Source organism: Triticum dicoccoides, chromosome 1A (genome assembly GCF_002162155.2).
Source record: "Triticum dicoccoides isolate Atlit2015 ecotype Zavitan chromosome 1A, WEW_v2.0, whole genome shotgun sequence".
Classification (NCBI taxonomy): domain Eukaryota; kingdom Viridiplantae; phylum Streptophyta; class Magnoliopsida; order Poales; family Poaceae; genus Triticum; species Triticum dicoccoides.
This window is the reverse complement of record NC_041380.1, coordinates 324,099,898-324,171,986: the sequence shown is the minus strand read 5'-3', so window position 1 is coordinate 324,171,986 and position 72,089 is coordinate 324,099,898. Positions and strand designations below refer to the sequence as shown.

Here is a 72,089-nt window from a genome sequence, read left to right as displayed (position 1 = left end):
CCTGCAACTAACAATGCTATAAGGGGGGCTGAGCAAAGCGGTAACATAGCCAAACAACGGTTTGCTAGGATAAAGTGGGTTAGAGGCTTGGTTCAACAACATGGGAGGCATGATAAGCATGTGGTAGGTATCACGGCATAGGCATAGCAAAAGAGCGAGCAACTAGGAAGCAAAGATAGAAGTGATTTCAAGGGTATGGTCATCTTGCCTAAGATCCTGCAAGGAAGAAGAACGAGTCCATGAAGAAGAAAAACGGACGTAGTCGAACGGATCCTCACAACTCCGGAACGAAACCGAAGCTAACGCGAGAAGCAACCCGGAAAGAAGCAAAACAACATAGTAAACAAACATCACATAAGCATGGCACGATGCACAACCAAGTATGATGCATGTCCGGTTTAAAGAGGGCATGACATGGCAAAGTGCACAAACAAAACTACAAATTAAGTGGAGCTCAATATGCATCGGGATGCATATTGACGAAACACCACGAGACTTATTTAGTTATCTCTCATTTAGGTACCCAACAATATTAAATGTTGTTAAACATGGCAAAAGGTGAGGCATAACAAAACTATACCATCTAAACAATTTAAATGTGGCCGGATATAACAAACAACAAACCCGGTAAATCCCTATATGCATTAGTAATTTAATGCAAACAACAACTTTAAACATTCTTGATGTTGTTATCATGATGCGGATGACATGTTCAAGTTATGCATGTTTTAAGAAAAAGTTAACAAGAGCATATTATGAGGCATTTGTCACCGTGGTGGAAAGAAAAAGGGTGCCACGGCAACGATAACGAAAACAGTGCCACTGCAACGTTCCGGTTCCGGTAACTCGATGGAGATACCGATGCAAAGGAGAAGTATGCGGATGCGTGCAAAAGATGGTGGGGCATCCCCGGATTCCGGGTGTCCCACGAGTTGGCGACAAGGGAACAAGTGACAAATTGGACACGGTGCAAACACGAGCATCTCAAACATCGCAAGCATTCATTCACGGACGTCGCCTCGAGGTTATACCTTCAAAGTGTGCATTATCGGAACAGATCGAGTTCGGCGGTAGGGGTTCACGTGTCGAAGGGGAAGTAGTTGTTCACGGGGTCGTCGTGGGAAGTAGCGGTTCACGCAACGGTAGTTGAACTTGACATTTGCGTTACACGGGTCTTCGGCGACAGTCCTCGTACATGGTTCGGAGTGGTACTTGCATCTTCGGACTTGTCGGTCTCGATTCTTGCGATGATAGAGGTATACGTCTCGTTTTCAGAGAGGTACTTGGCGTCATTTGAACTTGTCGGTCTCGTCCTCTCGAAGGGGTGCTTGACGTTCTTAGTGATTCCGAAGACGACGGTAGAGGTACACTTGTTGTAGGGGTACTTGTCAGATCCACGGCGACGGTAGAGGTACAAACGTTCTCGCGGTACTTGGATCGTCGTGGAACTTGACACATCCAAAGGGTATTTGACGGGTCCGAGGTCTCTGGCCGTAGTGGTACTTGCTGTCTCGTCGCGTAGTCGTTTGCTGTAGTCGGACTTCACAAAAAAAACACCGGCTGTAGTTCTGGTACTCGTCCTTGTTGATCCAAAACATTTCGAGCTAAAAAGGCCTCTGGTCAGCAGCAAGGCCGGGCGGTGCGTGAGCAGCGGCAAGAAACGGGCACGGGCTCGCGGTAGAGGAGGTCGGCGAAAAAGTTAGCAACCGGCCACGGGGCTCATTGGTCACCGGCTGGAGACGATACAGGACAAGGCACGCGAGGCCATGGAAACGGAGGCGCGGCTAGAGGAGCTTGCCGCTGAACTACAGCAGTGGCGCTGCTGCCGGTGGCTTGCAGGCAGGGAGGCCGTGGACGCGGGAAGAAGGAGGGCAAGGGCAGGGAGGCCCTGGAGGGGTGGGGACGAAGCAGCAAGGCAGCGGCCTCTCTGGAGTGGGGAAGGCGGCGACACTGTACCTCGAGGGAACCGGGCGCGGGGCTTGAAGGCGAGGAGGAGGGCGCGGGGACCGGGTCCGGCGAGGAGCTGTGGGCGCTGGTGACTACAGGCGACGGCGGTGCTCCCCGGGTCCGGTGAGGCGCTGTGGTCGCGCGAGGAGACGGCCGAACGGGCAAGGCGGCGGCGGACGACGGGCACGACATAGCTGGAGGGCGCCATGGCGCTTGCGGGAACGAGGTAGCCGAGGACGGTGGTTCGGCGCTGCGGCGGGCGACCGCGCAGGAGAGGGAGGCACGCGAGAGGATAGAGGAGCGCGAGGGAACGAGAGAGAGGGTGCGCGAGGGAGATGTGGGTCGAGGCTAGGGTTAGATAGACAGGGGTCGGCTGGGCCTTGGGCCTTTGGTGGGACAGGGCTGCTGGAGGCCCAAATGGCCAGGCTGGGCTCTCTCTCTCCCTCTTAATTCTTCTCTTTACAAAAATAGAGAAAAACAAGAGAAAGAAAAAGATAGAAGAGAAGGTTAGAGGAAGAATTTGGGCATGTGGTTAATTTTCTTGGACTCCCAAAAATATGCTCGGTCCGAGAAAATTAGAAAAGGCGAAGATTGAAAGATATAAATTCAAACTCATTTGAATTAAATTCAAATGGGTTTGAACTAGGACTTGGTAAAAGGAAGGTCCAAAAATGTTCGGATTTTTGGTGGAGCTCCGAAAAATGACGAAAGAATTTACGGACAAAATTCGAGGTCAAGAAGCGAGATAACAAAGGCATGGAGAAATTTTGCAAGTGTATTTTAGGTGATTCCATAAGAATGGATTATTTATCATAGCTCCCTAATATTGGGAGGGTATGTTATAAAGAGAAGTCACCCTTCCCTCGATTTAAATAGATCAACTATCTATGCAATTTATTAGTTGAGTTGAGATGCAAAGGTTAATGACATGATGCAATGCAAAAAATAAAAGAGCAAGCACAAAAGAAACACATGGTGAAACTCGGAATAGCTGGAAGTCTTATGGAGCGTCGGTCTCGGGGCGTTACAATAAGCGAGGTCTAAGCTTGGGGGAGTTGATATGTCCATTTTGCATCATGATTTTATATCGATATTTATTGCATTATGGGCTGTTATTACACGTTATGTCACAATACTTATGCCTATTCTCTCTTATTTTACAAGGTTTACATAAGGAGGGAGAATGCCGGCAGCTGGAATTCTGGGCTGGAAAATGAGCAAATATTAGAGACCTATTCTGCACAACTCAAAAAGTCCTGAAACTCCACGAAAGTCATTTTTGGAAATAATAAAAAATATCCAGCGGAAGAAGTTCACCAGAGGGGGGCCCACCTGTCCACGAGGGTGGGGGGCGCGCCCTACCCCCAGGGCGCGCCCCCCTACCTCGTGGGCCCCCCGTTGGCTCTCCGATGGCCATCTTCTGCTATATGAGGTCTTTCGATGAGAAAAAAAATAAGAAGCAACCTTTCGGGGCGAAACTCCGCCGCCACGAGGCGGAACCTTGGCAGAACCAATCTAGGGCTCCGGCAGAGCTGTTCTGCCGGGAATACTTCCCTCCAGGAGGGGGAAATCATTGCCACCGTCATCACCAACACTCCTCTCATCGGGAGAGGGCAATATCCATCAACATCTTCACCAGCACCATCTCCTCTCAAAACCCTAGTTCATCTCTTGTATCTAATTCTTGTCTCCAAGTCCGGGATTGGTACTAGTAGGTTGCTAGTAGTGTTGATTACTCCTTGTAGTTGATGCTAGTTGGTTTATTTGGTGGAAGATCATATGTTCACATCCTATATGCATATTAATATCCCTCTGATTATGAACATGAATATGCTTTATGAGTAGTTACGTTTGTTCCTGAGGACATGGTAGAAGTCTTGCTATTAGTAGTCATGTGAATTTGGTATTCGTTCGATATTTTGATGAGATGTATGTTGTCTAGCCTCTAGTGGTGTTATGTGAACGTCGACTACATAACACTTCACCATTATTTGGGACTAGAGGAAGGCATTGGGAAGTAATAAGTAGATGATGGGTTGCTAGAGTGACAGAAGCTTAAACCCTAGTTTATGTGTTGCTTCGTAAGGGGATGATTTGGATCCATATGTTTCATTCTATGGTTAGGTTTACCTTAATACTTTTGTTGTAGTTGCGGATGCTTGCAATAGAGGTTAATCATAAGTGGGATGCTTGTTCAAGTAAGAACAGCACCCAAGCACCGGTCCACCCACATATCAAATTATCAAAGTACCGAACGCGAATCATATGAACGTGATGAAAACTAGCTTGACGATATTCCCATGTGTCCTCGGGAGCACTTTTCCTTATATAAGAGTTTGTCCAGGCTTGTACTTTGCTACAAAAATGATTGGGCCACCTTGCTGCACTTCATTTACTTTTGTTACTTGTTGCTCGTTACAAATTATCCTATCATAAAACTATCTGTTACCACTTATTTCAGTACTTGCAGAGAATAACTTGCTGAAAACCGCTTAACATTTCCTTCTGCTCCTCGTTGGGTTCGACACTCTTACTTATCGAAAGGACTACAATAGATCCCCTATGGTCATCACACCCCCTACACCATAAATTGGTGGCTGCTCAAAGTTAGTGCACGACTTTTGTCGTTTGAGAGCAACCCACCTCCGAAGCATTTGAGAGAGAGAGATCCTTGCGAGGACAAAGCCCAAAATACGCAGAGCCCAAAGAGTGTTTGGCATCACTGAAGTCTTTCTGTCCGCGTGATCTGAAGACTTGTTACACTTGAGGACTGTGAATCCTCCAGTCGGTTAGGCGTCGCATTCTGAGCATCCAAGAGTCATTGTGGATTGCCGGTGAACGAAGTCTGTGAAGGTTTGGAAGTCTACCTTGAAGACTTACCAGAGTGATTGGGAAAGGACTAAGTGTCCTTAGCTCAAGGGGAATAAGGTGAAGACGTGGTCTTTTGAGTTGAATCTCAGCCTCCCTAACCAGACGTACAGTTGTCACAACAACTGGAACTAGTCCAACAAATCCCTGTCCTCTCCAAGCTACTGGTTCTATCTTCTCCCTCTCTTTACTTATAGTTTGTCTTTGTGAAGTCATTGCCTGCTTCCTTGATCTGATTGACTTCACTGTGTGACGACTATTGTTGCTTGGCTTCATACTATCTTCCATCCTGATTCATATTGCCTAGCTGCTAATAGTCTTCGTTCTTTCACTTCATTGAATACTTGACTATGGCTTGTCTGGTGTAGTCTACCTTCCGCTGCATGTCAATAGGTTCATTTCTATTGTTTGTCTTCGAAACTCCCATGTTTTGAAGACTTTCATAAAAATCGCATATTTACCCCCCTCTAGTCGATAACTAGCACTTTCAATTGGTATCAGAGCAAGGTGCTCCCTTATTCTGTGTGATTCGGTTTAACCACCTGGAGTTTTAGCTATGTCGACTGCAGGGATAATCAAAGTCTCCACTGCGCGCCCTGTCTTCGATGACACTGATTACCCTTACTGGAAGAATAAGATGTGCATGCATCTTGAAGCCATTGATGTCGACCTCTGCTATGTCGTCAAGAACGGCGTTCCCAAGACTGGTGAAGGTGTCACCCCTGCTGGTGTCAAGAAGTTCGTTCAACTGGATTCTACTGCCAAGAACATCGTCTATGGTCATCTAACTAAAGGACAGTATGGCCGTGTGAGTGCTCTGGAAACGTCGAAGCTAGTCTGGGACTGGCTCTCCAAGGTCAACGAAGTCGTCTTCAACCCAGAGAGACTCAAGGATCAGTGTTCTTTGCAACCGCTTCAAGAGACACGACAATGAGAATGTCCAGCTCACGTTTGACCGCCTCACTGATATCACAAATGAGCTTCACGCACTTGGCGCCACAGAGATCACCAAGCATGAAATCGTCAAGACAGTCCTGAGATCACTTGACAACTCATTTGACACCCTAGCCCTGATGATTCAAGAACACACTGACTTCAAGACACTCGATCCGTCTGACATACTTGAGAGGCTCAACACACATTAGTTCCAGCTATCTGAGAAAAGAAACATCTATGGTCCCAACTATGGTCGAACTCGCGCTTTGAAGGCAAAGATTGTTTCCTCATCTGAAGAAGAATCTGACTGCAGTTCTGGGGATCGTGAAGACATTGGAAAAGAGCTTTCTATGCTCGTGAAGAAGTTACAGAAATTCACTAAGAAGAAAGGCTTCAGAAAGTCTTCACGATCCAGCTCAAGAAATGATGAAGCTTCTACTCATGACCACAAGAAGAGAACATGCCACAAGTGCAAGAAACCTGGTCACTACATCTCTAAGTGTCCTTAGTGGGACAATGAGAACAACAAGAAGAAGAAGAAGAGCAAATAATATGACCGATGAAAACAAGAAGAAGAAATCCTCAAAGTCGTCTTCCAAGTCTTCATCGAAGTCTTCATCACACAAGAAGAGTTCATCTGGCAAGGCTCGTGCTTTTGTTGGCAAGGAGATGGATTCAGAGGAGGAGTCTACTTCTGAGGAGGCGGAGGTGGAGTCTGAGGAGGAGTCCGACTCTAGCGTTGCAAGTCTGGCTCTAGCTACAGCCTACGTTGCCAAGTCCATCTTCAATACTGAAGACAATGGCTCCATCACCAACGCTATTGCTAATGACAAGGACGACTCTGCTCCCACCTACTGCTTCATGGCACGTGGTGCCAAGGTAATCTCACGCGATGATTACTTTCAAACATCAAGTGAAGATGACTCTGATTGTGAATCCAAACCTAGCTACAAAACACTTGCTAAAATTGCAACTAAACAACAAAAAGCTATGGAACATATTCAAAAAGTGCTAGACAAAAGCGATGACCTGTTGGACGCGGAAATGACCCGATCTCAGTCCTTCATTTAAGACATACAAAATCTTCATGTTAAGTGCAAGGAACTTGAAAGTCGTCATGAAACGCTCTCAACAACTCATGAAAAGCTTTCCTATGATTATCTCTCATGAAGATCTTCAAAAAGAGAATGAGTCACTTCGCGCTCAACACATCAGTCTCGCTCAGGAAGGATTTGAACCACCATGTCTAAAATGCCTTGAGCGTGATAATGCTACCTCTGTTTCTGAATGTTCTACTACTGCTACTGTTGCAATATCTTCAACTGCTGATGTGGTAACTAACCCCTCTGCTAAGGATACCACTACTATTGCTGATGAAAATGCCAGGCTGAAGACATTGCTTGAGACAGGGATGTACAAAAGCCTCAAAGGGCATCCGACACTATGTGATGTCCTCAAAAAGTAGATTCTGAACCGAAACCCTAGAAAAGAGGGTGTTGGGTTCGAGAGGAAAATGAATGTTGATGGTTCTTACTAGAAGCCTGAGCAGTACCCCAAAACTACATGGGTTGCTGCAAAGGGACCTTCAGTGGATCCATCCACCTTATCTGGCTTCACTTGTGCTAACCCTATTGTCATTAATCAATCCTTTGATGCAAACTATAAACTATTTAAGAATCAGAAGGGTGAAGTGTTTGCCAGGTATATTGGTACTAACTACAGGAATGGGCCACCTATGAAGAAGATCTGGGTGCCCAAAAGGTGTGTTGAGAATCTTCCTGTGAATGTCATCATGACACCACAAGGGAAGAAGACAAACCCCAGACCAAAGGCTTCATATGGTCCAAAGGCTTCATACAAACAGAGGACTCATTAGAGTCACCCTAACACCAATGTTTTGCAGGGAAATCATACTCAGACTTATGAATATGAGCGTGTTTCTTCAAACCGCTATGTTCATAAAACTAAGAACTTTTCTGCTTATTCATATGAGTACTATTCACCACCTGCAAGGCTATTTGCAAGGGCTCCAAAGCCGAAGTTCTCAGATGCTGCACTTAGACTCATTGCTTTGAAGCCACCCCTGAAGATGTGGGTGGTTAAGTAAACTTAACTCTCTTTTGTAGGGAAAGGTCTGCAGCCAGAAATCAAAGGGATTCGATGCTATTGCTGGGGACCTAAAACATCTTTTGGGGTGCAAGATAAAATGCCCAAATGGTCTTACTATGTATTTTGTTCCTGAATCACTTGCCAGTCATCCTATCAGTCCTAACCTGGTTCTAAGCTTTGATAATCTGCTTGTTCATCAAATGTTTATGCTTCACAATACCCTTGGTGAAGCCTATCCCCCTAACTGCACTATAGGGTATGACACCTCATGCTTCAGAATGGATTATGGACAGTGGATGCACTAATCATATGACTGGTGATCGAAGTCTTCTCATGGACTCAACCTTACGTCCATCTGACAAGAGTCACATCACATTCGTTGAAACTGGTAAAAGCAAGCTATTGGGTCTAGGTAGAGTTGCAATCTCAAAGGATCAGCACATGGATAAAGTGATGCTTGTTGAATCCCTTGGTTTCAACTTAATGTCTATCTTGATGCTTTGTGAAATGAACATGATTGTGATATTTGGAAAATATCATTGCCTTGTTCTAATGGAATCTGACAAGTCTCTAGTCTTTGAAGGGTATCAGAAAGATGATCTGTATATGGTAGATTCCTCAGCAGGACCACAGTTGGCTGTATGTCTTCTAGCAAAAGCTTCAGAGTGCTGGCTCTGGCATCGGAGGCTAGGTCATACTGGCATGAGGAACTTGTACACTCTCGCGAAGAAGAAACACGTTGTTGGCATCGAGGGTGTCAAGTTCAAGAAGGATCATCTGTGCGGTGCCTGCGAAGCTGGAAAGATGACAAGGGCCAAGCATCCCTCAAAGACAATCATGACTAGATCTCAACCCTTCGAGCTGCTTCACATGGATCTCTTTGGCCCTACTCACTACTCTACTCTTACTACCACTGCCTGCCTCTATGGCTTTGTCATTGTTGATGATTACTCAAGATATACATGGGTGCATATAATCCTTTACAAGAATGAAGTGCAGGATGTCTTCGGAAGCTTCGCCAATCGTGCCATGACGAACTATGGCATCAAGATCAAGCACATCAGAAGTGACAATGGCACTGAGTTCAAGAACACCGACCTCGACATTTACCTGGATACATTAGGCATCACTCATGAGTTCTCTGCTCCATACACACCTCAGCAGAATGGCATCGTGGAGCGCAAGAATAGAACACTCATTGAGATGGCTTGGACGATGCTTGATGAATACAAGACTCCAAGAAAATTCTAGCCTGAAGCAATTGATACTACATGCCATGTCATCAACCGTGTTTATCTTCACAAGCTTCTGAAGAAGACATCCTATGAGCTCCTAACTGGTAAAAAGCCAAACATCGGTTACTTCAAAGTATTTGGTGCTAGGTGCTGGATCAAGGATCCACACCACACTTCAAAATTTGCACCGAAAGCACATGAAGGTTTTATGCTTGGTTACGGAAAGGATTCGCACTCCTACAGAGTCTTCAACCTCTTTCACTATAAAGTGGTTGAAACTGTGGATGTGCGGTTCGACGAGACTAATGGCTGATAAAGAGATCACCTACCAAATGTGCTAGATGAAGTTCCACCTAGTGAATCCATCAAGCTTATGGGAACTGGAGAAATCATACCTTCTGAGGCACAGGCTGAAGAGGAACTTATCATTTCTGTGCCTAATCAACCTGAAGACAATGCTCAGCCTGAAGCCAATGCTCAAAATGAAGACAATGATTAGCAAGAGCAAAATCTTCGTCCAGCCAATGGTAAAGAGTTTGATCAAAAGGTATACCGCCCCATGATTGGCTCTTTACTTTATTTATGTGCATCTAGGCCAGATATAATGCTTAGTGTTTGCATGTGTGCCCGATTCCAAGCGGCATCAAAGGAATCGCATCACTTAGCTGTGAAGCGAATTCTTTGATATTTGGCTTACACTCCAACACTAGGATTATGGTATCCAAAGGGCTCAGAGTTTGATCTAGTTGGATTCTCATATGCTAATTATGCTGGTGACAAGGTTGATCGCAAGTCCACGTCAGGCACATGTCACTTTATGGGACGATCACTTGTCTGTTGGTCTTCAAAGAAGCAAAATTGTGTATCTCTCTCTACTGCTGAATCTGAATACATTGCTACTGGATCTCGCCCCCCTCAGCTTCTCTGGATGAAGCAAACTCTCAAGGACTATGGTGTCCGCTTGAAGCATGCGCCACTCTACTGCGACAATGAAAGCGCCATCAAGATTGCCAACAACCCAGTTCAGCACTCTAAGACAAAGCACATTGAAATTCATCATCACTTTCTCAGAGATCATGTCATGAAAGAAGATATTGATATCATTCACGTCAACACTGAAGAGCAATTGGAAGATATCTTCACAAAGCCCTTGTAATAGAAAAGGTTTTGCAAGTTGCGGTGTGAGCTAAATATCTTAGAATCCTCAAATGTCATGTGATTGGACACACATCCTAACACTTATGCATATTGATGACTTAGATGTGCAACACACGAAGTAATGTATATCCTCAAAATGAAGACATACACTCTAAGTGTGAATACATTAACACGGAATTTGACTTCGGAGCGCCACGATAATTGTGCGCCGTGTCTGGGTCTAATACTTCCTATACGGTGGGTAAAGCCACCACCAAATTCTTGTTTGAAGTGTTTTATCTGGCGTGTCATTTGCAAAGACTTCGCATTTGGATTATCTTCAACATTGATTTGTCTTCACAGAACATATGTTTATCTTCAATGTTGATTTGGTCTTATTCTGATATATACATATATTTGTGTTATGTCCTCCACAACATTCACTTATAGCTACGTCTTCATGCTTGAATCTTTTGATCTAAGTTAATGTGATCGGACCCTAACCTCTTCTATGCTTCTACCTCAAATTCTATCTATCCAAATCATATGCATTCTATTGAAACTGTCGAATGTCTTCTCTGCGTCCTTGTCAGCAGAAGATACAAAGACAAACATTGAATCTGTTTTAAATGCTATATCCTTATTGCCTGAAACCCGGAGAAGCCGGAACGACCACCTAACAGTCCAGGCATGCATGGGAACATGGAACAACTTCCAATGTGTTGCATGTTTGCCACGTGTCCCTCAGATGTGAACCGCCAGGGGCACCTGAGTAACTGCGATGTGCTGTCCCTTTCCTTATAAATACATATCACATCACGGTCAAAATCCTTCTCCCACCTCTCCACCTCGCACAAACCCTAGCGCCTTCGCCAACTCGCGTCGACGTCGGAGAAGAAGTGCTTAGCTGCCGTGACCTCTTTGACGCTGTCCTGACGCCGGCCGCGGACCTCGTCTCCTCTGCTGCCGCCATAGGTGTCTTCCGTCGCCAAGTTAGGGCATGGAAGATTGAACTGCTCGGCCTCCCACTCCACTCCGTCTAGCAGTTCTTCATGCGGTAATTAAATCTTATTTTTACTGCCTTTTTGATCCATCAGATCCATCTACTTTCACCAAAAGTAGTTTCTTGACTTCCATATCTGGATCTATCCCATTCTGCATCTCATATCATGCCTAGGATATTCACTTATGCTTCACAACTAGTTAGATTCCTCACTTGTACCTATTCTTGGATTCGTACAAATCTGGAACCAACTCTCAACAAATAAGTGAATGTCTTCGCGCTATGAGGTTAATGTCTTCAAACTGATTTATCTTCAAAATCTTCTGCGAATGCATATGACCTCTTCCCCTTCCCTCGCATCTCTAATGCTGTCACAGGTGCATGTCCGTGGGAGAATCCCTTGGTTCTGATAGTCTGCATTCATTTCCAGAATTCTTACAGCATCACATCAATTCTCCTAAGGCCAGCTCCTGTCTGACCAGCAGATGGAAGCCTTTGCAAGTTCTGAAACCATTCAGTTTGAACTTCATGGCCACAGAAAAGTCAGCAAGAAAGGGCGGCAGACAGCGCCATGGGAATACATGCAAAGATTTGCCACCTGATCTGTATGAAATGTACAAGACAGATCCTGAGGAAACCTATGGTGAATGCAAGACTCAAATCCAATGGATTCGAATATATTGGGCAGAGGAATGGTTCAAGTACAGATTCGTCAGTGCTGAGTATGCTAAGAAAAATACCATCAAGCGACCTTGGGGAGATATCTTATACAAAAATCTTCAACCCAAGTCCATGTCCGAAGCCATTGCTCAAGGCTTCTATCCTTGCATGGTCCGAGGACCACAGCCTGCTAATGCCGACCCATCCTCTCTACTATGGTGTCGCGAAGACAACCTGTTCGAGCGCAACTACAAGTTTGCCAAAGATTCTGCTGTGAAGAACAGGAAGAATCCTGGATTTGATTTCAACCCAGGTCCTACTGCTCCCCGGGATGATGGCACACGTGATGCCAATCCCAATATCATCGGCCCCTTTGACAACTTTGATGGTTTCCTCTCCTACATCGTGGCTTAGAGGGCTAAAGTGGATCAATCTACGGATGATGCTAATACTGATGAAGCGCTAGCTCCACCAAAGCCACAGATGCAGAAGGAAACAAAGGCTTCAAAGCCTTCTACTGCACCTAAAGCTTCGCGTCTGAAGTCATTGGCCACTGCACCTCTTGAAGCCAGTGTGCAATCCGAAGATCTTTCTCGTGTCTCCAGGAAGACAGAGAAGTCCAAACAGAAGAAGCCCATCAAGAGTTACGGACAAGCCCTAACCCCAGCCGCCGTTCTGAGGAACGAAAATGAAGCCATTGATCTTTCAAGTGATGAAGATCTTGGTGATGATGCTCTTGAGATGCTGATAAAGAGCAAACAAGAGGCGGAGATCTTCAACGATCTGCTCCTTTTTGATGTGGATATTTTAGATAACTTCATTGATGAATGGTTTGACAACCCAAGCCTCAGTATTGATGATCTTCAGCTCCCGATTGGCATCAGTGTCTCTTTCCATAGAGCCATTGCTCATGAGCCAGCTCTGGCTCAGAAGATCGTAGAGCTGAAGAACAAAATTGACTATGAGAAGGATGAATTCAAGAAGCACATGGCCAAGCTCAGCGTGTCTGATGTTCAAAACTTCAAGCAGATGCTGCATGACCTCATGGAGGCGTTTCACAAGAAACGTGAGGAAGCAAAAGGTTCAAGAGAGCGAATGAAACACCTTGCTGCAAAATGTGTTCAAGCTCACAACGAGGCAGAAAAGCACAAGGCTCTTGGGCGTCCAACATTGACCCCAAGATGGCTGCCAAGAAGAAGAAGAAGCCTGATGTGGCCCAAGATGAAGCATCAGGGTGGGAAGCACCACGCATTGTCTTCCCTGCCAGCATGACAGGCTCGAAGCCTAAGGTTCCCACAATAGCTTCAGAACTGAAGAAAACAAGGACAGCTGAGGCTGAAGCCAGGAAGCGCAAGAACAAGAATGGCTCTAATGATGCTCCATACACCAAGAAGCAGAAGACAAAGTCTTCGAAGAAAGAGCGGGCTGATCCCTCAGATCCCCTTGTTGTCGAACCCATCTCAGTTGCTCGTCCTGCATCCGAAAACCAAGAGCGTCAGCTAGTAGTTCATGAGCATGCTTCCACAAAGGCTCCTGAAGCTGAAGAAGTTCTAGCTGTTAACCCCACCACAGCTGAAGACATTGGTCGTGAAGACAATGTAGATGATGATGAAGTCCTTCCTCAGATAGAGCACCAAACGGTATCATCGCCAGTTCTCACAAACAGCGAACTCATCAGCATTGGTCGTCCCTTGACGCCAATTGCTCAGGATGATTCATGGGTTGATCGCCCTCAAGACTCCCCCTTCAAGATGAAACACCAAGAACACCACCACCTCAAGTCACCACTCCGGTGCTTGACAATGACGACTATGTGGTCCAGCCGACTCCCTCTCCAAATGTGTCGCCCACATTCCGTAGGCTTCACAAAGTACCAAGGACACAAGTCACCCTGTCGAGCATTCCAGAGGGAGACACGCAACAAAGCTCAGTAGCACGCCAAGTGTTCCCTGAAACCACTACCACTGTGAATGTCTCAGAGTCTGACGCTAAAGCTACTGAAGACATTCCGGCTGCATCAGCCGATGATGATCAAGAACCAAGAGATGAAGAAAGAGTTGCCACACCCCCTGTTACCCAAGAGGTTGTTCTCGAGGAGAACGTGACTGTTCCTGACCCTCCTACTATTGCAGAGGAGGTTGAAAATGTTGAGGCAGCCACACACAACATCACTGAAGCCAATGACCTTGTCATGGCTGAAGATATTGTGGCGCCTGAGTTGAATCTGGTGCCTGAAGCTACTATTGCACCTGAAGCCAATGTGCATCTTGAAGCCCAGGTCAACAATGCCACTGCTCCTGTACCACCTCCAAGGCCTCACACCATTGAGCAAGCATTTGATCATGGTCATCTTGTCACTGTTTGATGGCCTATTGTGGTTCCTCCGCCTGCTCCCGGACCATAGTTTGACTATCATGTGGAGCACAGGCCTCAGGTCTAGAATCCAAAACCGAGGGTGCCAAGATTTCCAGGTACTGCAACTTCACCAGGATCGTTCAATGTGAATGGCTTCCAAGCACACAACACCTTATTTGACAGTGCCAAAAACCCATATTCAAGGTCAAGAATTTCATCTGATCTATTCTGGAGATATCAGCAGCGCAGTTATTATTCTTTTGTATTATACAACCAAGAGCGCATTTTTCCCCATATGCGTCTAGACCGCGAAGCCATTGCTGGCCTGCCCTGCTTGCAAGAAGCCCTCGACTGCTTCAGAGATGCTGGCCTTCTGCAGTTTGTGACCGACAAAGAAAATTGGAATGAAGAGCTTCTGTTACAATTCTATGCCACTCTTCACATTCGCGGCTACAACAGGGATCCAAAGACTTGGGTCCTTAAGTGGATGACAGGCAATATGCACCATGAAGCCAAAGCTCTTGGTATCATTGAGCTTACTACCCTTCCCACTCCAAGTGAACTATATGAACCTGGTTGTCAGCTTCACCGCAATGCTTTGGAGAGCATATTCTAGAAGCCTGAGCCGAATATGAGCCAAATGCTTAGCATGATGAAGCCCCTGCCACAAGATGTTGCATATCCAAAGGAATTCTTTGTTGAAGACCTAGAGTATCTGGCCGGCACCATTTATCATATCATAAGGCGAACTCTATGGCCGGTCAAAGGACACTCTCCTACAGCCAAGCTTGAAGGTGCTATGAAGACATTGGTTTTCTATATCCTCAATGGCATCAGCTTCAATGCTCAGGATTTCTTCATTAGACAACTTGCTGCATCTGGCTCTGATCTATTTGGTCTAAAGCTTTATGCTCCATGGGTAATGCGCCTCATCAAGCTTCACTCTGCTATCAACTATCATCCCGCTACGCAACCATCTCATCTTCTTGCCAGAGGTTGATATGTCTATCGAAGCCATCTACCCTGAACCTGCCAAGGAGCCTATATATCTTCACAATGTCGATCGTCAAAGCTTCACGCAACCTATTGAAGGAGTTCTTGCTGCAACTCCTGTTTATCCTTTGGCTAGAAATACACGTGCTCCTCATCGTGCCCATACTGAAACCACTGAAAGCACTATCACTCAAAGGCCTCGGAAGCGATATCGCATTCTCAATGACCGAGAGCTTCTCGTGGCATTACATGAAAAACATGATAAGCATCATGACTGGCTCAAGCGTCAGATGCAGAGTCTCTTGGTGGATGTTAATCGCATTCGCAATCTAGCCACCAAGAATGCATTTTTCACTCATGAAACCTGCCGACGGTCGTGGAAGAGTCTGACTCTGCTAAGCACTGAAGATGATCTTCAATAGGATGGCTTCACAGAGCGATTCAAATTTGATTTCACTCCTCCCAGGAACGCTGTCTTGCGTCGGACTCCCTCTCTTGAAGAATCTGAGTACCCCTCCTCGGCGGCCACAGTCAATGCCAGAGTCATCGATGATGAAGATGATGCTACTTCACCATCTACAACTTCGTCGGGTACCGACACTGCACCAGGCCCCTCTACACCACCGAACTCCAACGTCGACCCTCATGGAAACGAGTAGATGCTCTATGTCTTCAAACCTTTTGGGTCCTTACTGACAAAAGGGGGAGAAGCATATGAGTTGATAGTCTTCAAGCGGGTCCATATGGGTGGTTTCTTTATATTTTGCTAAGTGGTTACAACTCTCGTTTAGATACATTTGGTTCTTTGGGTTGTAACACTTAAACTTGATGGTCGTCTGCTACTTTTTCTACTATTCTGTGATGTGATGATAAATTCCGCATGAAGTCATTCCGCAGACGTCCATTTTTCATTGTGCATGTCATTATCTTCACTTTATCTTTATATGCATGATGAATTGTCTCCATAAGTTGAAGATGGTATCCACAAGTAAAACCTGCCATGTGCATTTGCATTCAAAAGGAAATTACTGATATGCACATCTTCAGGGGGAGCCTTTTGCTAGTTATGAAGACAATACCTTAACCCTTACACTTTCACATACTTTTATCCCCGTTGAAAACTTAAACCAGTTTGTCATCAATCACCAAAAAGGGGGAGATTGTAAGTGCATCTAGTGCCACCCCTAGTTGGTTTTGGAGTATTGACGACAAACTTGGTTGAGGGACTAATGTGTTTGTGAGAATTGCAGGATAACACAGGTAGTAGTCCCATATTGATTCGGTTTATCTACCGGAGATGACCCCTAAAAATGTGTGAAGACATTGAAGATAATGGTGTTCTGTGAAGATATTCACATTGAAGACTATGGCATGAGAAGACATCGCATGAAGACTATGAAGCATGAATACATAGTTGTTTTGTAGTTTCTTTTTCTTCTTTGTTTAGTCATAGGAACCACCGTACTGTTAAGTGGGGTCCAAGTGAACAAAGTCAGAGTGACTGAAGTGATGCTCAACCAAATCCTATGTCTTCAATAGAAGATAATGAGAGAAAATCTTATCCAGAGCTGGATGAGTCAGCTTTACTTGTAGCCCAAGTCAAGCTGCCGCGTGTGTTTGAAATCTGACCATTGGAACACGTGTCAGTTCCTTAGTGACCCAGGGTCATTTCAGACAAATCATGCTGGGTTGCCTCCTGGCTATAAATAGCCCACCCCCTACACCATAAATTGGTGGCTGCTCAGAGTTAGTGCACGGCTTTCTTCATTTGAGAGCAACCCACCTCCGAAGCATTTGAGAGAGAGATCCTTGCGAGGACAAAGCCCAAAACACCCAGAACCCAAAGAGTGTTTGGCATCACTGAAGTCTTTCTGTCCGCGTGATCTGAAGACTTGTTACACTTGAGGACTGTGAATCCTCCAACCGGTTAGGCGTCGTGTTCTGAGCATCCAAAAGTCATTCTGGATTGTCGATGAACTAAGTCCGTGAAGGTTCGGAAGTCTACCTTGAAGACTTACCAGAGTGATTGGGCGAGGACTAAGTGTCCTTAGCTCAAGGGGAATAAGGTGAAGACGCGGTCTTCTGAGTTAAATCTCAGCCTCCCTAACCAGACGTACAGTTGTCACAGCAACTGGAACTGGTCCAACAAATCCCTGTCCTCTCCAAGATACTGGTTCTATCTTCTCCCTCTCTTTACTTACAGTTTGTCTTCGTGAAGTCATTGCCTGCTTGCTTGATCTGATTGACTTCACTATCACACGACTATTGTTGCTTGGCTTCATACTATATTCCATCCTGATTCATACTGCCTAGCTGCTAATAGTCTTCGTTCTTTCACTTCATCGAATACTTGACTATGGCTTGTCTGGTGTAGTCTACCTTCCGCTGCATGTCAATAGGTTCATTTCTATTGTTTGTCTTCGAAACTCCCATGTTTTGAAGAGTTTCATAAAAATTCACCCCCTCTAGTCAATAACTAGCACTTTCAATTGGTATCAGAGCAAGGTGCTCCCTTGTTCTGTGTGATTTGGTTTAACCACCTGGAGTTTTAGCTATGTCGACTGCAGGGATAATCAAAGTCTCCGCTGTGTGCCCTGTCTTTGATGGCACTGATTACCCCTACTGGAAGAACAAGATGTGCATGCATCTTGAAGCCATTAATGTCGACCTCTGGTATGTCGTCAAGAACGGCGTTCCCAAGACTGATCAGACAAACTCCCCCCCCCCCTCACACACACACAACTCCTGCTTCCACTCCCCTTCCCGACTACCATCTCTCTCTCACACACACACAAAACTCTTGCTTTCGCACCCCGACTTCTATTTCTCTCACAAACATTGATCGACTTGCCTCTAGATAGGTTTATACACCCACACACTCGTGCTTCCACTATCGCATACATGTCTCTCTCGCGCTCCTTGTATCTATGTAGATTTTTTGTTCCTTCTTGAGACACGCCCTCTCGATCGTGCACAGACACACTATCGCCTCATTTTAAGCTAATACCTCTCGCACACACACTCTTTGTGTATTTGTCACACATGCACTCTGTCCTCCTCCTCTCTCCCTCTCTCACACACACACAACACACACAGAGACATGGGCTTTTTGCAACAACTAGCAAGATGCCCATGCATTGCACGGAACATCAAGATGCATTTGTACGAGTAGTTTATGTTGTGGGAGAAAAGGATGAATGAGGGAAGGCCTTATTTGCAAATGTGGAGAGGGGTGTGGGTATCTTTTCGCAAAATTGCCATAGTTTCCTTCCTATCCGCCAGATATAAATCGAATGGCCTATATTGCTGGATGGCAGGCACACCATCATGGCCAACTCTGTTTTTATCTCTACTCTTATGAAAAGCATAGTCGGTGATGATGGTGTGCTTGCCATCCTGCAATATAGGCCATCCGATCTATATCTAACGGATAGGAAGGAAACTATGGCAATTTACCCGCACTCCTCTCCACATTTGTAGATAAGGCCTTCCCTCATTCATCCTTTTCTCCCACAAGATCTTGATGTTCCATGCAACGCACGGGCATCTTGCTAGTAAGAGTAGAAATTAGAGATATACCACTTCTCAAATCTTGAAACCAACAACATTCCTCCGTTATCTCATCAAAACCGCCAAAGGAATATATTTTGAGTGAAACATAACATATTTTTAGTGATATACGTATTTCAAAACTAGACTCTTTTTTCTATCAAATCGGTGAATATGTATTAATCTACTTTGATCGTGTGGCAACACATTGGCACATTGCTAGTAGTTATTACTACTGTATAATTTTTTGGACACCAGACAAACGGTGGAGTACATATACGAAGAGAAGAGGCGCACGCACGCAGTCGGTCTCTCGCTGTCTAGCACACATGAGAGTTACCTAAAGGCACCGTTAACAAATAAACCCTAAAACCCTAGGTGCACGATTGCTGCATGCGTGGGTACCGGGTATGTGGAGCACACCTTTGTAGGAATAGTCAGCTCATCAGTTGCTACAGATCAAGTAGCCATGTTTAAAATATCACTTTGTTAGCGGGGAAAGAGTTCTGATTTCAATGGCGCGTTATAAGTACTAAGTAGTTTTTAGAACATTTGGTATGGAGCAAAAATGGTATTTGGCGTATGGTTGTCAGAGCATCTGCAATAGCTTGTCTATATGGATGTCTATACTCGGTTTTCACGACGTGAGCCCAAAATAGACGTCCAACAGCTTGTCTATATGGTCGTCCAAATATACACATTCTCTAAATCGACCTCGACAATGTCCACGCCTAGACAATGTGAAGGTGTCGTCTAAACTCAGCTGTAGTTATGATTTCTTTCTCTCCCCAGCGACGGCCCACCTGTCATGGTCCCTATATCTAGAGCTCTGATGCAAAACTGGATGTGTATATGAGGGAATCTTTTTAGACCATTGTCTATATGAATATATAGACATCCAAATATACACATGCTATTGGAGATGCTCTAAGGGTTTATGTTGCGAGATGTTGAACCTGGTAGTTCTAGGGAAAATACCATGGTTTAGATGTTGGTTTTCAGTAATGAAAATAGAAAGGGGGAAACCCTTCTTTGATAAAAAAACTACTACCATCGTCCTGGTTTACTAGTCCCCATCGTATTTTGGGTCAAAGTTTGTCCACGAATTTTCCTTGTAAAATGTGAATGAAAATGAGATTTTGTTATGCCCAAACAAAAAAGGACTGGAGGGAGTGATTGCTCTGACACGGACGCGACCTCTCATAGCGCATGCATTGAATCGGCGCGCCGGCCAAGAGGGCCCCACTCGCTGCAGGCCCGGCTGAACAACCTCCTTGCCACATGCAACCGGCTTCAGACTACCCCGCCTGCCTCCATTGGATCCGTGCGTGTGCCGGCAATACGTCCTTCCGCGAGCCGGCTGACATTTTAGAACACAAAAAATGACCAAAATATAATTAATTACGCATGGTCTTTACTTGTTGTGCTCGCACCGGTAGCAGGAACTAGAGGTTTTTCTTTATTTATAACTCTCCTCACATTTTTTGGCTTTGAAGTGAATCATGGTTGTGGGCATTATCTATGAATGTGCAGATACTTGTGAACATGAGTTTGATGTGGAAGTTGAACTTGGAATGTTGGGCTTGCGCGTGAACTATACCATGTCCAATGCTTCATCTGTTATTGTTTGGAAAGTAATTGTTGATATTACATGACCCAAAAAAATTTATTTTGTGCCACATCAGTAGATGCATGGACATCACAACAGGCATGCTGACTGGATAAACATTTGAACCTAGCTATTATGAAGGAAAATTTGTATTGACAACAGTTTTAGATAGCAGGAGACACCTAGCCCGCTTTGCCTCTGCTAGCTTCTTTCTGGCTTCTTCCATCTCTTCTTTGGCTAGGGTGAAGAGAGCATCCGATTGCTCTTTTCGCTTCTTCAGGAACTCAGCTACATTCTCAAGGGCTGCTGCACGCTTTCTTTCAGCCTTTACTAGAGCCACGAGGACACGAACAGTTGACGACTCCAACTGGCTTGTGTGTAATCTAGCATCATCTGGGAATTTGCACCTTGTGTCTAATCCAGCATCATCAGGGAACTGGCACCTTGTGTGTAATCCAACCTCATTTTGGAAACATGATCTCGAGGTTGACCATACTCCCCTCCTCGCAGGAAGTATAAGGTGAGAACACCCACTTCCTACATCAAGCTAAAAACGAAAGCATTATGACGATTAAGACTCTTCTTATTACACATCGAAGAACACGAGGCTAAGAGAAATATAAACTACAACATATACACATAGAAGAACATGAGGCTAAACGAAAGTACTTGAAAGGGTGTTACTTACCAAAGCTCGTTTTACAGGTTCGGTGCAGCTCCTCTTTAACTTGCCATGCTCCTTGAAGATGTCCCCAATATCCCGTGTTTGGTCTTCATTGCTCCTCTGCATGTTCACACTCATGGTTTTAAAATCTCAACATGGCAAGAAAAATTTACTACTAGCAATACTCACGCATCTTGTGGGCAACATTAAATCACTTGTCTGCCATGTTAGAGCAACTCCAACAGAAGCGCAACATGCGGCGCTTTAAAAAAGCGTTTACAGTGCCGGAATAGCCAGTTTTTGTGGGCCCGGAGTGCTGAGATCGAGAAGTAGAGATAGAGAGTAGAGACTAGAGAGTAGAGACATAGATAGTTCTCAGCATAGATATAGCATAGATAGATAAAAAAATAGATAGTTCAACTACTCCTCGTCGTCCGACACCTCCTCGGTGATGTCCTCCTCCAACATCTCAATGTGGGCGTGAAGATACCGATCGTCACCGGATTCCCGGGGAGACGCTGCTCCTAGCCTCATGTTGGATCGAGCGTCCGCTTTTCGCGTACGCTTGTCCTCAAGATAGGCGGCTCGCTCCGCCCTCCGCTTCTCCCTCTCTTCCCTCCTTTGCACGTAGAACTCGCGCTCATTGATGATGTCCTGCGGGAAGCGTTGGTGCCACAACGCCATGGCTTCCTCGTCCATCTCGGCGATGCCAAGACGGTGCTCCTGCCTCTGGTTGTTGCGATGATCCTCGTCGGTGATAAGCCGCGGCAGAGGCACGAGCTCCTGCGCCCGCTCCCGCGTCGGCACGTTGGGTAAGTTCAATGTTCTATGAGGCCACCGGAGGCGCCACGCCGCTGTGTCCTACACGTGGGCGGCCTCTTTGGCGGTGTTGAAATTGCAAGGCCGAGGCGCATCCCGCGGAACCGGATCTCGGCGGAGAAGCCGCCGGAGGGGCGCGCGCGGACGCCGCGATACCCCAAAGTTTCCCGGTGACGCGGCGGCATGGTGGCGCGGTGGCGGCGAGGCGAGAAAGAGCAGGGAGAGAGCGGTGGCGAGGTACAGAGCGGGGAGAGAGCGGTGGCGAGGCATAGAGCGGGGAGAGAGCGGTGGCAAGGCACAGAGCGGTGGGAGGGCGTTGGATTTTATAAAGCGTGCCGGACGCCGCGCGCCAAAACTAGCGACCGGTTTTTCTCGCACACGCACGATCCTTTCCGACGTCCCTGCCATCTCTACTCTCTTCTCTACTGTTATATTTATTTTATATTTAATATTTATCTCTACTTCTCTACTCTTTAAAAAAACAGAGTTTGTGATGATGGTGTGCTTGCCATCCTACAATATAGGCCGTCCGATTTATATCCGACGGATAGGAAGGAAACTATGGCAATTTTGCAGAAAGATACCCACACCCCTCTCCAGATTTGCAAATAAAGCCTTCCCTCGTTCATCCTTTTCTCCCACAAGATAAACTACTCATACAAATGCATCGTGATGTTCCATGCAACGCATGGGCATCTTGCTAGTTCTAAAAAACTTTCCATCATTTGCCACACTACTGGTTGCAGATGAAGAACCTACCCAAGCACAGCGCGATACAGGAGCGACGCACAATTACAAGCTAATATTCTGTTGGACCATGGAGGCTATAACCAATTACTTTTATGGGAACAATAGCAACCAAGAAATTTTATGGGTAGGTATGAACAAAATTGGAACTGCACATGTACTGCTAAGTGATTCAATACAGACATTACCAATCGAGGAGGAGAATGATGGTCGTGGCGGCCTCTATGCATCATGGTCGGCAACGGGAGTCAGTTCATTGTCCATGAAGGTGGTGCTTCTGTGCTTGGCGTCGGCTTCCGGGAAGCAGATCCGAGACTGTGGAAGACGGTGCCGGGGAAGAGGCTCCGTGTACGACGACGACGGTGGACCGGCTCCAGTGCGGCGTATGAGGTCGTCGGTGAGGCAGACGTGCTGCGGTGGACGAGTGCGCCGATGTAGAAGGGAAGGAGCACGAAGGCTGCGGTGCCATGGAGAAGTCTATTTTGCGGTGGGGATAGAAAATGGGGAGTATTCAGGTGTACTACTCTGGGTGCCGGGGTGGGGTGGCTGGGTAGGGTGAACCTAAAGTTACGAAAACAGCCCCCTACCAAGCGTCATCGGTAGGCCTGTTCCGAAGGCTATGATGGTAACTTCGCACTGCTCAAATCAGGGTCGGGGGAGATTTTCCCGCCGACCTCAATATTTTGTGACACTGAACTCCCCGTGTGGCATGTTGGGTGATTGGGCTAAGCAACTAGCAAGTAGTACTAGTAGTTAGTAGTACTAGTAACTACTAGTACTCCCTCCGTTTTTATTAACTCTGCATATTAGGTTTGACCGAAGTCAAACTTCCTAAAGTTTGGCCAAGTTTATAGAAAAATATAAACATTTACCATAACTAATATGTATGATGTGAAAGTACATTCAATAATGAATCTAATGGTATTTATTTGTTATTGTATATGTTAATATTTTTTGTTATAAACTTTCTGAGAGTTTACAAAACTTGACTTTGACCAATGCTAATACGCGGACTTGAATAAAAGCGGAGGGAGTACACATTTGTTTTCATAGTTTGTAGTGAATTAATCATTTGTTGTAATTGTGAAATAAATATATTAGGCTACTGACTTTGAATGTAATGGTCTATAAAATTTAATAGTTACAATCATTGTTGAATTGCAAGATGTATACGAGGTCTATAGTACTTCACAATATGCTCAAGCTCACATAATCCCAGTCAAATGAGAATCTAAATGCATTTCATAGTTATTACTTTGTAGGATGCAACAAAACCAACCATAACTCTACATAATCCATTATAAAAGCAACATTTTGAACACATCACAATATGTGAATGAAACATGCAAAGAGAGCTTGCGAAGATGGACCAGATAAGGCGGGAAAGATTGTATGTATGTGGATGAGAGAGTAGGAGACAAACTTAATGAGAGAGAGATAGAGAGAGAAAGAGAGAGGCAGAAGTTAGGTCTGTGAGAAATATGGAGACATGTAATATATGCGAGATGCATGTGCATCCGGATTCTGTACACGTGGAAGGAGAAGAGACAACAAGTTTGATGAGAGAGCTGGAAAAACATGGACGAGAGGGGAAGGATCTCGTGGGTTGAAAGATTGATAATTTTGTGCAGGGGAGAGAGGGATTGGTAATTTTGTGCGGGAGAGAGAGGGGGGGAGTCAGTCAACCGTCATCACATCATCCTGCTTCCAAATGGCCCCGCATTTTCTAGTGTAGTGTGGTCGCCATCTTCGATCTCCTCGATGCTCTCTTTGAAGATTGAGGTGTTGTGCATGCTGGGGTGCAGAGAAGCACAAGCGAGAGTGGTCGCCATATAACCTTGGATGGGGATGAATTGCGTGCTCGGGGGAGGGGGAGTGTGTGTGTGTGTGTGTGTTTGTGTGTCAGATATTGAGAGAAATCAAACGTATGGAGAGAAATGTGTGTGTATGTGATGGAAAGCTACATGCTAAATAGGGTTTTACGAAGAGATTGTGCGTGTGAGATAGAAAGCGATGTGCGGGCCTTGAGGTGGGCAGGGGCCGGGTGAGGGTGTCAAAATGTGTGCGTTGATGCATGTGTTACATGCGATCGTGCGAGGGACGGACAAATCGAGAGAGATGGTTGTTGTTTTACGGATGCTCCTCTCTCTCTCTCTCTCTCACACAAGTACAAATAGAAGACCATTCTCTCATGTATACACAACGTATCGGCATCTGTCTATGTCTCACTCATGCATGATCATTTGCACATTCACACCTCTCTATGTCTCTATCACACGCACACCATCTCCACATTGCCCTTCCGCCACAACACACATATGGACACATACACACGTTCTCTCTCAGTCACACACACAAAATCAGTATTAAAAAAACTAGGGCGCACCTAAAACGGCTAAATCCAAATAAACACGAACTGGAGCTAAATTCAATATATGGAAATATTGTAGCGTCAAAAACTTTTCCAGGAAAAAAAAGTTGAGTAATATTCGGGGATTGTTTTCACACACACAAAAAGATACGGTGGATGTCCTTCGAGCGCGACACAGTGACACACCGTTCGATCGACTGCGCAGCCGCGGTTCACTCTCTTGCACAACATTCCGTACCGTGGCTGTGGTAACTAATATAAGCGCTGCCTTAGTCTAATGTTTACGTGTACTAGTACGGTTTTCTTTTAAGTTTGACCAACCCTATATAAAACTAAACTAAGCTCCCATACGCGCACTCATCAATATGCCGCCGCCGTTGCAGATGCTGGCACCCGCTTGCTCCAGCCAACCATTTCTTGCCCATCACCGCCGTGTCGCCGCCATCCCTATGCCATGAAGCCAAAGGCTCGCCCTCTCACGTCGTCTGTAGTCACTCCTCATGATGCCGCCGTACTGCCAAGCACGCGAGCAACTGGTGGAGCCGCGTCTATGCATGCAGCATACAAAGAGGAGGACGAGCGCGTGCTCCAGCATGCCGGCAAGGAGGAACTAGCGTGTCATTGTCGTCTCCGCCCGCACGGAGGAGATGAGCATGGTGGCTGTCGCGACGGAAGCTGGTCGCGCACACGCCGAGCCCGCAAACCGGGTGTGGGCGCAGAATCTACCTTTGAGACCTTGAATGCCACGTGGATCCTGCAATCTGAAGGAGCAATTTGGGCTAGTCGACCCTTGTGAGCCATTGGATGCAACATGGATGGCAAGAAGGGCTTCTTCAACCTCAGAAATTGATGCACTGTTCATCTTCTCTCTCAGGCATCGAGCCGCCAGCCCACCACATGCCTAATCGCCTGCCGCCGTTGCCCCTCCCTCCCTTGAACCACCTGCCACCGCCATGCTCCCCCACCCATGCCATCCGTTTAACCCCGGGCATGATCCATTTTTCCGGAGAACTGCATTCCACACCCAACACTCATAAGATAGATCATGGGCACCCTACCACCCTAATATAGATACTGGGGTAGCTTCTCTGCCATCTTCTTCCTTCGCTCCGTCGAACTTCTTTCACAAATCGACTGACCGAAATTATACTACTAGTACGAACGTATTAAGTACAGTAGGAACACGAAGATATGAGCAGTAGTACCAACTGCAAGAAGAACAGTAGGAAGACATAGTACTAGTACTACTGTACGTACTAAAGAGTTCAAATAACGAGAAAGAACATAAAGTTCAAATAACGAGAAAGAACATAAACATAGTTCTATTGGGGGCTCAGCACAACACACCCCTGAAATAAAACTAAGCAACTAGTCCGCTTCACACTGCAGTAGAACCAGCATGAGCGATGGCACTGCCACCTTACTCGGAGTCCGACTCCACATCCTCAACTTCGTCCTCGTCCCTCTTCCTCTTCTTCTTCGCCAATGCTTCTTTGCTTGAACCGGAGACTAGGCTCTGCTTCTTCATCCAACACTTCTAGATATTTAAACAAAGGTAGGCATCCATTGCTGCATACAGGATGTGATCTTCATCTATTGTCTTCGACTCCCATGCATGATGAAACTCGTGGTGAGGTTTCTTTAGTTTAGCGTACGAAGGATCAACCATGGTTGATGCCAGGGTCAGCATTGAAGGCTGAGAGGAGGACATCAGGCTTGCCTTCTAGAGATCGAAGGGTTGTCCTACAATGAGGCCTATCCGACCTAGGATATCCCCGTCGTTCCTAAAGTCTACAGTAATGAATTTCACTGTTTTGTCCTTGAGGAAGTTCTTAAAATCCTGGCACTTAATGTCGGCATGACATATGTGGTAGAACAAGCACACAGTATGTACGTAAACCTGGATCATGGTAGGCTTCTTCTTCTCTGCCTCCTTTAGAATCTTCTAGCTTTCCAGGAGTGTGGTGTACTCAATATCTAGCCCAGCGACCCGCTCATCCTTTGAACTTTTGAACATGCATAGGAAGCGAGCAAGGCATGCTTCCACCGTCGCGAATCTACGGGTGTAGATGACGGTGAACTCATCACCGGTGATGGCTCTAACCTTGTACTCACCGCCGAACATGGAGATTTCGGAGGCCATGGATTTTGGAGGCGGGTTAGGAGAAGTTGAACTGGTGTAATGTGAAAGGACGGGATGACTGGGAGTGAACTGTTGTAAGGTAGAAGACAGGAATGAGTAGGGCGTGCGAACAACATGGGGTTGTTGGCTTGCCCGGTGGATAAATGGCTGCATGCCCCCAAAGAGTTCTCGAGTACTATGCGGGACCCATTAGATGTCATGTCTACTAGACCCATATCGTAGGCCTGACGGTATAGCTTCTGCGCATTCGCACACCATGCCGACGCGTGGATGTAACTTCACTTATATCCGTCAACTGTCCTGGCTCCCACTACCTTTGCCTTCCTCACGCGGTCGCGCCCTTGGGACTTCGGACGGCTATAAATGAGCAATTTGTTTTGCCTATTACGCATGCATGATACTCCCTTTGGTCCTTTTTATTCCGCGTAAGATTTGTGTCAAGTCAAAGTTTGCAAAGTTTTTGACCAAATTTATACTAAAAATATCAATATCTACAATACCAAATATATACTTTATGAAAATATGTTTTATAATGAGTATAAAAATATTGATTTGACATTGTGAATGTTGATACATTTTTCTATAAGTTTGGCCAAAGTAGAGGTACATTGACATCAGACAAAACTTATATGCACAATGCAGACTAGTTCCTCCGTCCAGGTGCGTGCCATGTCCTACCTAGTCATCACAACAAGGTTAGCTATTAGAGTACTACTACCTCCCTTCTAGATTAAAGGGCTCGAACCAAAAATTTCACCTACTCTTACTAAGATAGAGGCGGTGGAATAGTTTTTGTAGTCTGCAAAAGTACTCAACTAATGCTCTAGTTCTTCACAAAAAAATGTGTTTACTAATGCATTATCGCATTGCATGCATGCATGAACACTAGTTAATCTAACCCCCTCTCTTCTTTAATTCTTTGCCACATCAGCATGTTTGCTATTCCCGTGTGCATGATACCAGCTAAGATACTGAAGGAAATATGCCCTAGAGGCAATAATAAAGTTATTATTTATTTCCTTATATCATGATAAATGTTTATTATTCATGCTAGAATTGTATTAACCGGAAACATAATACATGTGTGAATACATAGACAAACAGTATGTCACTAGTATGCCTCTACTTGACTAGCTCGTTGATCAAAGATGGTTATGTTTCCTAACCATAGAAATGAGTTGTCATTTGATTAATGGGATCACATCATTAGGAGAATGATGTGATTGACTTGACCCATTCCATTAGCTTAGCACTTGATCGTTTAGTTTGTTGCTATTGCTTTCTTCATGACTTATACATGTTCCTATGACTATGAGATTATGCAACTCCCGTTTACCGGAGGAACACTTTGTGTGCTACGAAACGTCACAACGTAACTGGGTGATTATAAAGGTGCTCTACAGGTGTCTCCGAACGTACTTGTTGGGTTGGCGTATTTCGAGATTAGGATTTGTCACTTCGATTGTCGGAGAGGTATCTCTGGGCCCACTCGGTAATGCACATCACTATAAGCCTTGCAAGCATTGCAACTAATGAGTTAGTTGCGAGATGATGTGTTACGGAACGAGTAAAGAGACTTGCCGGTAATGAGATTGAACTAGGTATTGAGATACCGACGATCGAATCTCAAGCAAGTAACATACCGATGACAGAGGGAACAACGTATGTTGTTATGCGGTCTGGCCAATAAAGATCTTCGTAGAATATGTATGAGCCAATATGAGCATCCAGGTTCCGCTATTGGTTATTGACCGGAGACGTGTCTCGGTCATGTCTACATAGTTCTCGAACCCGTAGGGTCCGCACGCTTAACGTTACGATGACAAGTTTATTATGAGTTTATGTATTTTGATGTATCGAAGGTTGTTCGGAGTCCCGGATGAGATCGGGGACAAGACGAGGAGTCTCTAAATGGTCGAGACGTAAAGATTGATATATTGGACGACTATATTCGGACATCGAAAAGGTTCCGAGTGATTCGGGTATTTTCGGGAGTACCGGGGAGTTACGGGAATTCATATTGCGCCTTAATGGGCCATATGGGAAAGGAGAGAAAGGCCTCAAAGGGTGGCAGCACCCCTCCCCATGGGCTGGTCTGAATTGGACTAGGGAGGGGGGTGCCCCCTTCCTTCCTTCTCCTTTTCCCTTCCCTTTGCTTCCCTCCTACTCCTAATACTTGGAAGGGCTCCTAGTTCTACTAGGAAAGGGGGAATCCTACTCCCGGTGGCAGTAGGACACCCCTAGGGCGCACCATAGAGAGGGCCGGCCCTCCCCCTCCTCCACTCCTTTATATACGGGGGCAGGGGCACCCCAAAGACACAACAATTGATCTCTTGATCTCTTAGCCGTGTGCGGTGCCCCCCTCCACCATAATCCACCTCGATCATATCGTAGCGGTGCTTAGGCGAAGCCCTGCGTCGGTAGAACATCATCATCGTCACCACGCCGTCGTGCTGATGAAACTCTCCCTCAACACTCGGCTGGATCGGAGTTCGAGGGACGTCATCGAGTTGAACGTGTGCATAACTCGGAGGTGCCGTGCGTTCGGTACTTGATCGGTCAGATCGTGAAGACGTACGACTACATCAACTGTGTTGTGCTAACGCTTCCGCTTTTGATCTACAAGGGTACGTGGACACACTCTCCCCTCTCGTTGCTGTGCATCACCATGATCTTGCATGTGCGTAGGATTTTTTTTGAAATTACTACGTTCCCCAACAGTGGTATCAGAGCCGGGTTTTATGCGTTGATGTAATATGCACGAGTAGAACACAGGTGAGTTGTGGGCGATATAAGTCATACTGCTTACCAGCATGTCACACTTTGGTTTGGCGGTATTGTTGGATGAAGCGGCCCGGATCGACATTACGCGTACGCTTACGCGAGACTGGTTCTACCGACGTGCTTTGCACACAGGTGGCTGGCGGGTGTCAGTTTCTCCAACTTTAGTTGAACCGAGTGTGGCTACGCCCAGTCCTTGAGAAGGTTAAAACGGCACTAACTTGACAAACTATCGTTGTGGTTTTGATGCGTAGGTAAGAACGGTTCTTGCTCAGCCCGTAGCAGCCACGTAAAAACTTGCAACAACAAAGTAGAGGACGTCTAACTTGTTTTTGCAGGGTATGTTGTGATGTGATATGGTCAAAACGTGACGAGATATAAGTTGTTGTATAAGATGATCATATTTTGTTGAAGTTATCGGCAACTGGAAGAAGCCTTATGGTTGTCTCTTTATTGCATAAGATGCAAGCGCCAAATAATTGCTTTACTTTATCGCTACGCGATAGCAATAGTTGCAAGAGCAATAGTTGGCGAGACGACCATGTGACGACGCATTGATATATATTAAGATGATGGAGATCATGGTGCCATGCCGGTGACGATGGAGATCATGACAGTACTTTGGAGATGGAGATCAAAGGTGCAAGATGATCATGGCCATATCATGTCACATATCATGATTGCATATGATGTTTATCTTTTATACATCTTATTTTGTTTAGTTCGACGGTAGCTTTATAAGATGATCCCTTACTAAAATTTCAAGGTATAAGTGTTCTCCCTGAGTATGCACCGTTGCCAAAGTTCGTTGTGCCCAGACACCACGTGATGATCGGGTGTGATAAGCTCTACGTCCATCTACAACGGGTGCAAGCCAGTTTTGCACACGCAGAATACTCAGGTTAAACTTGACGAGCCTAGCATATGCAGATATGGCCTCGGAACACTGGAGACCGAAAGGTCGAGCGTGAATCATATAGTAGATATGATCAACATAATGATGTTCACCATTGAAAACTACTCCATTTCACGTGATGATCGGTTATGGTTTAGTTGATATGGATCACGTGATCACTTAGAAGATTAGAGGGATGTCTATCTAAGTGGGAGTTCTTAAGTAATATGATTAATTGAACTTTAATTTATCATGAACTTAGTCCTGATAGTATTAGCATATCTATGGTGTAGATCAATAGATCGCGATGTTGCTCCCAATTTATTGTGTTCCTAGAGAAAAATTATGTTGAAAAATGTTAGTAGCAATGATGCGGATTGGATCCATGATCTGAGGTTTATCCTCATTACTGCACAGAAGAATTATGTACTTGATGCACCGCTAGGTGATAGGCCTATTGCAGGAGCAGATGCAGACGTTATGAACGTTTGGCTAGCTCAATATGATGACTACTTGATAGTTTAGTGCACCATGCTTAACGGCTTAGAATCGGGACTTCAAAGATGTTTTGAACATCGTGGACCATATGAGATGTTCCAGGAGTTGAAGTTAATATTTCAAGCAAATACCCGAGTTGAGAGATATGAAGTCTCCAACACGTTCTATAGCTAAAAGATGGAGGAGAATAGCTCAAGCAGTGAGCATGTGCTCAGATTGTCTGGGTACTACAATCGCTTGAATCAAGTGGGAGTTAATCTTCCAGATAAAATAGTGATTGACAAAATTCTCTAGTCACCATCACCAAGTTAGTAGAACTTAGTGATGAACTATAATATGCAAGGGATAACGGAAACAATTCCCAAGCTCTTCGTGATGTTGAAATCGACGGAGGTAGAAATCAAGAAAGAGCATCAAGTGTTGATGGTTAACAAGATCACTAGTTTCAAGAAAAAGGGCAAAGGGAAGAAGGGGAACTTCAAGAAGAACGGCAAGCAAGTTGCTGCTCAAGTGAAGAAGACCTAGTCTGGACCTAAGCCTGAGACTAAGTGCTTCTACTGCAAAGGGACTGGTCACTGGAAGGGGAACTACCCCAAGAATTTGGCGGATAAGAAAGGATGGCGAAGTGAACAAACGTATATTTGATATACATGTTATTGATGTGTATTTTACTAGTGTTTGTAGCAACCCCTCGGTATTTGACACTGGTTCAGTTGCTAAGAGTAGTAACTCGAAACGGGAGTTGCGGAATGAACAGAGACTAGTTAAGGGTGAAGTGACGATGTGTGTTGGAAGTGGTTCCAAGATTGATATGATCATCATCACACACTCCCTATACTTTCAGGATTAGTGTTGAACCTAAATAAGTGTTATTTAGTGTTTGCGTTGAGCATGAATAAGATTGGATCATGTTTATTGCAATACGGTTATTCATGTAAGTTAGAGAATAATTGTTGTTCTGTTTACATGAATAAAACATTCTATGGTGATGCACCTAATGAAAATGGTTTGTTGAATCTCGATCGTGGTGATACACATTTTTATAATACTGAAGCCAAAAGATGCAAAGTTAATAATGATAGTGCAACTTATTTGTGGCTCTGCTGTTTAGGTCATATTGGTGTAAAGTGCATGAAGAAAATCCATGCTGATGGGCTTTTGGAATCACTTGATTATGAATCAGTTGATGCTTGCGAACCATGCCTCATGGGCAAGATGACTAAGACTCCGTTCTCCGGAACAATGGAGCGAGCAACAGATTTGTTGGAAATCATACATACTGATGTATGTGGTCCCATGAATATTGAAGCTCGCGGCAGGTATCATTATTTTCTGATCTTCACAGATGATTTGAGCAGATATGAGTATATCTACTTGATGAAACACAAGCCTGAAACATTTGAAAAGTTTGAAGAATTTCAGAGTGAAGTGGAGAATCATCGTAACACAAATAAAAGTTTCTACGATATGACCGCAGAAGTAAAATATTTGAGTTACAAGTTTGGCCTTCAGTTAAAACAATGTGAAATAGTTTCACTACTCACGCCACCTGGAACACCACAGTGTAATGGTGTGTCCGAACATCATAACCGTACTTTATTAGATATGGTGCGGTCTATGATATCTCTTACCGATTTACCACTATCGTTTTGGGGTTATGCATTAGAGACAGCTACATTCACATTAAATAGGGCACCATCTAAATCCGTTGAGATGACACCCTATGAACTATGGTTTGCCAGGAAACCTAAGCTGTCGTTTCTTAAAGTTTGAGGTTGCAATGCTTATGTGAAAAAGTTTCAACCTGATAAGCTCAAACCCAAATCGGAGAAGTGCATCTTCATAGGATACCCAAAAGAAAATGTTGGGTACACCTTCTATCACAGATCCGAAGGCAAGATATTCATTGCTGAGAATGGATCCTTTCTAGAGAAGGAGTTTCTCTCGAAAGAAGTGAGTGGGAGGAAAGTAGAACTTGATGAGGTAACTGTACCTGCTCCCTTATTGGAAAGTAGTTCATCACAGAAGTATGTTCCTGTGACTACTACACCAATTAGTGAGGAAGCTAATGATGATGATCATGTAACTTCAGATCAAGTTGCTACTGAACCTCGTAGGTAAACCAGAGTAAGATCCGCACCAGAGTGGTATGGTAATCCTGTTCTAGAGGTCATGTTACTTGACCATGACGAGCCTACGAACTATGAGGAAGCGATGATGAGCCCAAATTCCGTGAAATAGCTTGAGGCCATGAAATCTGAGATGAGATCCATGTATGATAACAAAGTATGGACTTTGATTGACTTGCCCATTGATCGGCGAGCCATTGAGATTAAATGGATCTTCAAGAGGAAGATGGACGCTGATAGTAGTGTTACTATCTACAAAGCTAGAATTGTCGTAAAAAGGTTTTTCGACAAGTTCAAGGTGTTGACTACGATGAGAGTTTCTCACTCGTATCTATGTTTAAGTCTGTCTGAATCATGGTAGCAATTGCCGCATTTTATGAAATCTGGCAAATGGATAAACAAAACGGCATTCCTTAATGGATTTATTAAAGAAGAGTTGTATATGATGCAACTAGAAGGTTTTGTCAATCCTAAAGGTACTAACAAAATATGCAAGCTCCAGCAATCCATCTATGGACTGGTGCAAGCATCTCAGAGTTGGAATATACGCTTTGATAAGTTGATCAAAGCATATAGTTTTATACAGATTTGACGGTGAAGCCTGTATTTACAAGAAAGTGAGTGGGAGCACTACAGCATTTCTGATAAGTATATGTGAATGACATTTTGTTGATTGGATATAATGTAGAATTATTCTGCAAAGCAAAAAGGAGTGTTTGAAAAGAGTTTTTCAAAGAAAGACCTCGGTGAAGCTACTTACATATTGAGCATCAAGATCTATACAGATAGATCAAGACGCTTGATAAGTTTTTTCAACGAGTACATACCTTGACAAGATTTTGAAGTAGTTCAAAATGGAACAGTCAAAGAAAGAGTTCTTGCTTGTTTTACAAGGTGTGAAACTGAGTAAGACTCAAATCCTGACCACGACAGAAGATAGAAAGAGAATGAAAGTCATTCCCTATGCCTTGGCCATAGGTTCTATAAAATATGCCATGCTGTGTACCAGATCTATTGTATACCCTACACTATTTTTGGCAAGGGGTACAATAGTGATCTAGGAGTAGATCACTGGACAACGGTCAAAATTATCCTTAGTGGAATAAGGATATGTTTCTTGATTATGGAGGTGACAAAAAGGTTCGTCGTAAAGGGTTACATCGATGCAAATTTTGACACTGATCTAGATGACTCTAAATCTCAATCTGGATACATATTGAAAGTGGGAGCAATTAGCTAGAGTAGCTCCATGCAGAGCATTGTTGACATAGAAATTTGCAAAATACTTACGGATCTGAATGTGGCAGACCCATTGACTAAACTTCTCTCACAAGCAAAACATGATCACACCTTAGTACTCTTTTGGGTGTTAATCACATAGCGATATGAACTAGATTATTGACTCTAGTAAACCCTTTGGGTGTTGGTCACATGTCGATGTGAACTATGGGTGTTAATCACATGGTGATGTGAACTATTGGTATTAAATCACATGGCGATGTGAACTAGATTATTGACTCTAGTGCAAGTGGGAGACTGAAGGAAATATGCCCTAGAGGCAATAATAAAGTTATTATTTATTTCTTTATATCATGATAAATGTTTATTATTCATGCTAGAATTGTATTAACCGGAAACATAATACATGTGTGAATACATAGACAAACAGTATGTCACTAGTATGCCTCTACTTGACTAGCTCGTTGATCAAAGATGGTTATGTTTCCTAACCATAGACATGAGTTGTCATTTGATTAACGGGATCACATCATGAGGAGAATGATGTGATTGACTTGACCCATTCCGTTAGCTTAGCACTTGATCGTTTAGTTTGTTGCTATTGCTTTCTTCATGACTTATACATGTTCCTATGACTATGAGATTATGCAACTCCCGTTTACCGGAGGAACACTTTTTGTGCTACCAAACGTCACAACGTAACCGGGTGATTATAAAGGTGCTTTACAGGTGTCTCCAAAGGTACTTGTTGGGTTGGCATATTTCGAGATTAGGATTTGTCACTCCGATTGTCGGAGAGGTATCTCTGGGCCCACTCGGTAATGCACATCACTATAAGCCTTGCAAGCATTGCAACTAATGAGTTAGTTGTGGGATGATGTGTTACGGAACGAGTAAAGAGACTTGCCGGTAACGAGATTGAACTAGGTATTGAGATACCGACGATCGAATCTCGGGCAAGTAACATACCGATGACAAAGGGAACAACGTATGTTGTTATGCGGTTTGACCGATAAAGATCTTCGTAGAATATGTAGGAGCCAATATGAGCATCCAGGTTCCGCTATTGGTTATTGACCGGAGACGTGTCTCGGTCATGTCTACATAGTTCTCGAACCCATAGGGTCCGCACGCTTAAAGTTCGATGACGGTTATATTATGAGTTTATGTGTTTCGATGTACCGAAGGAGTTCGGAGTGCCGGATGAGATCGGGGACATGATGAGGAGTCTCGAAATGGTCGAGATGTAAATATCGATATATTGGACGACTATATTCGGACATCGAAAAGGTTCCGAGTGATTCGGGTATTTTCGGGAGTAGCAGGGAGTTACGGGAATTCGTATTGGGCCTTAATGGGCCATACGGGAAAGGAGAGAAAGGCCTCAAAGGGTGGCAGCACCCCTCCCCATGGGCTGGTCCAAATTGGACTAGGGAGGGGGGCGCCCCCTTCCTTACTTCTCCTTTTCCCTTCCCTTTCCTTCCCTCCTACTCCTAATACTTGGAAGGGCTCCTAGTTCTACTAGGAAAGGGGGAATCCTACTCCCTGTGGGAGTAGGACTTCCCTAGGGCGCGCCATAGAGAGGGCCGGCCCTCCCCCTCCTCCACTCCTTTATATACGGGGCAGGGGGCACCCAAAAGACACAACAATTGATCTCTTGATCTCTTAGCCGTGTGCGGTGCCCACCTCCACCATAATCCACCTCGATCATATCGTAGCGGTGCTTAGGCGAAGTCCTGCGTCAGTAGAACATCATCATCGTCACCACGCCGTCGTGCTGATGAAACTCTCCCGCAACACTCGGCTGGATCGGAGTTCGAGGGACGTCATCGAGTTGAACGTGTGCATAACTCGGAGGTGTCATGCGTCCGGTACTTGATCGGTCGGATCGTGAAGACGTACGACTACATCAACCGTGTTGTGCTAACGCTTCCTCTTTCGGTCTACGAGGGTACGTGGACACACTCTCCCCTCTCATTGTTGTGCATCACCATGATCTTGCATGTACGTAGGAATTTTTTTGAAATTACTACGTTCCCCAACAGATACCACCATTATGGCCAGTCTTAATCATGGCATGCAATAATTTAGTGCACCTTGAAATCTGAACATGTGTGGGGCGTGTATGTTTTTAATGACTTGAGACTATACCTAGCCCGGCATGCAAGATGACTTATTATGCACCGTTCCCCATACCTACAGGAAGCCCGTTCGTCTCCAAATCTTTTCCTCTCCATGTTTGAAAACAATATGCCTGCTTGACTTTCCTTTTCCCTCCGGCAGTCCCACCACTCCACCCCATGTGGAAAAAATCTGCGTGCATGACTCTCCCCCCATGCACTCGTCCAATCCATTGTGACCAGCAATATTTCCACCCCTTCCCTCCCCCGTAATTTACTCCAACAAATATGCCCACATAGCTTGTAGCAATCCGACCTCAGACGGTCAAATCTCTGTGCATAAGTGTCATCCCTGGATCGCTAATACTGACACACATAGTACTTGAAGGAATTATAACAGAGTAGCAATCACACACTTATTATATCAATAGTCTCAAGAGAAACTTATTACAATAAATATGGCTTAAGGCCATCTAAATAAGATAACAACGGAAGGCTTGGAAGATAAAGTGAGTCCATCAACTCCAACGACATAGCTGAGTACACGACAACAACCTAGCGCACCTTACTCTTCGTCTGAAAAGTCTGCAACATGATATGTTGCAGCCCGAAACGGGTCAGCACATGGAATATGCTGGCAATATAACACAGTAGAGCAATCAACAGGATAAATGCTATCACTACATGTATATATGGTTGGTGGAGGCTCTATGGTTATAATGTTTTGCGAAAAGCCAAATTTTCCCTACAACAAAGGAATATATTTTGTTTAACTATCATGGTAGTTGTTAAACATTGAGAAGGTTCCTCCAACTCAATCCCAAATTAAGCAGTATTTAACCCAACAAATTAATTAAAAGAGTGATGAGATCAACATGATAATCCAAGAACCAGATACTCAAGATGTCCATAACCGGGGACACGGCTAACCATGATTAGTTTGTACACTCTACAAAGGTTTGCGCACTTTTCCCGACAAGACCCTATCTCCCCCGTTGAATTTCTCGCACTACATGACGTTTGAGAAACGGATGACCAAGACACAGTCTTTCCGAAACATTAACTCTTTACTCTGGGTGGACAGTTACACCTACTTCCCCCTACATCTGCTAGCCCACCACTGAAAGAGGTCATGCAACATAATCAACTATGCTAGAGCTCATAATAGCTTGTGGCTGCACACGGAAGTTTCTAGCATGAATAATCTTATGATCCCTTTGAGCCTAGGTGGCGAAGCATAGGATGATCACACGGGTACTCCGGGATATCCTAGGACAACACTGGATTCTCCAGGTGCCCGCAACCAATCCACCCAGATGTGTATTTAGTAGCCACCTTAAGTTTAGCCATTAATTAACAATCTCACATCTATCATGGATACACTCAAACCCAATCCACGTCTACGAGCATAGCATGGCAACATAAGCATAACATAGAAGTAACTCCCAAGGGTTTGATAATAAAAGGGCAATAGGTTTTACCTCATCAACTACTTCCTAATACCCACATGTTAATCACAACCTAATCATGCAATGTTTGAGGGTTGTAACTAATGCATAAAAACTGGGTAATAAAGGGGTATGATCAATGTGTTACTTGCCTTGTTGACGCTCTGCAAACCCTAGAGACTCATAGTAGCACGCTTCACACTCCTGGAATTTTATTGCAAACAAACAATAACATACAAAAGCACTCAAGCATAGATGCAAGGGTAAAACTCAAATAAGAAGATCAAATCTGAAAGTTCAACTAAAGAGATTCGATCTGCAAAAAGAATCAATCGAATCGGAGCTACGGAACTGAAACTACGGTCAAAAGAACTTCGAAATCAAATCTTCTTCAAACCAAATTTTAAATTGTCAAAACCTTGTTGAAGTAGATTAAAAACAAAGAGGGGCTCGAGATGAAGATTTTGGCGTTGGTTTCACTGGATTTGGATGACCGGTTTAGAAACGGCGACGGTTTGAAGATCAGGGGCTAATATGTGATAAAAGTAATCGCAGATAGGTCCCTGGCCAAAAAAACAGAAAAAGAATAAATCTATGGCGTGAACTTTCGTTAACAGAGACGAACGGGCGAACGCATTTGTGAAAAATGAACTAACGAGCGGACGCTCGCTAAATAACGTAACCAACAAATAACTGAACCGATCTAAACAAAATAAAAAAACCAATCTAGAGTTTTATAAAAAACCGGCGGTTTTTACCTAAAAACCAAAAAGAACCGGCGGCGGCGGATCCAACGGCGGCGGCGAGAATTCGGCGAGGCGGGGCGGTTGACGGCGAGGCAGCGGGGCTCGGCACAGCACGACAGGCGGCAGCGGCGGCTCGGGGTGGCGAAGTGGGGGCGAGGAGGTGGCTTATAAGGACGAGGGGGAGGGGGCGGTTTGGAGGAGGGGCAAGGCGGCGGCGGGAGTCTGAGGCAACGACGGCGCGGCGGCGTGCGGCGCTGGGAGACTGGCTCGGGGTCGGGGCGAGCGGCGCTGGGCCGGCTGGGCTTCGGCCCAGTCGGTCCGAAGTTTTTTTATAATTGCGCCAAAAGAAAAAACCTGAAGAAATATATAAAAAAAATCTAAAAATGCCAAAAACAATTTTCACCGTCTAAATAAAATATTTAGAACAAAGTGAACATTTTCTTGGCCTAAAAATGCAATTTTGAAAAAATGCATATTTTTCTAATTCAAATAAATAGCAATAAAAATCCAAATGAAATTATTTATTTGATTTTAACATTTTTCCTCCAATATTTCTTTTATTTTGGAGAAGTCATATTATCTCCTCTCATTTATTTTTATATTGAAATATTTCGGAGAGAAAAATAATTAAAACCAAAATGATCCTCTTTTCAATATTTGAGAAAATTCAAATATGAAAATAATAAAACCCCCAACTCTCTCCGTGGGTCCTTGAGTTGCTTAGGATTTCTAGCATCAAAACCAAAAGCAAATAAAATATGATATGCATATGATGACCTATGTATAACATTCCAAATTGAAAATTTGGGATGTTACATAGCTATTACGTTAATCACTCAACATATCATACGGGACGCTGCTTCAGTTACTTAACTGCAGGTGCATTGGGTCACTGACATGTGGGCCCAACAGGCGTCTGGCCCACATGTTAGTGATGCAACTAGACCTGTAGTTAAGTCAGTGCAGCTTAGTTCATATCTTACATAGATGTGCCATTGCTCGCTATAAATATTGTGCCTCCCACGGCATTCGAAAGAACACTCACGTTCATCGCTATCTCCTCCCCCTCCATATCACCATCTCACTTCGACCACCATGGCATCGCCCCTCCGAAGCCCTAGGCGCCCCTCGCTGCACCGCGCGGACGGTCACGTGTCACCGTTCCGTTCCTCGCCGCCACTAGTCGAGGAGGACGCATCGGCGTTCCGCTCCTCGCCGCGACGCATCGAGGTGGATGCATCGGCGTTCCCAATCTCGCCAGCATGCGCGTTGGATGACGCGTCGGCTCCCCGCTACGAGGAGAACGCCACGCCACCCGCCGAGCCCCCCCCCCAGCGTTGAGGAGCTTTGGAAAGAAATGGATGTCGCCTTGTGGGAGGCTTTGCCTTCGGCAGAGCGCCCCAAAATAGAGGCGGTGAAGAAGTCCGAGGAAGAGAAGCGCGCCGCGGGGCAAGTTTCCTGGCAGGCCTATGTCCTGTCCGAGGGAGTCAGGCAATTGGCTCTTTGGCAGAAGGCTCGTGCGAGGGCCGTGAGGGTGGCGGAGGACGCCCGTGCCAAATCCCTGAGTGTAGTCGGGCCCAAGCACCTCATCTACGCTTGGCGGTACGTGGACCGGGTGCATGCTTCCAGCGAGGAGGAGTATCGGTTGGCGCCGGAGCACCACACCGGCGAGATCGCGCTCGCCCGTCGGCAAGCCACCAATCAACACCTTGCGAGTTGTGAGGCTGAGGAAGAGGCATTGTGTCGGCGCGCTGGGAAACGGCCACGCACCAGGGCACTCGTGGCACACTGCAAGTGCTCCTGTGAGCGTCGTGGCTTTTATTAGGAATATAATTTAGCTTCGTAAGGTGATCTCATTAGTTTTGGGACGCGCAAATGATGAATCTCGAACGTTCGGGAATTATTAGCGTCCTTAATTAAGTATGTAAAAGGAAAAGTTTGGAAACCTTGTGTATCCGTACACATTTTGTAAGTATGTGCATATAGCACAAACTTTATTATATACTATCGCACTACACGTCTCTCTCTATATATGCTTGCAGACTGTGCTACTCCCTCCGTCCATGTGAATAAGTCATATTTGGTTGTGCACCATGACCAAGCAGGAGGGAACACTTATACACCTAGATGGAGGGAGTACTACTATTACTTATGTACGTGCAAATGCACGTTTTAACATTACGATGCAGTTTTTGTAAAAGTAGAAAAACAACACTAGTCAAGCTTGTGAAACGACTCAATGCAAAACAAATGCAAAAATGCTCGTTTGATTGTTTACTTTTAGCTTCCTTCTCTGTGGTTATTTCTCTATCGTACTTTTTACAGAGTATCTCACTGGTCGGGAAGGCATGCAAATTCCCAAACTGCTTCCTACACCAGGTATCGAATTTTTTGCCTAAGAAGTTGTGCCATGTTGGAATTCCAACTTGAGTACTACTACTAGGAGTACCAGGGGCCAGTTCTTTTAGGCTTCTAGATTAGTAATCCCATAACTACTACCTCCGTCCTGGTTTATTGGTCCCCATTGTAATCTGTGTCAAATTTTGACCATAAATTTAACTATGTTTGTGCATGTCACATGCACTAACATTTTATCAGTTAAATCTTTGGTCAAAATTTAGCACAAATTACACTGGTAACGAATAAACCAGGACAGAGGTACTAGTAGTCATTTAGAAGCCCAAATAAATGAGTGAGGCGCCTTAATGTTACTCTCCATTGTGACTAGTCTTATGGGAATAGCTGGGGAAGAGACGGCTTATTTTTTAAGCCGCCAAAAGAACTGGCCCTAGGAGTAGTAGCTAGGGATCGAGTGTGCGAGATGAACCGGAGAAAGTAAATGCAGAGAGATGAAATGCAAAAAAGATGGAGGGATGTGATGGTTGCTTGTCCGTTTATTTTACCAGGCCACTTGTTACCGGTGGTTGGGTTTTGTGATATGATGGCTTTACTGCCGCACCACGAGCGGGGTGAGACTCCCGTGCAGTGCCGCCCTCTAAACTAGTACTATATCGGTCGTGGTTTATTAGTCACCCATTGAATTTGACTGAAGATTTACCTAACAAAATGTTAGTGCATGTCAACAAAAACTATATCCTCGGATTCGTATTTGAACATAGTTTTCAATGATATAATTTAGGTGACATGCATGAGCATTTATCGTACTATATATAATCTTAGTTTAATTTTTGGTCGTACTAATCTATAGTAAGGTGCCCGTGAGTTACACGGAACAGTGAAGTGCATTGATCGGGGAGTTTTTTATTTTGACAAAGGATGTGGGGGTCATCTCATGTGTAATGGGTATCGATAGGTTTCTTCGGATATTATTTCATCTCTAGAGCTCACAAAGGTCCTGGTGAAATAGAGAAAAAAGGAAATAGAGAAAAAAGTATCTTTTGCAAACAAAAGCGTTCAACTGTTCAACCTGCATCCAAAACTTGTGAAGAAATAACACTTATTGTGCTTTGCAAGAAAAGATCTTTAAGAATTAGTTTTTGAGTATCGATTGTTATACATGTTGGCTACAGATGACATGGCACTTTCTTATAGTCAACAGTTGGCTATACTATTAAGTATTAACCATGCTCTTATACACCTAGACGGAGGGATTAAATCAGGATGATTTGGAAGGGGGCAGAGGAGATGTAAGAAATGGTTCATCATAAGTCTTTCACCAGTACTATAGTAAAAATTCTCAGTTAATCTCATAAATGGCAAGCGAGAACTCTAATGGCGCAAAAGCATACATGGAAGATTCTAGACAAAACCATAAATGGATAAACTTTTATTCAAGCGCGATACTCTAATAGAGCAAGATCATGCATGGAAGGTTCTATACTATATAAATAAGAAGTCTCCACATGCATAGACAGCGGATTACATTGAGCGAAGACTAATGATCATCATTTAACTTGGTAATGCATATGTCCAGGTGAACCTCGTTGGAGTCCCTGTGCACCATGTTGGGGGGGGGGACCATACCATGCGTCTTCCATGTCCACATCGGCAGGAAGGTCCTAGCTCGGCACAGTCCTAGTCAACATCATGGAGCGGGTATGGGCGCCCACGTACCTCTGAGGGGCGGTAATAGTGAGCACGCACCCGTACATCGGCCTCGTGTCAGTGTCAGCGGCGTCGCCCCTAACGCACACTACAGAGACGGGGCGGCGGCCAGCGCGGGCCTCGCTGGTGCCCACGATCAAGAGGAAGACGATGCCGTCCTCCTCCGAGACTAGCAGGTGGCGGTGATCCTCCAGGGACCCCGGCACGGCGAACGGGTAGCACGTCTCGTACTTGATGTTCTCCGCCAAGGGCCAGTAGTGATCGCCGGACGCCTGCGTGAGGTGATGCACGAGGTCCGCCGGCGAGCCCCAAAACGGCATCAGGCACTCATAGCAATAGACGAAGGGCTCCTTGGAGGCATCGACCAGCCCGTCCATGAAACGGGAGTGGCTGTAGGGGACGTTGCGCCAGTTGAATATATGAGCAAGTTACTACGAGATTTAGTGCGAATAAGCACAAAATAAATCATGACGACTATAACAGAGATTAAACTAATCATGTGGACTAGCATAGTATATGAACAGACTGAATGTAGGACACATACTAGAAACATGAATTCTACCATGATTTCGAACCGGAAGGACAGAAACACATACGGTGCAACGGGAGCAGCACTGTTGGCATTGAGGTTGTCGCCCATGTCGTTGAGGAAGAGGTTGCCGAGGTCGGGGAAGAAGTCGTCTCGGTGAAGTCGTCGCTGCCAGCACTCATGAGAGTGTGCTCCCCAAATTTCAACAGCGCCCGCCGAATGGAGCGTAGGAGGGAGTGGCTGTAGGGGATGTTGCGGCCGCCGGATGGAGCGTAGGAGTAGCACACGAAGCAGTAGATGGTGCTCTGAAATTGCTACACTTACGGATGAGTCTCACAGAAGCTGTCCTACGGACTGATGTGGCGGCCTCTAATCCCTCCCTGCCCCCTGAATTTCAGGGGTATGGACCTCCTCCTCCCAATCTAATTATGCCATGCCTTTCCGTAACCTCTATTCTGTGAAAAGCTGCGCGTAAGTATATCATTGCTCATGGTGCTCCTCCCTAGTCTGTATCTCTACTCTTATCTCTATCTCTACCACTCTTCTTTATTTTTTATAATATACTAGTAGTTGTCAAATCAAATAGTACTGCGCCGCCCACTGCACGCCCGGCTGAACACGCCTCCTCGCCTCCATCAAACACCTCCGTTAAACCCGCATGCAAACCGAGAAACCTACTCCGGCCCGTGGGAGGAAATTTGTCGGTTGCTGTTGGAGAATAATAGAGTCGCGTCCAATCCATTTGAGTTAATTGCATGTATGATTCTCCCTTTATAAAAAGTTAATTGCATCCTTAATCTTGTATTCTAAGTACTCCGTGGGTTCCACTGTCACTACAGTGTACATGACTTGCAGGCTGGCTACAGATTCGTACAGAAAGTTAAAAAGAAACAAATCCATCCTTAATCTTGTATTCTAAGTACTCTGTGGGTTCCACTCCCAGTACAGTAGCGCAAGAAATATATATAAAAAGCTAAAGTTTAGGACAGAATTCAAACTCAGGTCATCGCACTGGAAGCATCCGGCCCGGACCAGTACACCAGGTGTTCGTTGCGGACGATGCAATAGATAAACCTTCATAACAATGAGCATGTCCGTTGCAACGGAACCAAAGTACAATAATACATATTCACAAATTTGAAAGAAAACAGTTTAGTTTTGATATACATATCACTAAATATATCTTATGTTTCACTCCAAATATATTCTTTGGGCTATTTTGATGAGGTAAGGGAGGAATGTGGTTGGTTTCAAGATACTAAGGGCTTTTGTGTAAACTAGAGCAGAGAAGTGGGAATTGTTGCAAAAGGCCACAACTTACATCACAACCATTAGATGCAGATCTAATGGTCAGAAATGGCGGATGGCAGACACACCATCATCACCAACTGAGTCTTTTATAGGAGGAGTAGAGAAAAAACCAAGTTGGTGATGATGGTGTGCCTGCCATCTTATAGTATAGACCGTTCGATCTATATCTGACGGATAGGGAGCAAACTATGACAATTTTACAAAAGATACCCGCACCTCTCTCCACATTTACAGATAAGGCCTTGCCTCGTTCATCCTTATCTCCCACAACCTCATTGCTGAGCAATTAAAAAAGGAAGTCTCTGGAACAATCTGGCATGGTGGCCGCTGCCAGCGCCGTCCATCCCCATGCCTCCGTCCAGTCCGACCACCAGTCACCACCACGCCCCACTCCTCCTCACCTTATCTATCATCTTTCTTGAGATATCATTTTTTCGATGAAATGGTCAAGATACCATTTTCGATAAAATTCTTGAGATATCATTAGTTTTTACACATGGGATTACTCCTACATGGGTCAATCACAACATGTGTTTTGTAAAAAATGCATCTTAATGTTCTGTGCAATGCACGTGCATCTTGCTAGTTTTTTTGCATATAATTCCAAACACCATGTAGACACGGTCTTTGACCATTTTACAACTATGTTAGTATCATTGTTAGCGGTCAGCCGGTGCAAGCTATAGCCCCGGGTGTTTTAACCTTTTTTTAGTAATGATATGTGGCGATTGTTCGCCACGAGCTCAATCTTGGCGAATCCCACGTAATCGTCAGATCTCCATCCGACAGTGGCCTATTTTTAAGCCATAGTATTTGACAAAACCGCCCCCTTACACACGTACTATAACTGCGTCACGGGCGTTTGCAGCGGCCATGTCTAGTAGTGAACGTTTGCTGGGGATTGGAGTTAGCACCGATGGCGGTTCATAGTCGTTCCGCACTCGGGCATTGAAGTTTGTAACTATTTTAGATTAGAATATACTAATCCTCCAGTGCTAGTAGTAGAGCAGAGTCCTACTCCACTACTACTCTACTCAAGCAAGTTAGGGCATAGTAGTAGTTACTGTAGGGAGTACCAGTACTGTGATCACTCCAGCAAGTTGTCTGGCATCGATATGACCCTACGTTGCTGATATGTGTCTCGTAAGTCAAGCGGCGTGTTGTAGTCATCATCACCTATCCACTTCCCGCAGCACATATTCGCTTCTCCATCTTTGTCCGCACATAATCGTCTAATCTTCCATCCCCGCTAAGGCGCCTGCCCCCCACTTCCGAAACCCAAGCACTAACAATGGCAGAACCGAGTAGCGTCCGCCGAAAGAGTGGCTGGAATTCGTTCCCCACAGAGGTAATCAAGCTCATTGTTTCGCATGTGGACAATCTTAGTACCATGCCGCTCGCGCATGCTTGTCGGGGCTGTACCGTTTACTCAAAAACCTCAGGCCAGAGCTTTTTAAGCCAACCCCTTGCTTGCTGATGCCGCCTGATCTTTAGAAACGTTGTGTCAGGCAGCATAATGATCGTAGGGTGGCGAGCATCAACCCCCTTGACTGCGATCCGATCCCCGTCACCCTCAACTACATTAACAGTACGTACTGGGTCAGTATGAACACGTCTTGGATGGTGCTCGTCGATGGTCGCGGCAGCTAGATGCTCATGGAGGGTCTACACCCGGCGATTGATCCCCCTTCCTTCGACTGACACTACACTGCTTTGGCACCGCAGCGCAGAATACTCGAAACCTTACAGTAGCCAACATGATACCAACTTTGATTTGCTCAAGGTTGTAATCTGCCAAGTGCCCACAAGATCTCTGAATTATAAAGACTTCAGGCTAAATGCGTTCTTCAACCGCGGACTCGCCTATCTGATAGGTCACTGCGGTAAGTGGATAAATCTGCACGTCCATCGCAGGATCATACATCCTCCATGGTTCTCTGATGCCATTGAACACAAGGGCTTCATTTACGTTGTTGAGTCCTTCTATGGCTGGACGTATTGCTGGCCTACTCCAGTCATCGCTACAAATGGTTGTTACAGTAGTATGTTACTTTCCTATGATATCATGATGGCTTGCTTATATTACTGTAACATTTACTGAAAAAATATTCATGCTCATAACATGTTGTTCTTAAGATTGACTACATTAAGAGCCCTTTTTTATTTGACTCCAACTTGATATGATGTTGTATGCCGTCTGGTGTCCCTACCCTTCCTAATCTCAAAACCTTTCAAACAAAAGCGGCATGGAAGTTTCAGGTGATTCCTGTCTTGATCAGATGATGGCGAACGACTGATGGTTGTTCGCACATACTGGATGTGTTGTTTCGCGGAGTACAATCATAGTCACTGCAAGGTCTTTGAGTAGGATCCCAGCATCTGGTCCTTCAAGAATTTTTGACTGGAGGCTGGTAAGTAGCCTTGGTACACGCTCTCTATTTCTCGGACTGAATTATCCGATTAACCAGGAGATAACCGACGGAAAGGATCATGATGGCAGCGCGGTTTCGTTCATCAGGCAGAATTGTGTTTACACAGTGTACCATGCGTCTCTGCATGCACCATACCCTGATATGTGCCGCCATGCTCTGCAGCCCAAAGTAGGAGATAGGGTCGCAAGTATCAGACTTTGACCTGCTGGCTGGAGTTTCCCCCGTCAGGCACCCATCTGGTTCAAGCCGTCGGCCAATCTCCACAGCTTAATAAATAGTAACATCTAACTGAGCCAGTTAGTTAGATGCATACACTTGGTGTAGTAGGATCTTTATTTAGTTTGATGCATACACTTGTTCTTTTTGGGTAGCCCTTTTGTAATGATGGCTAATGTTTGGTTTGGAAGAGAGAGCTGCCTCTTTACTCTTTTGGCCTGCTTACTGCTTCTGTTGCACCCCCAGCCCTGGTTGGTGCTGCTACTATTTTCAATGTACAATCAGTAGTATATTTCGTCTGTTGGTTGAATAAATGGGTTGTTAGAATGAAAAACACAATGTTTTGGAAGTCGTCGCGCGGTCCGATCCTTTAGTGCCCCATACCGTATGTAGCGCATACTATTTTTGGTACGGAACACATTTTCCACTTGTTGATAACATGCAGCCCACTAATGAAGGCCCAATAGAGGAGTCCATAATTAACTGGAAGGGAGGCTCTCACATGAATCCGGCCCAGGTACACGCTCATGGTCCCCTAAACATACATAAGTAAATAAATAAAGCTAAATGCTCATGCACCAGTTCTTCAAAATTCATGATTTAACAGGAGGATATTATTTCCTATGATAGTGTTGTTACATCCAGTCGATATTATTCTTAGGCAAAGATAGCGACTAGTCTTCTTTCTCCCACCATTTTCTTCCTGCAACCGGCGGACCCATGCAAATCGTAGTCAACGTCGTAAATAGTTTCGGTCCATTTTTATTTTTCAATAAGAATGTCCAACCCAGCCCATCACATTGGCGACAACACTTTATCCTCCGCCTTGGTGCGCTCGCCGTGGCGCCGCCGTCCGGCCCTGTCAACATTGTGAATCAGAGAGGACTGTAGTTGTGAGTATGACAGTACGGACCCACCAGGTCCACTCCCGAACACAAGCAAGTGCCTCTTTTACTACTCAGATGCACCCCTCATTTTTTTACTCTAATCCACCCTACTGATATCTGGGACCCACATCATTTTCAACGTATAGTCAATTAACGACAAAATTGCACAACTTTTTTTTGAGGATTTGTTCCGAGGAGCAGGCTATAAACTGGCACTACACCACAGTAGAGCTTCCGTGACACACCAATGTGTCGGCATAGGGTACCTTTGTCGACAGTTAAGTTGTAGCTAACATCAATGCTAACAGAAGATGAAAGAGTCGGAGGACTCGCTGTGGGCAAATGTATTGCCGACAGTTATTTACTTCCCGACACTTTTTTATTCAGCATACACCCTACATACGCCGACAGATGGTATGTCCACATACACCCTACATCCACCGACAGTTTATCATACAACATACACCCTACCTATGCCAACAGATAGTGTGTCCACATATACCCTACCTATGCTGACACTTTATTAGCCACATACACCATATCCATGCCAACAGATAGTCTATCAACATACGCCCTACCTACACCGACAGATAGTCCTTTTGCCGACTAATAAATTGCTGGTAAAGTGATGTGCAGCCAAACAATATATACAAGCTCTAAACAGAATCAATTATTATCCCCACATCCAGAAGCAGGTTCATGATGAACACGTTTTGTACAACAATGAAATATATTCACAAACGTGCATATACATTGAACACAAGTTGACAAACACATCAATCTTGACAAAGCATAGTTTTTACCATCTTAACAATCACCTAGAACACACAAGTCACAAAAAGACAACACTATTTGCTGGTATGAGAAACTTCAACTAGATGATCCAGAACACACAAGTCTGTATCCACATGCACAAAATGCAAGCTATAAAATAACCAAATCGCCAAATGGTCTACAACACATAAGATCCATGATTACAAGTTGGTTGGTCCATAAACGCTGCAAAGTCATCACGTCCATGTGCACCAATTGGCTAAGTACCTGAATTTTTTCACAAAAATTTGTCAAGAAAGTGTAATCAGCTCAAGTTGTTCAAAGCACATTTGTGGATTAACACAATCAGTCAATAAATCCTCATGATATCAACGGCTCACATGGTACTATATAGAACTATGTTCATGTGCTTGCAGTTTTATCAACAATGAAGGTATTGACCATCTGAAACAGAGATCATCCAACCCAGTAGCTTATTTTATAGTCTATTAGATAAGCATTCACTGAAGAAAAGACAAACTCCTTCGCAACCTCTCTAGATTTTTCACGATTAAGAGCTACATAACCCCCTACGGAAAATAGGAAGTGTCCAGTACAGAAAAACAAAAGAAGTGTCTGGCACCTAACCCCCCACGCACAAGATAAGCGCCCTAGCTAGCATGTGAAAGAAAAAAAACAGCCTGGACTCCTATTTGATGTGTCCTGTGGATTTAAAAAAAATACTAGCTCTACCAAATAGATAGTCCGAACATTAGCGTTCTATCGTAATACAGTCTGTATTGCTTAGTGCGTAATGTTTAACTCAGACATGGGTTTCACAAAAAGAATAGCTCTACCAAGTAGATTTGCACTTATACAAATCAAACTTATAGTGACGACAATGATATTAGGAGATACTTTTTTTATCTAATGAAGTATCTCCCTTCGTATTCTTTTTTAAAACAAAGCATGCCTACAATACATTTGTTTTCAACATAGTGCAAACACACACACTCATACATACACACATACACGTATCCGTATAAACGCACGCACGCGCACCCTACCACTAACCACCCAATCACATGTTGGTTCGCACCTACAATAGAATTTTAACTATAATAAATCATGCATGGACGACTAAGTACCAAAATATGTGCGCTTAGTGTCAGCAATTTATGTTCTATCATCATGTTATGTACAACAATACCATGTAGACTTATGTTGCATTGCCATGCCAGGTAACCAAAGAGGTGCAGCCGTGCCAACAAAGATCTGGAAACCAGCAAAAGCATCTAGATTTATGACACCAGAATATTTTTCCTAAAAAATAGCATGATCATATTTCATAGAAATACAAACGCATACCAAGGGATCACTTTGAACTCTAGGAAAAAATTCAACAGACCCATGCATGGACATGTATATAAATTGTCTAACAGTCAAATACCTATAAAAGGGAGACGTTCATGTCCCAATTAAAGAAAAAAATAGAAGGGAGACGCTCATGGACAAACGCATACTACTAATCAGCAAGGCATCTCTCGCTGCAATCATTGGCCTATTTTCATTCACGTTGCAACCAACTAGCTTGGCCAAATGGATGCGTAAACTGGATTGGTTGGCTTTGGGAAGACCCCTATTGGTTCAGGCCCCTATTGCTTCTGTTCTAATACATAGTTGCTTTGGGAAGACATCAGTATGAATAAAGCCGATAAATATAGTATGCATGCAGATAGATGCTACATACAAAGAAACAAATCATGTCATCTTGTAACTTCTAAACGCACTAAAAGGCTAAAGGCATACCTTAGAGATAATTGACCATGATACCTGTCGTGGTTTTGTCACGGCAGATGTCCTAGAGAAAGGACTTCGTCGTGGAGCCATCGCAACGGGTTAGCTTGAAGGGGTTAAAGCGGACACAGGGACGCAAGAGAGTTTATACTAGTTCGGCCCCTTCGATGAAGGTAAAAGCCTACGTCTAGTTGTGATGGAATTGATGGGGTTTCAATGACTAGGGAGCAAATAAGCTTTGCTTAAGTCTCGAGTTGTTGTCTGTTGTCCCTGAACCGCCGCCGGGTCGTCCCCTTATATACATGGGTGACGCCCGTCAGTTCACAAAGTCCCAACACCGGTCCATATTCGTATCCGGGTTGGTCTCTCCTTATTCCTAACTTACAATACAAGTTTATATACAAATGCCGGTTTACAGCTACAAGTCTTAAACTGACTACGGGCTTTAGGCCCTCATATGTCTTCTTGGGCTTTAGCACTCTTGAACTACTGATGAAGTTGACCCGGCCCAGATAGGCCGGTTTACGCCCAGCAGTAATATCTCCAACATTAGGCCCCAGATTGATTTGAACGGGTTCATGTCAATCCTTTAGCAAAAACTTCATCTTCAACATCTTCTCATAAATTGGTAAACCGCCATGATGCCATCTTCTCTGATTGCTGTAAACCGGAGTGAAATCACCTGTCATAACGAAGCTATCCATTATGCTTCCTTGTTTAATAGATCTGCGGAAATTGAGGCGACAACTCCATTTCGTGGCCCCTTGATTGTCGCGCCTGACACATGTCCTTTTGCCTTATAAATAGGACCAAAGGGTCATTTCTTTTTTCCCGTTCGTGCCTTTCTTCTTCATCTTCCTCGCGTCGCCAGCCTCAGAGCTCCGCCGCCGCCGTCAACTTCTGCACCAACCTTGGCCGCTGCATCAACCTGAACGCACCAGAGCACCGCGACAACCTTCCGCATCTTCCTCAACTCTGGTAAGCCTTTTGCTCTTCTCAACACATATCTGTTCTAGGGTTTCGTGTTCTTGCAGTGTTCATCACCTGTTCATGTTCATATACTAGCTCCTGGATGCATCTGTGAACCCCTGCTCTGTGTAGCGGTAGCTTTTAGTATCCGCCTTTAGTTTCATGCCCAAGACCATAGATCTCACATATATTTCTGCCCATTGATTCAATACGGTTCTGCTTTGAGCTTTTGAATATTTTTCTTATTTTCTGAACTTGCTTCAGATCCAACGCTGTAGAGAAATCTTGTGAAATCTGTTTCTGCATACTTATCCATCCGCAATCTCAGCTGTTTCAATGCTTAGATCAGGCAGTTTAACCATGTAGAAAAAATTGCCAAACCGGTATATACCATTAGTCCCCTTGTTGAACCGCCAGATGTTGTTGCTTCATAAAACTCCGGTTTATATAGATCTGTCTCTGGTTTAACATTGCACATACCAATGTACCTTAATAAGTGCATTTTTGAACCGGGATCCTCTACCTTGTAGATTTCATCATGGCCAAGCAAGTATATGAGTGCAATTGGGTTCCTTCTCGCGTCACAGAAGCTCAACTGGACGATTTAGTCCTGATCGGCGCCTTAGGCAGCAAAGTTACCATCCATTGGAGGGCTCCCGGCAAAGAATGCCCTCCCACACCTCAAGAAGGAGAGGTCATCGTTTTCGTAGATCACTTAGCCCGGGGCTTAAAGCCGCCCGGTTCTAAATTTTACCGGGATGTTTTAGCCGATTTCCAACTCCATCCACAAGACACTGGCCCCAACTCTGTTACAAACATGTGTCACTTCCAAGTGCTCTGTGAGGCGTTCTTTCAAGAGGAGCCCACAGTGGAATCGTTCAGAGACCTTTTCCATCTAAACCGCCGTACTGAGTTTACTAACGGCTCCAATACGGAGTTGCGTGGCGTGGCGATTCAGAAAAGGAAAGAGGTCACATACCCTCACGCCAAACTGCACAGCCACCCCAAAGAGTGGAATCAGACATGGTTCTATAGCAAAGACACCTGCCCTGCTAGTGAGAATCCCTTGCATGGCTTTCGTCCGGAGCGGCTCAACAATACACACCCCGTTCCGCAAAGGTTGACTGCCCAGGAGAGAAGCAAATATGCTCCTCAACTGTCGAAGCTCAGAGCCTTTATGGCCAACGGTTTAACAGGGGTTGATCTCGCTCGCTGTTGGATATCATGGAGCATACTGCCCCTTAGTCAGCGCTCCGGTTTGATGTGCGAGTATACTGGCAGTGTTGATGACCCACTGCGACATTCCAATATCCAGCTCACCGATGAAGAAATCACAGAGGCTGTGAATAAGATGCTGAATGAACCAGAACACATCTGTGCTAAAACCGGCCTGCTTCCCTTCTGTGCCACCAACAAACCGCCAGCTGTAAGACTTTGATTTTTCTTTTTGCTGAATCTGTTATTGATATATCTGGTCATTGTTTAATAGCAATGTCTGTGTAACCAGGGCAATGATCCGTTTTGGAGCAAGAAACTGCTGTAGGAGAAACCAGAAAAACCAGACAAACCGGAAAGAGCAACCCGGCAAAAGACTAAAGCTGTGAAGAAGACTGCCCACAGGAAAAGAACCACTGCATCCTCTAATCCGGCCCCTGATCATGATGTGGATAATCTGGACCTTGAGGTAGGGCTTGACTCACTTGGCTTATTTTTCATGCATCTTATTGATGATGATATTTGTCAGGATGATGCCGAAGCCAGCCATGCTGATGCTACAGAGGTAATTATTCTCTCTTCTGATTCAGAACCTTTGCCTTCACTAAAAATCCGTCAGGCAAATCGGAAAGTTAAATTTTCTCATCCTCTTGCTTATTTGGATCCCAAAGTTCTTATGAAGACCCAACAGCACGAAGCTCGTCGCACCACCCGGCACAGCGGCCAGGTAGTTACCTCCGCCGGTTTACCGAACAGTCCGGTTCGGAAACGCCACTCAGAGGTCTCTAATTTGCTTGCCAGTGCTTGTCCTAAAGCGGGCTGCTTTCGTCAACCTCTTAATCCATCTGAATCCGATTACCAGGTTACTTCCCACTCATCCTCTGGCGAGTCATCGGCTACTCAGCTGCCACCGCTCAAAACGGTGCTTGGGTAAGCTATACTTATCATAATATTTGCAGTACATCACCTTGGAACATATGCTGTATTTGATTTTGTTATTCCTTTCAAGGCCAAGCCTAGGCCAAGCAAGAAGGCTCGCCTGGACAAAGCGGCCGAAGAAGATGCCGTCCTTGAACTAGGCAAAACACCAGATCTTGAAGCGGCTATTCCTGAGGATATACCCAATGATCCGCCGCAGCAAGACGACGATCTTATTGCTGAAGAGAGACCTATTGATACCTCCAGTCCTGTCAATCAGCCCACAAGTTCCATCCGGATTGAGAAATCCACCGGTCCAACAAAGCCTACTAATAAGCCAACAGCCCCAGTGCAAACCGGCGATGCCAAGGATGATGAGGTTGTCATTACTGGCATCGGCCATATAGAGCCAAGCAATCCTGTCGCTTTGTCCAAACATACTGCCAAGCAAGAATTTGCTGCCTTTGGCAAAGGCAAGTGGAATGCTGATCTGGCGACTTACGCTACTCTGAACGCCCAAGATATCCATTCCGGCTACCTGAACCGACTGTATACCAGTCATGACTATGAAGCCAGTTTGGTTAACATGATGAAAGATAAATGAGGTAACTTCCATATGCTCTTTCCTGCTTGTATGCTTCAATTCTTGCTGACTCTCCTAGCCCCCAAGGGCCGGTTTGTAATCTTCTTTCAAACCGGGACTTACTAATATGAATCTTAATGCTTTGAAATTCGCTGATGTAGCCCCCAAGGGCCGGTTCAACTTAGCGTAGTTAAACCGGGACTTTAAGTAATTGAGATTGCCGCATCAGAATATATACAAGCAAATAGCCATTAGCCCCCAAGTGCCAAGTTGAATACTTGTATTGATCTTGGGACTTTGTAAGCAATTGAAAGATGAAGATCAAATATGCATTAGCCCCCAAGTGCCAAGTGCATAACTTGTTATGTGGTTGGTACTTCAATCCTTGTACCGTTTTGCTGAAGCATATAACTGTCTGCATGCAGACTGAGCTGAAGACGAAGAAAGCCAAGTCGCCGATCTCCAAGAAAATCTGAAATCCCAACAAGCTGAAACCTCCAAAGCAAAAGAGGAATTAGCCAGTGCTTTAAGCGCCATGGAACAGCTTAAGGAGAGCTTCAAGAAGAAGCGGGCGGATTGGGCCACTGAAAAGTCCGCTTTAATCAAACGAGCAGAGGATGCCGAGGCTACACTAAAACCGGTGGCGGATGAACTGAGCAGCATAAAGCGGCACGTGCATGCCATGACCACTGCTATCTTTGGTAAGCCAGTTTGACTTCTGAATTGATTCTGCCGTCTTACAGAGCTGCCGGTTTGTTAACCCTTTATGATATTTCAGGGACACGCATTGGTCACTTGGTGTCAGATGTGCGGAAGAAATTGAAAGCCGCCTATACATTGATCGAACAACTGTACACTGGTGCACAGCGTATCATCTGTACTGCATCCCACAACAAACCGGCGCCCACTTTGATTCAAGACACTCTGATGAAACTGTTAGTGCTTCCTGCCCGGGTTGAAGAGCTGAAGAAATCTGCTGCTCGAACCGGTGCGATCAATGCCTTAATCCGGGCAAAAGCTTGGGTGCCGGATTTTGATCCTATTGAAGCAGCTCAGGGCTATCCCAGCTTGAAGGAAGACGGGTCAGAGTTTGGTGAAGCAGATCGGCAAGCAATAAACTGGGAGGTGCGTCCGCTAGCTTGTCAATTGGCTGAAGAAGCAAACTTGTCTCATTATCAAGCCCAATATGACAATCAAAACAAGCGAATAGTTGCACCAGTTCATGAATCGGAAAATCTTATCCCTCCAATCTGTAAGCATACTTACACTCCCGATATTGAACCGTCATTGCTGATCCATGATGAAGCTGTCTTTCAAGCATTAATGGGAATCGACTGGACAACTATTGATTTCCAGCCGCTGGGTAGAGAAACTGAAGCTGAAGCGGCGCGGGATGATCCACAACCATCAGGACAGGCTGGTGGCCAAGCTTGAACCGGAAGCTAGTTTAAAACTGCTTTTCCCTTGCGAAAAACAATGATCTTATTGTGGGCACCGTGTTGCCTTGTAATAGGCTAGCTGATACTTTTGATGTTGATATGCCTTCGTGCATAATTACTGCAACTTGCTATTCCTTTGGGTGATGAAATTTCCAAAGTACTTTCTACAATAAAAAATCTTAAAGTGCCACCGCGGTTGTACCGTCAGGCGGAATATGATGTCTGCATACATGAAATCAAAACATCCGAAATTTTTAAGTATATGATCAAATTTTTGAGATACATAATACCTGCCATCGTTAAGCGTGAAGTTGGCTTGGCCAATCTTGAACTGGAGTTTTATAAACCCACACTGTTGGAGGAGATAGCAGATCCTATATATATGATCCGGTTTACCATGTAAACCGTGCCGGGTTATAATAAACACCGTGTTACTCCATAATAGGATGTTAACAAAAAAATCAAACCGAGCAAATAGTCGCCGGATAAAAAATGGACAGTGTTCCGTCAATTGACAGTGTGAACCGGTTTAAAACTTTGTCGGTTTAAAAAACGCAATAAAAAGAAAGAAATATCTTTCAAAGAAAAGTGTGAAGCAAAGGCAATGACAAAACCGTTTGCAAAAAGAGGCTTATTTGAGCTGATCAGATGGCGTTACCATGGTCGAACACGACCAAGCTCCCGATAGGTGTAGCTATGGTTCAAGTCAGCCAGGTCCCCAAATGAAACCGTGGCATTTATGCCGATCAAGTGGCATGGCAATGGTTTGGGTTCGACCAAGCCCCCAAGTGATTCTATGGCCTTAGGCCGATCAAGAGGCATGACTGGTTCAGACGTGACCAAGTCCCCAAGTGATCTGGTGGCTCTCGCCTATCAAGAGGTATTGCATTGGTTCGGACACGACCAAGCCCCCAAGTGATATAACATGACGCTTTTGAAAAGCTAACTCAAGGGGTAAACCGGAGGCCACTTTAGAACAACTCCGTGTAACCACACATGATGTAGAAGAACAGATACCCCACTTTAGCTGAGGTTCGGGTTTATTATATTTAGTCATAATATATACATCATCGTAATATGTACATAAGTAGAGCCAATGGCTCAGGTATAGTAAGGCCGAAGATGACTATGTTCCATGGCCTGTTAGTCTCCTCCTCTGATGTAGGTGAGTCTTTATGCTCTTGAATATTGATCAGATAGTATGACCCGTTGTGCAGATTCTTGCTGACCACGAAAGGCCCCTCCCAAGGTGGGGATAGCTTATGCATATCAGTCTGATCTTGGATGAGCCGAAGCACCAAATCTCCTTCCTGAAAGGTTCTGGTTCTGACTCGGCGACTATGATAACAACGAAGATCCTGTTGGTAAATCGCCGAGCGGGCAGCTGCTACGTCACGTTCTTCATCCAATAGGTCCAAAGTGCCTTGCCGTGCTATCTCATTGTCCTCTTCAACATAAGCCGCCACACGGGGTGAATCATGACGGATATCACTGGGGAGAACCGCCTCCGCTCCATAAACCATGAAGAACGGTGTATATCCTGTTGATCTGTTGGGTGTAGTATTGATGCTCCATAACACAGATGGTAACTCTTCTACCCAACAACCCGGTGTTCTCTACAAAGGAACCATAAGCCGGGGCTTGATGCCTCTCAAGATCTCTTGATTAGCCCTTTCTGCTTGACCATTGGACTGTGGGTGTGCCACCGATGAAACGTCGAGCCGGATGTGCTCCCGTTCGCAGAACTCCTTCATGGCACCTTTAGACAAATTGGTACCATTATCTGTGATGATACTGTGTGGAAAGCCAAACCGGAAAATCACTTTTTTAATGAACTGAACCGCCGTGGCCGCATCACACTTGCTATCAGGTTCTGCCTCCACCCACTTTGTAAACTTGTCAACCGCCACCAGGAGGTGGGTCTTCTTATCTTTGGACCTTTTGAAAGGTCCAACCATATCCAGCCCCCAAGTCGCAAATGGCCAAGTAATTGGAATCATTCTCAGTTCTTGAGCTGGCACATGAGCACGTCTTGAAAACTTTTGGCAACCATCACATCATCTGACTAGATCCTCCGCATCAGCATGAGCAGTTAACCAATAGAAGCCATGGCGAAACGCTTTAGCCACCAGAGATTTTGAACCGGTTTAACCCGGGCAGATCACGCACGCTGAGCCATTTCGATGAGGTCGGTGCAGATGTCCGGCTCAGGGCCCGGTTCTCCGATCTTGCCGATGAAAACGTGTATGCCACCAAAGGGGACCCGGTACCCGTACTCAACTGAGCCGGCCTTGGGGCCCCAGCCTGCATCATCGATGTAGAGCTTGCCGCGACGACTCTTAGTCGTTCAAAGCGGCCCTCCAAGAACTTGAAACCATCATGCGATAGCCTCACGGTGGGCGCCAACTGTCGTGGTTTTGTCACGGCAGATGTCCTAGAGAAAGGACTTAGTCGCGGAGCCATCACAACGGGTTAGCTTGAAGGGGTTAAAGCAGACACAGGGACGCAAGAGAGTTTATACTAGTTCGGCCCCTTCGATGAAGGTAAAAGCCTGCGTATAGTTGTGATGGAATTGATGGGGTTTCGATGACTAGGGAGCAAACAAGCTTCGCCTAAGTCTCGAGTTGTTGTCTGTTGTCCCTGAACCGCCGCCGGGTCGTCCCCTTATATACATGGGTGACGCCCGTCGGTTCACAAAGTCCCAACACCGGTCCATATTCGTATCCGGGTTGGTCTCTCCTTATTCCTAACTTACAATACAAGTTTATATACAAATGTCGGTTTACAGCTACAAGTCTTAAACCGACTACGGGCTTTAGGCCCTCATCTGTCTTCTTGGGCTTTAGCACTCTTGAACTACTGATGAAGTTGACCTGGCCCAGATAGGCCGGTTTATGCCCAGCAGTAATATCTCCAACAATACCTACACTTTGTTCAATGCCCTTCTCGGATTGGTCATCCATCCAGTTTATTCTCTCAACCATTTACCATAAAATAAAAGTGGTGTTCAGCTATTACGTAATGCCTAGTGAATTGATTCAAATACCGGTCATGAGTTGCACAAACATTAGCAGAGCATTTCCTAATACAACCAGTGAGCCACAGTTACAACGGCTAGTGCTGCTAGTAGTGAATTTAAATTACACATGACACAATCACAGGACAAACTGAGCCATTCAGTTGCAAACTATGCTCTACACTTTGAAATAAGCCATTTGGGGTGCAGATACGTACTTAAATGGCAAAGAGCTTGGTGTTCAAGTTGCGGGAGTTGTGCCGAATGTGGATTGGTCGTAGACACATCTCAACATTGTTCTGTAGATCCCACCCACACTATCAGATCAACTGAAACAAAGCAGCCCAATTTCAGATGAGAGAGTTAAAAGTAGGCACATAAACCATAGCAGTAGTATAAGGGGCTCATGGAGAGTAAGAAGAAGAACCAGTGCCTATTCATTTCCAAGTCGACTCGCCACGCGTTAACTGAAAAATAGCTCATCTGCCAAGATAGTAAGCTGATACATATTAAAATTGTTTGTGATAAACCGAACCTTCATTTCTCGGGCCTAGTTTAAAATGATGGACTAGTTGAACTGGTTAACAAAAAGGAAATCCTGGACAAGCATCAGGATGGAAAAATGATGGATCCATCTATTCCATTTGCTGACTTACCACGTCATATCCTCAAATGGCTTGTATAACATAAATGAGGGCCCAACGGTGCCAGCGGCATGCCTCTAGCACAAGCTAAAAATAAAACAATGAAGCTTATCATCATATTATTATATGCCAGTGATAAACTTGCATGGAGCCACATACTGAATCTAAAGGATTAGAGAGTTGTGTTTTTGTTCTTCTATTCAGATTGGCCAAACAAAGGTGAAGACATGACATAAAGCATAACCAAGTTGTAGATCAGCAATCAAGCTTACATGGCAACAATAAGATCCAGTGATAATAAGTTCCCAAGGTTTACATAGGATTTAGGGTGTAATATTCAGATGTTTCAAACAAGTGTTAAAACAGGACACCAGATGAACAATTTCCTACATGTGCATTCATTTTCCCAATGACATATATATATGCCATTGTCTCGATGACATTTTATATGTCAGTGTCTTTCTTGTGTCTCCAAATTAAAATCAAGGTTAACTTTTATAATATTTTGTTGAACTTCTCGCACCAACAGAAGTATTACTGGATGCCTGACAAAATAGCCGCACAACACAATTAACCAAATAAAGTAGCTGAAAAATTTCACAGAGAACTAAATGCAATAATAGTCTGCAATGACAACAATAGTGCATCAACATTAGAGTTAAACCAGATCCATAACAGAGTAGCTGAAAATTTTCAGATCCACAACATTTTTAGAGAAATGAAGCATCACATAACAGACAAGAGCTTGTCAGGCCAAACTAATAGATATAACCAACTAGGCAGGCACATGAGATGGCAGAAGCTAATTTTTCCTGCGATGCAACATACCCCATATGGAATCTTTCCGTGAGAGGAAGAAGAGGAGGGCGCTGTCTTGGTCCTTCCTAAGAGGAAGAAGAGGAGGGATCTTTCCCTAAGAGGGGGAAGTGGAGGGCACTGTCTTGGTCCTTCGAGAGGGCTAGCGGTGGTCGGTGAAGGCCCCGATGGACGGGGCTGTCAGTGGCTGCGTCACTAGGGAAGGCATGCATCGATGTGGTTAGGGGATCTGGGTTATGCTCACCGCCGGCGGTGGGGACTCGGGCAGCGAAGGGACCAGGGAAGGCAGGCGATGGAGGGGGCCAGGAGCTCGGGGCTATGGCCGCCGGTGGCGGCAGGGACGGGTCTGAGGACGGAGACCCCGAGAACGGCCGCAGCGGAAGTTGGGGGCAGGGGCAGAGTGGATAGGGTTAACGCGAGTGGATGTGAGGCTACGAGTTCCTTTGGGGGTGAAAACTGGGCCGCCCGCACTAAAATTTTTGGGCTCTCGCGCCTAATTCTCGCGGCAATTGTTTGGCATTTCCTTGCTTGACACGTGTCCACATACGCCGACACTTAATCTGTGTCCATACACCCTACCTACGCCGACATATATTATGTCATTAAGCACATACCTACACCGACATAAAAACTATCAGGACGTGCACATCTACCGACAGATGCTATGTCACTAAGTGGTTGCCGACATATACATTGTCGTTGCATGATTTCCGACACATAGTGTGTCTATTATGATGTACATTGGCCGACAGATGATCTGATTACAAAGCTTCAAAGCTATGGCGACTTATCTCCTGTAGAGATTAATAGACCTTTGCCAACAAAAGTGTGTCACCTAACCTCTACCGTGGTGTAGTGTGGGTTGTGCGGTCTCTGTGGCCCGTCTAACAACATGACCAGCCTAGTAGTTTTTTCTTTGGGAAAATAGGTAGCCCACTATTTCTTTTGAAAGAATACCCAAGCTAGGCCTATTTGTTTTCTCCGACTTACTGGGCTACAAATCTTCAAGACGAGGAGGGATGCACTTCGGCCTGGCCAAAGAGTATGGTCAGTATCTGTTAAAAGTAATATCAAAGGGGTTGGAAATTCCAAAAAAATTATAGCAAATGGGAAATTAGTTTCTTTTTTGGTTTTGTTTTTCACTCATATTTTATATTTCATTGGATTTTAACATGACATAGTACTATATATTTTAAATTTCTTTTAGTATGGCTACTAATTTTTGGATTAAGAATATTTTTTTCCCTAGCAAAAATTTGCGAATTTTCAAAATTTCGCACATTTTTAGTTCAATTTTTTAACCCTGGTACTGACCAGGAAATGGGCAGCAATTCTAAAAATGGAAAATGGGCTGCAATAAATTCCATATGAATTAGAAAATGAGTAAAAATTATAAAAATAATAGCAAATGGGTACATGCCATGTATTTCGAGGCTGACTTGTTTACGCAAGGCTTTGTCAGTTAACACACGATTCTAGCACCAGTGACTGTTGGATGTCCATCCAACGGCCGACGTGCTTCTTCAATCTCTGATCTTCCTGCTCTAGTTGCCTAAACCAGCGCCGGCGGGACTGCCTGCTCCCTCCTCTTGTGGCTCGGTGTGATGTCGCGTAGGCTTCACCCGGCCCACCCTACTCCCTCCGCTGGCCTGGACGCACGCAATCAACTGCCTCCTTATTACGCGAAAAAATGATTCTTCCCACTGACATATGGGGCGCACTGGTTCGGAGGCTGACCTGTGGGCCTACTAAGTTGACGCGTATGCAAGGCTTTGTCAACTTAGTCAACAAACGATTCTAGCAGCAGCTTCCGTTGGATTTGAAAGTAACAGTCCTGCTACAATCGCTGCTCTTCTTGCACCAGCCGCCCAAACCAGCGTCGGTGAGACTGCCTGCTCCTGCCTCCAGTGGTCGGCTGTGCTGCCGTTGAGGCCTCACCGCCCCTACTACTCCCACTGCTGGCCAGGCCCTATGGTGATGACGGCCTCACACCGTAGCCGAACCAGTGAACCCTCATACTCCTCTCCGCGTGGGCATCCACTGCAGCGTCTTCCCCGGCTCCGCCAGGTCCCCTTCCTAGGCCTCGTCATCGTCCACCACCTTGGTGCTCTCGGCGCGGGATGGTCAATGTGGTCAAGGGACGACTTCCATCGGAAGAATACTGTACATGGAGAGGCTGACAGCTGGGTCCACAGCCACAGCAAGGAAGTGCCTCCTTGTTACGCGGAAAATAATGATTCCTCCACCTGACAGCAAGGACCCACCGGATGGGCCACCGTTTTCACGAAAAAATGTTTCCCCTGACTGTTGGGACCCACCAGCTACATCTTCGCACGCAAGGAAGTGCGTCTATATTACGGGAAAAAATGATTTGCCCCCTTACTGCTAGGACCCACTAGCTACATCTTCGCACACAAGGAAGTGCCTGACAGTCAGGACCCACCTGGTTGAAGCGTATGTAGCATTGTCATTCTGTTCGCGAACGTGTATGTATATACTAGTCGATCGGTCTGTTTGCAGGCTGCAACGAAGAACCATGGCTGGGGTCGCTGGATCCACATGTGTGGATGGCTTTTACTCTCTCGTAGTCTAGGTTTTTAGGTTGTTTATTGTCTTTGCTTAGGCAGCAATGATGACAATGCTGAATAAAGATTCTTTGGATCTTTCCCTGACGAGGCCATCGGTCCTATGGTTGGGGATGGATTTGGAAACCAGTCTGTTCAAGCAAGGATGGCGTGGCGGCGGCATCCTTGTGGTGGACACGTGTCCTCGGGCTCCGCCGTTGCAACGGCATTTGCTCCAACGTCGGCGCGGAGCTTGGGAGGTAGTCCAGGAGCGGATGCAGATTGTGGTCTGCATCGATGACATCTGGAAGACGAAGCATGTGCTGGGATCGTGGTTCATGGATGGCAGATATGGTTTCCTTCTTCGGTGTTTTAGTCGTGGTGCGGTGCCAGATCTGGAGTTCGATGGCGTGTCCGGGGTGTTGCCCCGGTCTGATTCATTCAACGGTAAGGGCTTCACTTTTGGTGAGCCACCTTGGAGGTCCGCAAAGCTGCACATCAGCGATGGAGCCGCGTCGAGCTTAGGTGAGGAGGTGATTGGTCATTCTTTTCTTCGGTGGCTGCTGTGGTGGTGCCGGAGGCAGGTGACGGGTGTTGGTGTCAAGCTCAGAGATATTCTGCTATCTTTTCAGTTTTGTCATGTCAGTCTTTACGTGACTTGTACTTTGTTCTTTATGATATGAATGAGACACGTATTACCATGCAAAAAAAGCGATGAATCATGGCCGTGTAAGGAAGGGCACGTGTCGTAGTAGAGGTGCGCACGTTTCGTAGTAGAGGCGCGCACGTAGAATGTCATGCAGTATCGTTAATATCATGTACATGTACGTACAACGGCCATGGTGCAAGAAAGTAAATACGGCCACGTACGTACATACGGGCCGGGTCTCGAATGCCTACTCGCGTATACATATTACCAGGTCTCGTGTACATCGCTGGGTTGGAACGGAGAAACTGCGTCATGGTATTCATCGGGAGGCAATGGAATACCTCGTGTTGATCGGGAGCCATCCGGCTTGGACGGAACAGCCGATCGAAACGATGCCTGGCATACCGCAGAACGGAGGAAACAACCTTGTGTTCAACCGGCCACAGTCGAAACAAGATCCTGTTCATCGGGAGGAGTCTGGCGTACCGTAAAATGGAGGAAACGGACTTCTCTTGGACCTCCTATGGCCGAAACGGGGTCCTGTTGATCGGGAGGGGTGTGGCGTACTACAAAACGGAGGAAACGGACTTGTGTTGGAGTGCTACGGTCGAAACAGGGGTCCTGTTCATCGGGAGGGGTGTGGCATATAGCAAAACGGGACTCCACGGGATACTATTCATCTCCACCATCGACTGCCTCCACGGGCTACTGTTCATCCATCATCGACCTCCTCCAGCCTACACCTACGACTGTTCATCCACGGGCTCCTGTTCATCCAGCCTCCACCGCTCCTCCACCGGCTACCGTTCAACCAGCCCTCTCCACGGGGTCCTGTTCAACCACCCCTCCACGGGCTATTGTTCATCCAACCCTCCACCGGCTACTGTTCAACTAGCCCTCCACGGGGTCCTATTCATCGAGCCCTCCACGGGGTCCTGTTCATCCACTCCCGACTGGCTCGATCGATCGGGGTCCTGTTCATCCAGCGGCAACACCATGGGGTCCTGTTCATCCAACCCCCCACCGGGAACTGTTTATCCAACCCCCAACAATGCTCACTATTCATCAAGGGAAGGAGGCAGCAGGTTCGATCGGCTTCAGTTAGCAACAATAGAGAAGGAATCGCTCGATCGGATTCATTTAGCAGCCAGATCGATCGATCGCTCGAGTTCAGTAACGCGTAGCTTGCAGTGCAATCACTCGGGTTCAGTAGGCGAACGCCTCACTCGGGTTCAGTTAGAGCCCAACGCCTCGCACCCACGCGCGTACGTGTATGAGAGAAACGCGCATCGCTCGGCCCCCGACCACCCACCGTAACCGAGAACTCCCCGATATTTTCCTCTCCCTTGCTTCTACCACAGTTTTTTCCATCATGGACGGCCCAAAGAATGTCATGCAGCTGCGTCTCCGGCCTGCCCAGGACGAAAAGCCCATTTTCTGTCAAGATTTTTTTCATAGAAACAGGATCCCACCACACTTATGATGATACTGGGTTTGTCACAATTATTGTCATAGAAGTGTCATAAGCATGAGAGAAAAAAAATTTGTTCGGCCCAAAATGTCACGGATGTGTCTTTTTTGTAGAGCTCACCGTTGCCGCTCCAACTTCGCCACCGTCCACCGCATCAGAGCTATTCCTGCTACGCCGTCCTTCGCCGCCTCGGATCTACTTCCCCTCCGGCGATATACGGCCACGGCAACATAGTCAACAATTTGGCCATGGGTTCGTCCAAGGCTGCACGCTCCTCCAAAACATCGGTTCTCCCGGCAAAAAGAAGAAAAACGCCGCAACATATGGTGGACACAAAACTGGCACCCAGAAATGGTACTCCTCTTCACTACTAGGGAAAAGCCTATACACAGAATCTTACCAGCAGCGCGCTTTAAAATCAGGCGCTGCTGCTAAGTAGCAGTAGTGCGGGTTTTTAACCCTCGCTACTACTAAGTTGATAGCAGTAGCGCTGGTTTTTTACCCTCGCTACTACTAAGCGGTCTCTACCGTGCCACCCGGGACATGCCATATTAGTAGCGTGGGTTTTTAACCCTCGCTACTACTAAGTTGATAGCAGTAGCGCTGGTTTTTACCCCTCGCTACTACTAAGCGGTCTCTACCGTGCCCCTGGGCCATGCCATAGTAGTAGCGAGGGTTATAAACCCGCGCTACTACTAAGTTTTTACCCCTCGCTACTACTAAGAGGTCTCAACCGTGCCCCTCCGGGACATGCCATAGTAGTAGCGAGGGGTAAAATCCCTCGCTACTAAAGGTCCCATTTTGAAACTCTACGCCCCCCCCAGTGGATCGCCTTTTCGGTTTTGTAAAAAGCAAAAGAAAATGATAAAAACTTCAAAAATTAAAATCCTTCGAGATGTAGTTATGTTACTACATCTACTAGTTAGGAAAATTTAAAAACTTAAATTTGGACATGTTTTGCAAAAAGTGTAGGGAAAATGTAAAATGACTATAACTTTTGCATACGATGTTAGAAAAAAACGTATAATATATCAAAATGTTTCAAAAATTAAAATCCTTAGAGATGTAGTTATGTTACTACATCTACTAGTTAGGAAAATTTAAAAACTTAAATTTGGACATGTTTTGCAAAAAGTGTAGGGAAAATGTAAAACGGCTATAACTTTTGCATACGATGTTAGAAAAAAACGTATAATATATCAAAATGTTTCAAAAATTAAAATCCTTCGAGATGTAGTTATGTTACTACATCTACTAGTTAGGAAAATTTAAAAACTTAAATTTGGACATGTTTTGCAAAAAGTGCAGGGAAAATGTAAAACGGCTATAACTTTTGCATACGATGTCAGAAAAAAACGTATAATATATCAAAATGTTCAGCACGAAAATCCACATATGGCCTGTTTGCAAATTTTTAGAATCCTCAAATTCTAAAAGGAAAAAAAGTTATGCTCAAATTTCAGTTTTTTTTAATTTTGGTCAAATCTGGTCAAACTGTGGTCAAACTACTTATTGAAGAAGATTAGTGTTACTAAATAATTATTCAAGAATATTAGTGTTACTAAATAATTATTTCAGTTTTTTGGAATTTTGGTCAAATCTGGTCACACTGTGGTCAAACTTTGGTCAAAATGTGGTCAAACTCCTTATTCAAGAAATATTAGTGTTACTAAATAATTATTGTTTTTTAGAACAATAGTTTTAAACTCAAACAGCGAAATGTGTGACTTCATGCTCAAGCTAAACTCCCTAGGGTTAATAGGATTGACATCTTACTATTGTCAGGAAAACAGCAAGTGCAGACTTGGAATCGAGGGAGAATAGAACCCGGAAGTTAAGCGTGCTCACGCTGGAGTAGTGAGAGGATGGGTGACCGTCCGGGAAGTTAGATGATTTGGAATGATGAGGGGTGATTAGAGATTAAATTGAGCAGCGATGAGGGTGATTAGAGATTAGAGGTTAAAATAATTCAGAAATTTGAAAATTCACGCAAAAAATTCGAAAAAAAATTCTGCGGGTTAGTAGTAGCGCAGGTTTTTACCCACGCTACTACTAACGGACGTAGTAGTAGCGCGAGTGGCACCCTCGCTGCTGCTATATGTTAGTTGTAGCGCCTTATTAGTAGCGCCGGCCCCCGCGCTGCTAATAGGCCCAAAACCCGCGCTGCTGCTAGGCTTTTCCCTAGTAGTGCTTCCCTTATTCGTGCAAATCTGACGTGTCTGTTTGCATGGTATTCATCCCACAGAAGACACTAGTTGACCTCTTCTTCTTGATACTAGATGTTCCTAGTAACTCACGATGCACAAGGTTTCTCCTCATATACTATTTCACCTTAGCTAGAGGTCTGTCGCCCCCTGGATTTCAATTCCTGGTCAGTTGATTCCCAATTAAAGGAAGCATTCCCCAGTGTAACATGCGCTAGTCCGCCTATTACGTTGGGGAAGCAGCGCCTCGGTGTTTATCTTAGGGATGTGTGGGGCCTAGAGATGCTGGCGCCCAATCTAGAGGTCAGCCGGGATTAAAGGGATGGCCGGGGGGCGCTGTGAAGCATGGCGGTGGTGTGAGGTCGAGGGGAGGGTGTTGCGGCGGAGGCAGGGGTCTGGGCCGGTGGTCGCTGGCCGTTCGAGAAAGATCGTCAATAGTGACTGGCGGGAGGTAGACGAAGGCCATCTGCCCGTTCCTTATAGATCGGACGGTTCATAAAAAATCGACTGACCTATTTATTTTCAGTTGACTGTTATTTTGATAGGACCACATGTGGTGGTGTGCTGGAGGAGTACCTGCATTCTCCAGCCATCCCTGTGCTCATATATTACACAATCATACGGAGTAGAATCTAATTTTGTTTGCCATGCAATGTTGTAGAGCTATCATATGTCTCCTGTCATTTATTTTTCAGCCACCTATTGTCTGCTACTTTTACAGTGCACTAGTTCTGCACACACTTCACCCATACTCTCACTATTGTGTTTTATGCAAGGGTATTTCAGACTCTGCCTTGACAGAACCAGAAAAGAAAAGAGAGAATTCGCTTCCAGCTTCGTACGCGGCTAGGCCAGACACATTTCAGCACTTTAAAGGGTGTAGTGTTAGTAGATGGAGACGATAAAAGTAGCTCTGGAGTTGATGATCTCGCTCGCAATGAACCACCATTCCAGGTGCCTGCTTTAACTTCACGGTGTCATATGTGGTTGCATGTTGCATATGGTGTCTAGCTTGTATTGGAAAGGTCGAAGTTGGTCTTTATTAAGATAAGGAAAGATATCTTTTACATGAACGACCATCCCGGGAGCAACAGAAGACAAATAGCTAGTCAGGGCAATGGCTGAGCCAGTGACAAGCCCAGCACATGCAGGCATCACCTGGAAGCTAACTAAAAAGCCACGATGGTGGCGAAGTAGCCCGCCTCCCACCAGGCTCTCAGGTCCTAGATGATCATGCTCACCACTCCAACTGGATGTCTAGCTTGTATTGGTTCCAATTTGGTTAAATTGCATCTGCTTAGCTTACACATTATACCTTTGAATATGACATGCCTTCCTATTTTTGGTACATACTAGTACATCTGTCTATTAACCATGTTCTTACATCAAACTAATGTTCTTGTGTATCCCTCATCAATCACTTATGATGAGGCAGTCAGGCCAGTGGACTACTGTGAGTAAAGATCCTCATTTATGAATGCAGCGTCAGCCTCCCCACATGATTCTCAAGAAACAGCAAGGCTAGATGAAGATAGTGAACATAGCTCTGTAGTTGATTACCGCATTTCCCCTACACGAGCATCGCAGGTGCTTGCTCTAACTTGGCAGCGTGATATGTAGTTGCATGTTGCATATGGTGTCTAGATTCTAATTCTTCCAATTTGGTTAAATTGCATGTGCTATTCTTCTTAGTTTATACATTATACCTGTTAATGTGACATGCCTTCCTATTTTTAGTACATAGTACATCTGTCTATTAAGCATGTCCTTACATAAAACTATTGTTTTTGTATCCCACATCAATCAATATGATGAGACACCTTTAGTATATGCAGTGCGATATTAGTTGCTTCTTTCATATGATTTATAGCATGCGCTGCTTCTAATTTGTTGAAATGGCATTTATGATGGGATGCTTTTAACTTGGCAAAGTCATATTGGTTGCATCTTTCATGTGGTGTCTAGCTTGCATTGCTTCTTATTTGTTGAAATGGCTTCTACTTAGTTTACACAAACAGTTGTGAATATGCCATGCCGTCTTGTTTTTCGTACAGATTCCATCCTGGTATCATGTGTTTGCCTTACATCAAAGTAGCGATTGTCAGTATCATGCACGAATGAGTTCTGAAGAGTGAATTTTATTGTTTTTTCTTGTCGGTTTTACTTGACAATTCAAAATCAATAAAGCGGAAGGAAGTTAGCAAAGCAGCGGATAAAGGTGCTCCTTCCAAACGGAGGGCCTCTACAGATTCTACTCCTCCAACCCCCTAAGATGATTTGCAAGACAACACATGCATACACACTCAATGTAGTTGTGTTCATGATGAGCACGTCTCCCCTAGTGCACTATCACAGGTGCTCCCTCTAACTTGGCACTTTTATATGTGGTTGCATGTTATGTATGATGTCTAGCTTGTATTGCTTCTAATTTTGTTGAATTCCATCTGCTTACTTTACACATTATACTTGTGAATAAGACACGTGTTCCTGTTTCTAGAACGTACAATATCTGTTTATCACACCATGTTCTTACATCAAAGTACTACTGTTGTGTAACCTACAACAATCACTTATCATAAGACACGTTTGACTTGGGAGTGTGATATAGGTTACATCTCGCATTCTTTTCGAGCTTGTACTACTTCTAATTTGTTGAAATGGCACTTATGACGAGACAGTTTTAGCTTGGTACAGTGATATTCGTTGCATCTTTCATATGGTGTCTAGCTTTCATTGCTTCTAATTTATTGAAATGCCTTCTCCTTAGTTCACACATCATAAGCTGTGAATATGCAATGGCACTAATGACGAGAGACCTTTAACTTGGTAGTGTGATGTTGTTTGCATTTTGCATATGATTTATTTCTTGTACTGCTTCACATTTGTTTAAACGCTAGTTATGACAAGACACTGTTAACTTGGCAGAGCGATATTTGTAGCATCTTTCATATGGTGTCTACATTCCATTGCATTGCTTCTAATTTAGTGAAATGTCTTTTGCTTAGTTTACACACCATAGTTCCGGTTATCTCATGCCATCCTGTTTTTCGTACATATTACATCCTCCTATCATGTGGTTGTCTAACATCAAAGTTCAGTTCGTCTGTATCACACATCAATTTGTTCTAAAGAACTAAATTTTTATTCCTTTTTCTTGTCGGGTTAACTTAACATGGCACAGACAAAGAGGAAGGAAAACAGAATGACAGGGGATGGTGTTAGTACTAAGGACACACGGAAAGTCAAGCGGAAGAATCCTGCAGATTCTGCTAGTAGTGATGGTGCAATAGAAGGTCAAAGTCCAGCGGAAAATTGTACAAACGGGGTATCCCGTGCTACACGAGCTATAGAACAAGCCAAACAGAAACAAATAGCCGCCACCAAACAAGCAGAGACAACCCTAGTTGTTGCAACACCTTCCATAGTACCACCAGCTGCACGAATTACTTGTTCATCAACTCAGCTAGCAACACGTTCCCAAGCTCCCTTGCCACATGACACTACTTCCAAAGCACTCTTGACACAAGACGAGTTGGCAAGATCAGATGAACTTTGTGAGATTCAACAACAAGAAGGTAGTTGTTGGAGTCAAGTTAGAGTTGCATGCTTCTTTATATGTAGTCTCACAGTTTGATGGACACTAACACTTCCTATGTTCGTTGTTGGACTAGCACCTAGGCGCAAGAGGAAACAAACATCAGGGATAATGCTCGATATGTTAACTAAATCTAGAGGAGGAAGAATGGAGATCCATTTTGAGGCAGGTTTAAAAAGGCAACGTGATGCTACAGAGTCAGCCAAGTTAGTATCAGAGGCAGCGGTTGCTGTTAGGTGTCATGTACGTATCCTCCCAACATGGATTTAGTACAGGAATGACAAAGACGAAACCCAGTTCAACACCTTCCTCGACCATTTAACTATAAGTATGGTTATGTGTGGAAACTAGTAATATCGTCTTGCTCTGTCCCATACTTTCTAGGTTGTTGATAATGAGACTCCCATAATTTCCAACAGATCAGGTTCAAGTTGGGTAGCCAAGATGATGCAACCAGACAAGCTTGCACCCATGTTTTCAAGTCTGCTCTGCGACAGTATCGGTATAACTTGAGGAAAACTCACTTTGAAGGCAAAGGGAACAGTCAACTTGCCCAAACATCTCCAGTGGAAAATATATCGGATGAAGACTGGAGAGGCCTCATTAAACACTAGTCTGATCCAAAGTATCAGGTACATTATATATATGTGATCATATCACATGTTGAAGTCCTATTTACGCATGTGCCTCACAAATCTATCTTCTTGTAGGTGAACTGTTCAAAGAACAAGGCCAACCGTACGAAAATGAAATTCCAACAGACGACAGGATCTCTTAGCTATATTGCACACTACAAGGCTCTTGTAATTAGTTGTTGTTTTACTCTTTTTTCTGTACCATATTATCATATCTATATTGACTTGTTCCGAATGCAGACGAAAGCCTGCAAGGGCCAAAAAGTACCTGAACCAAATGTTGTGGAAATCTTGAAGGACTGTCACACCAGCAAGATGAAGGGCATGACTACACCAGTCAAAGCCATTATTGTAAGTCCTTAATCCTCATGCCTTTTAAC

At 44.9% G+C, this 72,089-nt stretch overlaps 1 long non-coding RNA gene across 1 annotated transcript; it reads right to left on the bottom strand.

Moving 5' to 3' along the window:
- Window positions 1-49,470: 49,470 nt before the first annotated feature.
- On the bottom strand, window positions 49,471-59,102 carry LOC119286443. The gene is made up of 3 exons (XR_005140469.1): window positions 59,039-59,102; window positions 51,004-51,027; window positions 49,471-49,482 (listed from the first exon to the last, which is right to left on the bottom strand). It is a non-coding gene; the product is annotated as an uncharacterized LOC119286443 (long non-coding RNA).
- Between the last annotated feature and the right edge of the window lie 12,987 nt (window positions 59,103-72,089).